Here is a 72,089-nt window from a genome sequence, read left to right as displayed (position 1 = left end):
CGATTCAATTAAAAAATAATAATAAATAAAATAAAATCTTCTGCTATCACAGTATTAGCATCAATGTCTTTCTTCAGGTACCTTCATAGTTTATATACTTTTATATATATAATAAAAATATATATTATATATTTTTCAGTTGATGCATATGCTACTTTTTAATGTAACAGTTATATAATGGGCTCTTTATGGTTGTGTATTATATGTATTACAAAGTTCATTACCTCTGAAGCTCTTGTCTATACTCCCACACTAAGTTCAGAGAAAGTGAGTTTCAAATACATCGTGTGAGATTCCATTACTCAGATTACAGTTTTCTTACATTCTGTCTCATACTTTCTCTTCCCTTTTAGGAGCTTACTGTGGCTTCTCTCAACTTCATTAACATCTTCTCTTTACCACTTTGAAGTTTTCATCTAAGATGTCGAAGAATAATGGTGTGTGGACTATTTCAGGCAGGGATATAGGAGACCCTGGCAATTTGGATTGGGGAAAGATACTGTCTAGAACTCAAACCAGTCCAAAGGCATAAAGACCTTTGAAATACTAATCCCAGCTGAGGAGACTGGAAAACCATTGAGATGCAGAATCTCAGACCCTAGGCATTGACTGGAACCACTAGGAGCAGAGATTCCACTGCAGTAACAAAAGACATGGTGAGAACACCCTCATGAGTTCCTGTAGGATAACATTGGTTTGTCCTTTCTCCTATGCCAGAGGAGCTCAGGTTTACTGGGCAGTAAGTACCCATCACAATGTTCCCAAAGCATTCCCATTTCCTCAGGATTTATCTTTAACTTCTCTGTGCTCTGCTTTCTCTACCTGTTAATGATTCATTTCCCCTAAACAGTACCTGTGACTTGTAAAGTCAAATTCCTCAGAAATCTCTGGATTTGTATTTGTAAGTGAAATATTGCTTTTTTTTCCTTCCCTTATGTCCTTTTGCATAGTTTATTTCAGAGCAATGTTCTTTCTGTATAGAAGCAGGAAACAGCTAGTGCTGTGCTTTTGTAATTTGGGAGTTAATTGATTCCAAATAATATTCTCTCCTGGGCATTTGTTTTCTTGACTTAAGCCACAGTAGAACTTAGTTTCTAGCACGCCAAAATCAGGGTCCCTACGAGGGACTGGATGGACCCAGGGAAAGCTGTGAGCTACCCTAGCATTGAAACAGGCCAGGCCAAGAGCCACAATAATTAACTATAAGTTAAGAGCATGATCATGGACAAATTCTGTCATGATCCAAAGAGTAACAACTGGATGAGGACCCTGATAGTATTAGGAAAGACTAATCTGGCCTGAACAATGTAGTCTGAGATCTACAGTGAGATGTCCCCAAGAGAGCCACGATACAAGCTTAATTTATCTCTTACTGTGTCAATACAAAATAACTAATATTAAAAAGCAGAATTAAGATGAATGTTTAAATAGTTGGACTAAGGAAAGGAGAAACAAACTCCTAGAGGGTATTTTACCCTTGAGCAGATCTCCAGGCTGCAGGAGATCTTTAGAAGAGCTTCTGGGAAGGAAGAAAGGGAATTGCTACTCCAAACCCTTGGAGAGGAGGAATAACCAGGCTGGGGGAGAGGGCTGAGGAGGAGGATATGGGCAGTGAGTGAGACTGGAAGGAGGCAGAAGAAGAATAAATGAGAATTAAATAAATGGCAACCAGCCTAGGGCCCTGTTTCCTCCTTCCTGCAACTGTTGGAGTTAGCTGGAGGTCCAGGTGGGGAGGCGGCCCATTGGCCACTGAGCACCTGTGGTAGGTGAGAGACTCGGCCACCGACCACCCACCGCCTGCCTGCCGCCCACAGCCATCACTCATTTGTTTTGTGATTACCAAGTTCCAAGGTGTCCCCATTGACAGTCCCCAAGGAACAGACTTAAGGGAGAGTCTGCTTGGGAAAATCTCATAAAAACTAACTTGGCAGAAGCAAAATTGAACATTTCCTCTTCAGGGATCACATGCATCTCTGTATTGGTAATTTCTTTTAAAAATCACATTTTTTATCTAGTGAATTTACACACTCCTTAGTTTGGGATGTGACTTGACTATCTCCGCTCCAGAGAAGACCATATTCTCTCTTGTGTGTGTAACCTCTTTCTCTTGCTTCATATCTCCCAAATAAACTTACTTCATGATCCATCTCCTTCCTGAAACTCTCCTTTGTAAGTTTAGACGGTTGACCAGGAAAAGGAAAACAAAAAAATCTGGGCATAGGTCAGGACTGATTTTTTTTCTTTTCCTGTTAAAAACAAACTCCTTGCTCAAGCCTGAGGCTACAAGTTTCCAAGAAAAAACAGTTGTAGAGATTAATTCCCACACAGTGAAGATGAAGTGAAATTTGGGCACTTTTTAATGACTAAATACCTAATAGAGCTAGTGAGACACAAGCAACTGCTCTGACAAGGCTGCTCACAGGAGACTATCAGTCTTAATTATCCCATGCACTTGGTGGTCAAGGAGGAAGGGGATAGACTCTTTCTCAAGTCTTCTGATGCAGGAGACTCAGTTAAATAGAGAGAGAGTTAGCCCTGAGAAAAGGGTGCTTTCTTCTCTCTGTTTGGCCACCTGGTCATGCTTGCATGGGTCAGGACTATAAAAGTCAGTTACAATCATCTACATGGCCCAGATATTTGCCAGTCCCACGAGGCAGCTGTCAAGCTGCACCTGAAGCCTGCTGATTCTTTGTGGTGTAGGAGATGATTTCTGATTACTGGGGAGCCAGGAACTCAGGCAGGAGAAAGGGATTGCTCTTGACAGGAAAAGAAAAGTCAGTCCTCACCTTGCCACAGGCCTTTCAGGTCTGTCCCTTTGTCTCGCTAAGAGGAATTTTAGAAAGAAATAAAATAGTGCAGTAAGATACTTTTTATTTATTTAAAGATATTTACTTAGGAAGAAGTCCCCTGACTTCTAAAGAGAGGAAGACATAGCTCAGGAGGGAGCTGGCCACTGTAAACTGCAGATAGCAGGGTCTGCCATCACAGATAACAATGGTGAGGCTATCCCAGAGCTGCGACAACTGTGGGCTGCTCTTAGTTTAGCTCTTCATAGTGTATCCTGGCAGGTTTTTTTTTTCTTTATTCACAGATGTTTTGTTTATTTTTTTAATGTCCTCGTTTCTTTATTTTTATTTATATTTTATATTTATATTTTATATCTTTATTTTTTAATTCATTTATTCTTTTTTGAATCACCATGTGGAAGGTTACAAAGCTTTCAGGTTTAAGTCTCAGTTATACAACACTCGAACACCTATACCTTCACCAGTGCACATATTCCACCACCAAGAATCACAGTATCCTCCCCCCCACTTCTCCAGCCCCCCACCCCGCCTGTGTAACTGATAAATTTCACTTTACTTTCACTTTACTTTGATTACATTCAATATTTCAACAACAAACTCACTATTATTGTTTGGGCTTTCTCCCCCCTAAAGTCGGACCTGCCGAAAAGGAAGAATTTGATAATTTGTTTTCCATTGCTGAGAATGAAGAGATATGAGGTCGAGTGGCCGCACTAGCGGACACATGGTTTTGAATTTCTGTATTTTAGTATTTTAGTAACTAAGTCCAGAGAAATATCTGCCTATCCTGCCAGGTTTGACTTCACAGAAATCCCATAGATTCATCACTCTTCAGTCAAGAAAATTGGGAGGATAGATCAGAGTGGGTCCATCATATCCTTTTCCCCAGGAAAATTCCAGACATGGGAGAATCCTGCCTCGGTCACATCCAGCACACAGTGGGAACCTGACTGCAAGCTACTACACATGTACCTCTGAATCTGGGCCCAGTATCAGCCCCGTTACCAGCAACAGGACTGGAGGTCACTGCCCTGAGGATCAGGCTAGATAGAGAAGCCTTTGTCTCATTTTTCTTGTTACTTGGTACCCTAATTTTAATTAGCTGCATTTCACCTGTGGGGGGGAAATGGATGGTCTTGGGCTAGGTCTAGCCCTTGGTTTGTATGTACCCATATAGTGCTTTAGCCCCTTTAAATCCCTCTGTAGGCCAGAGAGATAGCACAGTCAATAGAGTGCTCACCTTGTTATGTGACCCACCCAGCTTCAATCCCCATTATCCCATATGTCCTCCAAGTCCCATTAGGAGTGATCACTGAGAACAGAGCCTGGAGTAAGCCCTGGTGTGGTGTGGCCCAAAACCCAAAAGAACAAATAAATAAAAATAAACTCCATATGTAGGAGCCAGTTCCTCCTGGTACTCTGCTCAGTGAGCGTGAGTCATGGAGGGTGGGTTCCGCCTTCAAACTTGTAAGGATCTCTTCACTCCTGACTCAGTTAGAAGTAAGCCTTGTTTTTGAAGCCTGCCAGTGACTAGAAATTGGGGGTCAATGTCCTCAATGGGGAGAGATACTAACTGGAACAAATACATGTGCCTATGGATAAGAAGATGGAAGATGGACTGGAACTTTCTAGGGCTGTGGCAACTGAGGCACAGTGATTCAGGCTCCAAATAAAGCAAGGGAAGAGCTCTTGGCTGCCCCTTTAAAGGCCAGATCTCCCTCAAGTACCAAGGGATGAAGCCCAGTTAACTTGGAACAATGGTCATGTGACTCCATTATTGTCACCGTAAAGAATCTGAATGGCACCGTAAAGAATCTGAGTGGGGAAGGACGAATTCATAAGGGAGTTTCTCATTCAGGAAAAGGAGATTCCTATGCTTGTTACCTGATGCCTAGGAAAGTGCTGGAAGCTGGTGGCAGATCGCCCTCCAACCAGTTGTCACTCTGTACTCCTTCCTGGAGTCAGCCTCGGCTGTACTGAATGATAGCAACTTCTGACTAACCATAGAGTGCCACCTGTATCTGAAGTGAGGATTCCCTGCTTACACCAGCGTGGACACTTCGGGGAATGGTTCATCTGGGACGCTGATTCCAGGGGTGATGGCTCCTATAGATATTTGAGGAAATACTTCTTGCACCCAGAAACTCTGGGCTGTTGCTCTACTGACGTAGTGGTTACAGGAACCTGGTATGCCTCAAACGGGGTGCATCATACTTGTTGGGAAGGAGTATTCAGGTACGGTGAATTCCAGCTGTCAGTGTGTTGATAACGTGTTGTAGTCACATTGTCCCTAGATTTGTCAGTAATCCCCCCAACTTTGGTTCCTCAGTGTTACCCACAGGAACCAAACTGTCTTGGCCCCATGCCATTTACCATTCCTTTCTTGGTAGAACTAGGAATCTCAATCAGAATGGGAATGGGAATAGTTGAAATTAAAAGCTAAGACAAAGTAACAAATGTGGCCAGATCAAGACTTTTCTGATGTCCTAGCAGTAATCCAGAACTGCCAAGAATTGGTTCTCCTCAAGGAGAGGCAGGGAGAGGGGGTAGCCTCAGTTTATTCTTGAAAGAAGACTGTTTCTTCTATGCTTTTAGGTCGGGGTGTTGAGAGAAATCCTGTATAATTTGAAGCACAGAGTCAAGTCCTGAGAATAAGAATAAAGAAGAAGTCCATTTTGGGAGGATGCTATACAATTCCTGCCATGGCTGACTTCCTTGTCAGACCACCTTACCATCCTTTCTAGCCTCCTCCTACTGGGCCATGCCTTTTGTACATGGCCCTCTAATCTACCTGCTATCACCTAGAAGCCATGAAATTCCAACTGCTAGTGAGACTATCTTATCTATTGGACATGGAAGAGCAAGTGTGATCTGAGTTCCAAAAGATTTAGAGAGACAAGCAAATAGGAAGAAATGTGATGGAAGGGGAAATAGGAAATTCAAAATGGGAACATTCCTCTGCAGAAGCAGTTTACTAACCGCCTAGGGAGGGAACCAGTGATTTAAACTGCAGACAACTTGACCCCCACAGATAATGGGGGTCAAGACCAATGTAAGGTTGGCACAAAGCTGCTGTGATTAAGTCTCTTCCTGATGATAAGTTCTATCTAAGTATGCTTGTTTGACCTAGCTTAAGGTTCAGCCTTTTTGGTGTGAACCAAGCTAAGCCTTCTGGCAAAATAAAATCTTTCTCTCTGCATCCTTCTGAGTGCCCTCTGTTTTCTTCATGATGGTTCACCACAACATGGTGCCTAGCAGCAAATGTTAGTAGGAATGTTAGCAGTGAAGTAGTAAGGCTTCCAGGTGCCTTCTGTGAAGTGGTGAAGAGAGGCAGTAGCCAGGAGAAGAAAATCTGCTTCCCTCTTTAGCAACCTTGGTCACGCAGGGGAATGTGTGGGAAATTGAGGACTGATACAAGTCTGTGATGGGCCCCTGCTCAGCACAGACTTCATGCTTCTTCTTTCTCCTTCATATCTCTCACCAGACAGCAGAGCTTGGCAAGCTACCTGTGGTGTATACGATATGCCAAAAACAATAACAAGAAGTCTCACAATGAAGACATTACTGGTGCCTGCTTAAGCAAATTGATGAGCAACAGGATGACAGTGACAGTGACAGCGATCTCTCACCAGCAATACTTCCAACCACCACTGGTGGCACTGGTGAAATGCCGGGTCCTGGCAGTTCCTGCTTCCCCTTGCCTCCATTCCTATAATACTCGGCATCTGTCCGCAATAGAACAAGCTTTCCTCAGTCTTCAAAGCAAACCTCAGGGTTTGGGTGAATGCCTTCTCTAGTACAGTGCAAAGACTGAAATTTCCTTCAGTCTTCAGACAATGGCTGATTTTCTTCAGACCTGCTTGGAGGCAGCCAATTGCTGACCACATTCTGCCCTTGGCTAGCAACGTTGGGCTTCCAACTTGGGATCCTATTATTTCTGGTATCCAGAGAACTCACCAAACTCAGGTCAAGTTTGGTGATCTTGAGGACTGTGGGGTAGATTTTCGGCAAGCTGCTTCTTCCCGGTCAGTCCCCTGTAGCTTTCTGTGTCCCTGCTCCTTCGGGCCATGCTCCAACTCCAGCTCCTCATGGAGTTTCTCTCAAAGCTCCTGGCTGGCGATTTCCACATCTTCCTCTATGAGACCACACCAGAGATTCCGTAAATATTTCTATGTTTTGTTGTGGTTTGGGCTGGAATGATAGCACAGCAGTAGAACATTTGCCTTGCATGTGGCCAACCCTGATTCAATTCCTCCACCCCTCTCGGAGAGCCCAGCAAGCTACCGAGAGTATCTCACTCACACAACAGACCCTGGCAAGCTACCCGTGGTGTATTCAATATGCCAAAAACGGTAACAAAAATTCTCAAAGTGAGGATATTACTGGTGCCCACTCAAGCAAATCAATGAGCAACGGGATGACAGTGACAGTGACAGTTGTATTTTGGGCTTGGGGGATAAACATGACCTTATAAGGAATCTTCTACTATCTTGGTCGAGAAAACAAAATATCTGCCATATTTCAGACTCTACCGTGGATTTAAAAAGCATGATCTCAGACTAATAATCTATCCTGAGTTTTTCTGACCCAATTGCCAGTGGTAAGACCCTGTATAAGGGTGACAGTACCACACAACCAAATTAAGTATTGTTTGTTTGTTTTACTCATGTACTTTTTCTTTTCTCCCCTAAATATTTTCCACTTTATGCAAACATTTGTAATATCTTTTTAAGTAGGAGAAGGAACACTGCCCAGTTCATGAATTGGCTAATAAAGCCAATTGAATCTGTGGTTTTGTTTTTAACCGATATAGCAGTAGGAACTCTCAAGTGAAGAACACATATTTTAATGTATGAAGAGAATTCCACTGCCTTATGAGTGGTCACTTTCATGCCATGGATGCATGTCTTCAGATAATTGTGATTCTCATCAGTGAATTTCTCTAGACAGGAAAAGTGACAAGAACCAAACAGACTCTTTGTCCATCTTGTGCCTTCCAACATCCTGACAACAATCTAGCATGAATGATTCTGCTTCACAGAAGGGCAGCTAGGCTGTTCTGCTCACCCTGATGTCCAACACAAAGGAATGGCTCCAGGGATGCTGACCTAAGCAATGTAGGCTTAGTTGTGTACACCATGAGCCAGCAAAAATCCAAGGTTCAAGCTCCGAGAGTTAGGAAAACTCAGGTTAATTGTACCAGCTGACCCATCAGAGCTTTTGCTCAAATGTCTGGTTCCAGGGACCAAATCAATGGTAGAGTAGGTAGGGTATTTGATTTGTACCTGGTGGACCTGGGTTGGATCCTGTGTTCCCATATGGTTCCCTGAATACAGCCAGTAGTGATTTATGGTGTGGATTTAGGGGTAATCCCTGAGAAATGCCCCAATACTTAAATAAGTAGAAAACATTCTTTAGTGAAAAACATATGGCCTATAGTTAGAATCTCAACTCTGCTCTCAAATTTGGTTGAATTGCTTAAACTTCTCTGAATATGCCTTCTACAGAGCAATAATTAACACTTGTTCTGTGAATTCAATGCACACAGTAAATTCAGTGCTGGATCAGTTTCTCCCACACATACAAGTGAGGACACATGGGTTGTTCTATCAGAGCAGTGAGTTTCTCTTAAACCAAAATCCCTCCAACTATTACCCTATTTTAGACTATAACAATACTATCCACCCACAACACCAGCCCTCTCAGAGAAAACTCAAATCCTAGCAAAACTAACTAAAAAGAAGTAACTCCTTATTCCTTTTCCAAACTTAAAATATTGCAGGCTACCTCCCCACTCTGTACAATAGGTTTCCTCTCTAAGTCATGCCTCCCACTTCTCATTCTTAGCACAGTCCCTGCCTCTTCCCAGATTTTTGTTTGAGATGTTTTCATTTTCTCTAAATTGCAGCATTGGGAACAAAGAATGTGCACTTGTGCAGAACTTCATGAGTTACAAAACCCAGAGGAATACAAAGAAAATTCTAGGAAGTCTACCTTGAAAGAGTTATGCATTTCTCCCTACTTAAGTTTTTTTTATCCTGATGAATTTTCAGAAGACACATCCCTTGGCAGTCCAGGTATCAGAGAAGTATGCATAAGGGCTTTTTTTTGAAGTAGTCATCCTTAAATAATTCCTTCAGTGCTCTTTCTATATCAATTCTCTATTCTGTTATCAGATTTATGTAAGATAATGAGAGAGACAATATATAGACAATCCTATGCACCCCATATGGTCCTCCAAGCACTGCCCAGAGTAATACCTGAGTCCATAACCAGGAATAAGTCCTGACTGATGCCAGACATGGCTCAAAAAACAAAAACGGAACATAAAGATGGGTTTAGGGTCTCATTGATCTTTCCATCTCTCATCTACAGTATAGTGCTTGACACACAGCACTCAGTAATTGAATAGATAATAATATAACTTTCCGCTGTACGTAGATTGTTCATATATGAATATAGAGTGCTTGAGCATAGTTAGCAGGAGTTACAACTGGAAATATTGCTAAGTGACTGAACTTGGGAAATGAATTTGTAATTCTGGCTTTTGAAGGTAGGAAAAGATTGTCACAGAAAAAGAAAGAGAAGGAACAAAAAGGATTAGTGGGATGTGTTAAATGTGGAAGAGCCACAGACTCATAAAAACACACTGCTAAGGCAAACCAGAGTTGCTGTGGTCAGGGCCAGGGGCATCTCATCTAGAGATCTAGAATGATTAAAATGGAATAGCTGTTTCCTGGGATCCTAGAAAAAAAGCACAAAACTAAGGCAATGTCTGATAATAAGGTTCAGAAAAACTTAAAGATGCTGCATCCATATCTCACAACCTATATAAAAGTCAGTTTGAAGTGATTCAAAGACCATGGGTGAGACCAGAATCCATAAAGTATACTGAGGAAAATATAGGCAGAACATTCAAAGATTTGGACCTCAAAGGTGTTTTTAATGTTGGCAAGGGCAGCAGAAACAAAAAACAAAAACATAAATGGGACTTTATCAAAATTAAAAGTGTTGCACAGCTGAAGAAACATGGGCTAAAATTAAGACACCCAGCCAAATGGAAAAAAAATCAATTGCACTCAACACATCAGATAAATGGTTGCCATTCAGGATACATAAAGTACTCAAAATGATCAACCAAAAAAGAAAAAATCCACAAATCCTGTCAAAAAGGGGAAAGGAAATGAGCTAATGCTTATCAATGAAAGACAGACTAATGACCAACAGACACATCAAAAAATGTTCTAAATCATTTATTATCAGGGAAATTCAAATCAAGACAAAAATGAAATATCAAGGTTATGGTTAAGATGACAATGGTGCAGGGCAAGAGCCAGAGCTCGTGGACAGACAGCAGCTCTCAGGGCTCTGATGGGGTCCTGAAAGTTTCTGTGTGAGTGAACGTGGGTGCCCCTGAGAATTCTGTCTCAGGGAGTGCACCATTATATGAACCCGGCCTCTGCCAATTGTAGAGTGCTGTCCTGGAGTGGGACTCATGAGAATGGTGGCACGCTGCTGCCAGCAGGCAGAGCTACTGCAGGTCTTGTTGAAGGCAGCAGGTTTTTTTTTTTGGGGGGGGTGGTTGGGTCACACCCGGCGATGCACAGGGGTTACTAATGGCTCTGCACTCAGGAATCACTCCTGGTGGTGCTCAGGGGACCATATGGGATGCTGGGAATCGAACACGGGTCAGCCGCGTGCAAGGCAAACACCCTACCCGCTGTGCTATTGCTCCAGGCCCGAAGGCAGCAGTTTTAATGTGTCTGACTAGGGCTCTTTGGGTCCAACTTTGCATCACCAAAGAGTGAGGGTCCTGGAGTTAAGAGAGTGCCCAGATTCCAAGCATGGGACCCTGGTGATTCATCACCAACAGGTCAGCCCCACTACCAATTTTTCCCCAGACTAGACCATACTGCCCCACAGCATATTCTGGAGGAAAACCTCCCTGAAACACCAACTGTCAGAGGAACCAGGATGGGGGCATGTGCCCCCTGGTCACGCTCTGCTGGACTGGTGATTGCAGCTCACACAGAGTGCCCAAACCACAAACAAGAGCAGTCGTGGCTCCGGTCCTGGTCCCTGCCGGGGCTGCTGCTACCATCACTATTGGGGCCTAGGAGGCGTGGCGCCACCATCAGGTCGACCTGGGCCAGTGGGGTGAGTGCATCAGCAGCCTGATGGTACCTTGAGGTTTCCTCACACCCCAAAACTGGACTGTGCCTCTAGCTGTATTCCAACTGCTTAGGACCAAGTTTTCCAAGAAATTAAACCATCAAAAATTAGATATGTGGGATCCACACACACAAACCACCTCTGGCTCAGCTATACAAGCTCATTTATGAGTCTTGCTTCAGGGAAACATTAACAATCTTGAAAGAGGGGCTGGAGCAGTAGCACAGCGGGTAGGGCATTTTCCTTGTACGCACCAACCCGGGTTCGATTCCCAGCATCCCATATGGTCCCTTGAGCGCTGCCAGGGGAGATTCCTGAGTGCAGAGCCAGGAGTAACCCCTGTGCATCGCCCGAGGGTGACCCAAAAGTAAAATCATCATCATCATCATCATCATCATCATCATCATCATCATCATCATCATCTTGAAAGAGATCAAAAGCCACAGTTAATCTTAGACCAGTGCAAGGCTGAAATACTGAGGTAGATCAGAAGGGGGCAGGTCAGCCTGGTGCCTGTAGAAACAGAGCCCCTGGCGGCTGCTTGCTCTCACAATCCAAAATTGCCCTCCACCAGACTTCACCGTCTAAGGCCAGATTTCACTGAAATAGTAACCTGCTAAACTTTTTTTAGAATGCAGGTTTTGTGACTGAAATCTCCTGGCTTTCTTGGAGCTGGGATGGGCTACCTCCTCTCACTTCCTCCTAGTCCTGGAAGCATTGGCAGTCATCCCCGTGAACCAGCTCCAGCGCCACAATGTAAGCTCTCCTACCAGCCTTGCTTCAGAGACCCATAAATCTTGAAAGAGATCAAAAGCCACAGCTAACCCATGCAGGCTGAATGAACAGGTGTAGACCAGAGGAGGGTGGGTTAGCCTCATGTTCACCCAAACAGAGCCCCTGGCAGCTGCTTGCTCTCACAAAGCAAAATCACACCATGCCCCTGGCTGGACTCCACCATCTTGGGATGGACCTCATATTTTACTCTGCTGAAAATTCTGTATAAGGGTTTTGTGACTGAAATCTCCAGGCTTTCTTGGAATCAAGATGGGCTACCTCCCCCACCTCCCTATACTTCCAGAAGCCCCAGCAGTCATGTCGACATCCCAAAGTAACGATCCAGTTAAAAAAATAAAAAAGCTACTCCAGCTGTACCTTTCCAATAAAAATACTGAATGCCCTAAACAAACATGTTGACCTCTTAGTACCTGTATTGCAAACCATAATGCACACAAGGAGAGAGAGAGAGAGAGAGAGAGAGAGAGAGAGAGAGAGAGAGAGAGAGAGAGAGAGAGCATTTCTGTAGAGGCAGGCTGGGAGGAAGGGGTGGCAGGGTAGGGCCGGTTGGAGGAAAACTGAGGACATTTTTTTGGTGGAAAATGTACACTGGTTGAGGGATAGGTATTGAAACATTATAGCTTTGGGATAGTCTATCATGACAATTATATATGTTGCAACTTGGACAAGATGGCCCAACTCCATCAAGGATCAATTACAACGAACGGCTGGAGTTTTTGGGCGATGCGGTGGTTGAATTTCTGACCAGTGTTCATTTGTACTATTTGTTTCCCAGTCTGGAGGAAGGAGGCTTGACGACTGTAGGGAGCCATTTTACCTTACTGATCTTATCCTGTCACTATTTGTTTATCACTAGCTAACCCCATGCCACACCTAGCAAAGGTTGCCACTCCTAATCTTATTGATCTTATCCTATCAGCATTTGTTTATTACTAGCTAAAGCCCGTGCCACACCCTGCATTTCTATTGGGGGTCCCGGCGTGCATTCTATACCACCTCCTTCCAGCAGGGAGGTATAAATACTGTAACTGCCGTAGAATAAATGCCTTTTCTCCCTCCTCCGGGCTCTGTGTCTGTTCATTCAGCTGTGTCCCCTTCTCAGCCCCACGAAGGGTTCTCTATGCTGAACAGAACGAGACCTCCACATCGACTTCCACATAACTTGGATTGGAGTGAAGCTTATCATGTTAAGTGAAGTGAGTCAGAAGAAGAAGGATAAATACCCAATGATCACACTTATCTGTGTGATATATATAGAGAGAGATAGATATAGATATATAAAATAACAGGAGGAAGTGAATGCATGTATCAAAGAAAGGGTGCCCATATTACCCTTCGCCCTGGATCATAGAAGTGAGAAGGACAATTAAATAAACAAACTGGAGGTGAGTGGAGTTAGAAGAGATGCATGGTATATAACAGAGGTAGGGGTCATATACCACACCTCTATACAATGATGTATAGAGGTGTGGTATATGCATATATTTAGACTAAGAGCCAACAATACTTTAAGTATGGAAACCAAACTGCAGGTTTATTCTATCTTGAATATGTCTCTTGCTTGCTTGTCCATGTCTCTATGCTTGTCTTTTTCCACCTGGAGAAGTACTTGTTCTCTCTTGAACATTCTCTCTTACTTGCCTCTCATATCTTTCTAAGTTTTGTTCAGTAAAAACTATCCTATTTCACTAAACAAGCTATCACCTACAGCAACAAAACTTAAAAATGTGCTTGTCAAGGAGGCAGACTTGTGAGCTGGCAGGGAACCTGGGGACATTGGTCCAAGGTCACTGGTGGTGGAAACAGTGTCAGACATTGTATAACTGAAACACAACTATGAATAATTATGTCAATCATATGACCTAATATTTAATATGGAGTATCTGAATGTTATCATGAATTTGAAAGGGCACTCAACCTTACGAATTAGAGCTGTAGAAATGAAATAAACAATATAGCACTACATATTACCAAACTGATTAAAATTCAAAAGAGTAATGTCTAACAATAAGGTGCAGAAAAACTAGAACTACATAACTCATAGGAGTACAGATTAATGCATCCATTTCAGAAAACAGCTAATCACCTAAGTTAAACTTTCCCACACACACTGTCCTAGGGATCCTACTCATATATATATGTATATATATATATATATATACATATATATATGTGTGTGTGTCTGTGTGTCTGTGTGTCTGTGTGTCTGTGTGTATAAGTAAGCAGAAACACATACCCATATCCACAAAACTAAATGTATTATAACATTCACAGTCCTATACAAACTTTCTAAAAGCTAGGCAATAATATAAGGAGTCAATGACTTCAGTATGCTCATGTAAAAGCAAAAGGAATATAAAACCCACTGTTCAGTTAGTAGCACAAATGTAACATTGCATAGACTATAGGTCTGAGCACTGTCAGGATCAAGCCCTAAGTATAGCCAGGCATTTCCCAACACGTCCCTCAAAAAATACAACACATAATATTAATGATTAGTTTTGTTAAATTAGTTCTGGAAAGGTATTCTAAACTAATGAGATTAAAAGAAGGTACTGACTCTTTTTCCAGTATTAAGGAGAAAATTAAGGGTGGGCCTGTTGCGTGCACGTAAGTGAACCCACTGGTTGGAAGCATCATTAAAAAATGAAATGCAGAATTTTATTCTCTGATTAGATTATAAGTCAGGTAAACTTAGATGGAGAGAAAGCTTCCATGATCACATAGACACAGAAATAATTATGAATGTTAGAATATATGAACGTTTGAGATATTCTGATAAGGTCTCAGATGAGAATGAGGGCCATGCTATTGGAAACTAGAGAAAAGAAAATGCAATATTATCAAGTGGCAAAGTAGGCTGAGAGTTAATACGAGGCTTAAAGCATTGCCTTGCATGCAGTGAACTGCAGTTAAATGTCCAGCATCTCAGATGGCTCCTCAAGTACCATGAGAAGTCACTCAAGCAGAACCAGAAATAATCCCTAAGCACTTAAAATCTTAGATTAGAATGTTGAAGCCCTCATGTGATGATGGTCTTTGGCTGTGAAACTTAGGTAGGCAAAGAAACCTAAATAAGTTCATAGAAGAGTTCTGTATGCAAGCCAGAAAAAGAACCTTCACTGCAAAACCAAATCAGCAAGAACCTTGATTTTAGACTTCCAGACTGTGAGAAATAAAAATTCTGTTGCTTTGACCACAGAGAAACAAAGCACATGTGCAACCATGTCCATCCCAGCAACAACCCCCACTGCAAAATTAATTTTTGTTTTATTGTATGTTGTAACAACCAATAGAAAGTAAACTGTTTTGTGCTTGCTAAGGGCTTCCAGGGTAGGGGAGATTGGACAATTGGACATTGGTGGCGGGAAGGCAGTGGTAAGACTGTTGTTGGAACACTGAATGTCTGAAACAACTGTACTGTGAACAAATTTGTAAATTATTGTGTATAAATAAACTTTTTAAAAAGTTCTATTGCTTAAGCCACAGACTGCGATGTTTTGCAATGGCAGCCCTAACTAAATAGTCCTCTGTGTAAACAGTGAGATCAAGGAGCTGTCACCAGAGAGAGCATGCTAATAAACCACTGAAGAACTCTCCTTCTAGCTTACTGGATTATTTTTTATTGTTATTTTTTATTAGTGAATCACCATGCGGTACAGTTACAAACTGATAAACTTTAATGCTTGCATTTCAGTCATACAGTGATCATTTACATGGCTCCACCAGTGCCATTCTCCTCCACCAATGTTCTCAGAATCCCTCCAACCACCCCCATTCCAACCACCACCACCCCACCCTGCCTCTGAGGCAGGGCATTCCCTTTTGTTCTCTCTCCTTTTGGGTATTTTAGTTTGCAATGAAGGTATTGAGTGGCCATCATGTTCAGTCTATAGTCTACTTTTGGCATACATGTTTCAACCCGAGTTGGTCCTCCCAACGTCATCTACTAGGTGTTCCCTTCTCTATCTCAGCTGCCTTTTCCCCCAGCATGTGAGGCCAGGTTCAAAGCTGTGAGGCAGACCTCCTGGTTCTTATCTCTACGATTCTAGGGTGTTAGTTTCGCATTTTGTTAGTTTATATTCCAGAGATGAGTGCAATCTTTCTATGTCTGTCTGTCTCTTTCTCACTCATTTCACTCAACATGATACTTTCCATGTTGCAAATTTCATGACTTCATCTTTTCTAACAGCTGCATAGTATTCCATTCTGTATATGTACCAAAGTTTCTCTAACCAGTCACCTGTTTGGGGGCACTCCATTTTTTTCCAGATTTTGTCTATTGTAAACAGTGCTGCAATGAACATACAAATGCAGATGTCATTTCTACTATACTGTTTTGAATCTCAGGGATGTATTACCAGGAGTGGTATTGCTGGGTCAAATGGGAGCTCAATTTCTAATTTTTTGAGAATCATCCATATTGTTTTCCAAAAGGGCTGAACCAGTCAGCGTTCCAACCATCAGTGAAGAAGAGTTCCTTTCTCCCCACATCCGGGCCATCACCGGTCACTTTTGCTCTTTTGGATGTGGGCCAGTCTCTGTCCTGTGATATGGTATCTCATTGTTGTTTTGATCTGCATCTCCCTGATGATCAGTGATGTAGAGCATTTTCTCATGTGCCTCTTTCGGATTTCTTCTTTGAGAAAGTTTCTGTTCATTTAGTCACCCCATTTTCTGATGTGGTTGGATGATTTTTTCTTGTGGAGTTCAACCAGTGCCTTGTATATCCTTGATATCAACCCCTTATTGGATGGGTATTGGGTGAACATCCTTTCCCATTCTGTAAACTATCTTTGTATTTTGGTCACTGTCTCTTTTGAGGTGCAGAAGCTTCTTAGTTAAAGATAGTCCCATTTGTTTATCTCTGTTTTCACTTACTTGGACAGTGGCGTGTCATCTTTGAAAATATCATTAGCTTCAACATCATGGAGGGTTTTGCCGACCTTGTCTTCAATGTACCTTAGGGATCCTGGTCTTATGTTGAGATCTTTAATCCATTTTGATCTGACTTTTGTACATGATGATAGGTAGAGATCTGAGCCCATGTTTTTGCATGTAGCTGCCCAGTTTTGCCAGCACAATTTGTTAAAAATGTTTTTCTTCCTCCACTTTATATTATTTGCTCCCTTATAAAAGATTAGATGATCATATATGGGGGGTAGAATATTCAACCTATCCCACTGGTTTCCAACTGTGCCATTGTTTCAGTACCATGTTTTAATTATCACTGCTTTGTACTAGAGTTTGAAGTTGGGGAGGTTGATTCCCCCCATTTCCTTTTTCCCAAGAATTGCTTTAGCTATTCATGGGGGCTTAATGTTCCATATGAATTGCAGGAGTGTTTGCTACATTTCTTTAAAGAATGTCATTGGTATCCTTATAGGGATCGCATTGAATTTGTACAATGGTTTGGGGAGTATTGCCATTTTGACAATGTTAATTGTTCCAATCCATGAGCAGGGGATATCTTTCCATTTCCTCGTGTCCTCTTTTATTTTCTGAAGGAGCATTTTGTAGTTTTCTTTATACAAGTTCTTTACCTCTTCAGTTAATCTTATTCTGAGTCCTTTTCTCAAAATTCTGATATTTTGAGGCACATGTGTGAACGGGAGTGCTTTGTTCATGTCGCTTTCATCTCTCTCATTATTTGCATGTAAGAAAGCCATGGATGTTTGGGTAATGATTTTATAGCTTGAAACTTTGATATAAGTCTATTGTTTCTAGGAGTTTCTTGGTAGAGGTTTTAGGGTTGTTTAAGTATAGTATCATATCATCTGTGAAAAGTGAGGGCTTGATTTCTTCCTTTCATATCTGAATGCCCTTAATATCGTTTTCTTACCTAACCACTATTGGAAGTGCTTCCAGTACTATATTGAACAAAAGTGGAGAGAGTGGGCATCCTTGTTTTATCCCTGATCTTAGAGGGAAGGCTCTTGGTTTTTTCCCCATTGAGGATGATGCTTGCCATAGGCTTGTAGTAGATGGCTTTGACTATATTGAGGCAAGTCCCCTCTATACCTATTTTGGCAAGAGTTTTCATCATAAACAGGTGCTGGATCTTGTCAAATGCTTTCTCTGCATCTATTTATATGATTATATGATTTTGATCATTTCTTTTGTTGATATGATGAATTATGTTGATTGATTTCCAGATGTTAAACCATCCTTGCATCCCTGGGATGAATCCCACTTGGTCGTGGTGTATGATCTTTTTCATGAGTTGTTGAATTCTATTTGCTAATATTTTGTTGAGAATCTTCGCCTCCTTGTTCATCAGGGATATTGGCCTGTAGTTTTCTTTTTTCGTGCTGTCGTGGTGTCTTTGTTTGCTTTGGGTATTAGGGAGATATAAGCCTCATAGAAATCAGGTGGGAGAGTTTCTGTTTCTTCAATTTCCTGGAAAATCTTGAGAAGAACTGGCAATAGGTCCTCTTTAAATGTTTGAAAGAATTCGCTCGTGAATCCATCTGGACCTGAGCTTTTGCCTTTGGGAAGACTTTTGATTACAGTTTCAATTTCCTTGATATTAATAGGACTATTCAGGTAGTTCACGTCTTCTTAATTCAGACTTGGGAGATTATAGGAATCAGGAATTTATCCATTTCTTCTAGGTTCTCTTGTTTTGTGGGATACAGATTTTCAAAGTAGTCTCTGATGATGTTTTGAATTTCATTGGTTTCTGTTGTGATAGCCCCCTTTTCATTTCTGATTCGGTTTATTAGGGTTCTCTCTCTCTCTTTCTTTGTGAGTCTTGCCCCCCTAGCAAGACTTTATTTTCTCAATGAACCAGCTTTTGGTTTCATTGATCATTTGGATTGTCTTTTGGGTTTCCATGTCGTTTATTTCTGCTCTAAGTTTTATTATCTCTTTCCTTCTGCCTGGTTTAGGCTCCTTTTGCTGGTCCTTTTCTAAAATCTTGAGCTGTGAAGTCAGGTTATTTATGTGGGCCCTTTCTTCCTTCCTGAGAAATGCTTACAGGGCTATAAATTTTCCCCTTAACATGGCTTTATCTGTGTCCCGAAGGTTCTGGTAGCTTGTGTCTTCATTCTTATTTTTTTCCACATACCTTTTGATTTATTCTTTGATTTCCTTCCTGACCCACTCATTATTCAACATTGATTTCCAGGTGTTTGATTTGGTTTTCTGCTTCTGTAAATGATTAACTTCTATCTTCAGTGAAGCATGGTCTAAAAAGTTAGCTAGTACAATGTCCATCTTCCTGATTCTGTTCAGGTATTTTTTGTGGCCCAGCCTGTGGTTTATTCTTGAAAATGTACCATGTGCACTGGAAAAGAATATGTGTTTTTTTTTTGGGGGGGGCATATAAAGTCCTGTATAGATCTATTAGCCCTCTCTCTTCTAGTTCTTTCTTCAAAGCCAATATTTCCTTGCTGAGTTTTAATTTTCTTGATCTATCTGGAGGTGGTAGGGCAGTGTTGAAATCTCCAACTACAATTGTGTGGCTAGCAATGTCCTTCTTAAAGTCTGCTAAGCAGTTGCTGTGGGTATTTAGCTGGTCCTTCATTGCGTGCGTACACATTTAGGAGTGTGATTTCTTCCTGCTGTATATACCACAATTAATAAAAAATGGCCTTCACTGTCCCTTCTAATCTTTTTCAACCTGAAATCTATGTTGTCCTATACTAAAAAGGCCACCCCAGCTTTTTTGAAGGAGTTGTTTTCTTGCAGACTTGTTTTCCATCCTTTGACTTTATGTCTGTGTTTGTTCTAGCTGTTCAGATGTGTTTCTTGTAGGTAGCAGAATGTTGGGTTCAGTCTCTGAATCCATTTTGCCACTCTGTGTCTCTTAATTGGTGAATTTAGACATTGACATTGAAAAAGGTTATTGTTATAGGGTCTTCTGTCATCTTTCTGTTAGGGTTTGTTGTGCTTGTAGAGGTTTTTCTTGTCTTACAATAGCCCCTTTAGTTCCTCTTTTAGGTTTGGTTTTGAGTCTATGAAGTTCCTGAGTTGTTTATCCACAAACTAGTGTATCGTTCCTTTGAATTTGAATGAGAGTGTAGGTAGATAAAGTATTCTTGGTGAAGTGTTCATTTCATTGAATTTTTTCACTATACCCCACCATTCCTTTAGGGCTTGGAGGGTTTCCTCTGATAGGTATGCTGTGAATCTAAGGGGTGCTCCTTTGTATGTGATTTACTTCTTTGGTCTTGCTGATTGCAGAATTGTGTCTCTATCCGTGACATCCACCATTCTAACTGTGATATGTCTTGTAGTTTTTTTTGTTAGGGTCTCTTTTAGCTGGCACCCTATGGGCTCCTTGAAAATGGATACCTGCACTCTCCAGCTCTGGGAACTTTTCAGGAATGATATCTTTGACTGTGGATTTTTCATTGGGGTTGCTTCCCTGTCCTTTTGATACTAATTGATTCTAACGTTCCTCTAGAAATCATCCCCTAGGACTTTTATTCACCCTAGAGCTATTTTGAGGTCTCTTCATTGTTTGTTGTTGCTTATAGGCTTCCTGCAGCTAATCTTAAACTCACTGATTCTGTCTTCCGCTGTAGTTATTCTATTGTTGAGGACACCCACTGAGTTTTTTAATTTCATCTACCAAATCCTTTACTGGTGACATTACTTTCTGTAGCTTTTTTTATTTCTGCTCTCATTTCTTCCTGTATTTTCTGGACTTTCTATTCCATTGTTTCTTTCAGATCCTCCTTTAATTTATTTGATACCTGTTCCATATTTACATTGAGTTCATTGAACATCTTCAGCATTTCATCTCTGAATTCTTTATCGGAAAGCTCAGGTTTGTGGGAAACGCCTATTGAGGCTTCTGGACTCCATTTCTCATTCTCTCCTTGTGGTTGGGATTTGCGCTGTTTCTTCATGTAGTTGTGGTGGTATGGAGGAGTGACTTTCAAGATCACTATTCCTATTCCCTCTTGTTGTGAAAAAAGATTCTCGATAGGCTCAGTCAATGCTGGTCACCATTTTATTTTACCCTTCTACAACATGTCCTTCTTCTTAGATGTTCTTCTATTCTTTATGTGAGGTTTCAAGTGATGCTTTTCGAGAATGTGCTGTTTTACATTGGGCTTGTACAGCTGCTTGTATTCATTGGTATTCTGGTGAAACTGGAATAGACTAGTGGCAGCCTATTGGCCTACTGGTTTTGGGATAGCTAGGATGTTGCTCAGGGGCATAGGTGATGAAGACTGAGATGTAAAAACAGATTGCTGGGTTTGAGGGAAAAAAATGTGGGTCCAAAATAGGCCATGCCCACTTCTGCGGAGGTCACGCCCATTCCTGCGATGTGGGTGGGGTGCCTTGGAGGGCGGGGTGATGGCTGCTAGGTGCGTTTTACTGACCTGCTGAAGAGAGCAACCGGCGGGCGCATGCTAGAGGCTGGTGAAGGGGCCGATTGGTGGTGCTTTGGGAGGGTGGGAGCTCAGGTTCCAAAGGGAAGATGAAGGTGCAAGCATGGGGGGAAATCTGGATTCTTTATTTTTTAATGGCTTTATATTTTTAGGAACTTTTTGATAGTTGATATCAAGGGCAGTCACTGTCACTGTCATCTCATTGCTCATCGATTTGTTTGAGCGGGCACCAGTAATGTCTCTCATTGTGAGACTTATTTGTTACTGTTTTTGGCATATCCAATACACCACGGGTCAAGGGCAGTAACCCATTTATGTATTTGCATTGAACACATGCATTGAATGTAATATTCAAATTAGATCAAGTTTAAAAGGTGAAGTTCTTCAAATTCCCAGAATAGATACTTTTTTAATTTGAAATAGGCTTAAGAATACTTATTTTGTGAAATAAAATATCATCCTTTAAGGGTATTCTATTTTAATAGAGAATCTATTAGACGACCTTAGGGCATCAGTTGAAAATCCATTTCAGGGCCAGAGAGATAATGCAGTAGGTAAGTGACTTGCTTTGCATAAAGTTGGCCTTGATTCAATCCCTCTACATGGTCCCCCAAACCTTACCAAGTTCCCAGATGAGTATATCATTTTTATGTGAATAATAAAAGAGATGAACACCCAGACATGGCTTTCTTTAAGGAGAACAAAGGAATCTATGAGTAACAGAGAAGAAAGTAAATCAGTCTGTGTCATAATCAAATTAGCAAAGACAAGGAGATAATTATGTAAGTATCTAGGATAATTTTGCAACCATTCCTTTAGGTCACCCACAATATAAAAATTGAGATTTATTAAGTACCAAGTACTGCAATATCCAGGTGATTCTGTCACATGAGCAAAGTTAGCTTTTTAATTTAATACAAATTGCAAGGTTTTTTGTTTGTTTGTTTTTGGGTCACACCCGGCGAATCACAGGGGTTACTCCTGGCTCTTCACTCAGGAATTACCCCTGGCGGTGCTCAGGGGACCATATGGGATGCTGGGATTAGAACCGGGGTCGGCCGCGTGCAAGGCAAACGCCCTACCCGCTGTGCTATCGCTCCAGCCCCCAAATTGCAAGTTTTAAGAAAAAGATACAAATAAACTCAACATACAATGATCATATTCATATTCAGTTACTCACAAAATAATTTGGAAATTCCTTTGGGACTTTCCACTATTTTAAAATTAGAAACTCTTGGACCCTCTGCGCCTAAAGTCTTTGATTCCAGAGACCTTCTAACACATTTTGGCATCCAGCGCAGCTTCTTACAGCAACGCACTGGGACTGTGAGCTGGGCTACAACTTCATGCTGCCTGGGGATAGATCTTTCCTCTCCACCCTGTTTTTCTGCATGGAAAATGGCAGCGGCAGCAATGTCCACGTGGTGAGAGCCACCTTCTAAGACTCCTAACCCAGAGGTATACGGTTTTTACACTTTGGGGCTCCTAGGTAATCATGGGAAGTGGGTGTTACCGGCATGCCCTCGGCCCAGATAAATCCGGAGCTGCTGAGAGTGAAACGGACCCTCTGCACCTAAAGACTTTGATTCCAGAGACCTTCTAACACATTTTGGCATCCAGCACAGCTTCTTACAGCAATGCACTGGGACTGTGAGATGGGCTATGAAATTTCTGGCAGAATTTCCCTGGACTTTATACAGAAATCCAAAACCGCGCAGACGCAGTAACATCTCTTAATTGTCAGTAATGTGAAACGGTTCCTTTTTAGCAGGTCTGACTTTGGGGGGAAACTCCAAATAATAACAGTGAGTTTTTTGTTAAAATATTGAGGGTAATCAAAGTAGCAGCCATTTCTCTAGACTGTGAACTAAGCAACAGCCCCACGCCAGCCGAGAAGAGGAAATATCCCTCTTTCCCGGTTGTTTCCCATTGTCGGGGAGAAATGCGGCGTGGCGTCCACCAGACTATGAGCCATGGGAAGGGGGATGAGGGGGAAAAAAAGGGAAAGGAAAAAGGAAAAAAAAGAGTTATGTACTTGGAGCAGTGGGGCTACATATCTCTTCATTCTAAGCAATGGAAAACAAATTATCAAATGCTTCCTTGGTAGTAGGGCTATCTTTCTGGGGGGGGAAACTCCAATAACAATAGTGAGTTTTGTGTTGAAACATGGAATGTAATCAAGGTAAAGAGAAAATGAAGTGAAATTCATCAGTTATGCAGTTGGGGGTGGGGGGACGGGGGCGGGAGGTATATTGGGGTTTTTGGTGGTGGAATATGGGCACTGGTGAAAGGATGGGTGTTTGAATATTGTATAACTGAGACATAAGCCTGAGAACTTTGTAACTTTCCACATGGTGATTCAATTAAAAAAAGTAAAATTACAAATTCTTTCCTGTAAATCCAGATGCTTCTAAAAATAAATTTTTGAAACATTTTATTATCTTTTAATTTTTTATTGAATCAACACAAGATAGAGCATTACAACGCTTTTATGGTTGGCTTTCAGTCATACAACATTTCCCAGTGTACATGTCCCTGATTTCCCTCCCTCACCCCTCCAACTAACCCACCCAAACCTGCCTTTATAGCAGGCACCTCTCTTCTCTTTCTCTCTCTCACTTTCTCTCTTTCTCTCTCTCTCACTCTCTCTTTTTCTCTCTCATCCTGGGCATTATGGTTTGAAATACAGATGCTGAGATGCTATCATGGGTATCCACTTACGTACTTTCAAAACTCAGTTCCTATAAGAATGATCATTTCCAACTATTTTGTTACAGTGGACTCTCCTCTATCTTAACTACCCTCAGCCTCTGAAACACTTGTGGTAATTTCCAACCATTGACTAGTCTTCCTGGCCCCTGTCTTCCCCAATATTGGATATTAGTCTCATATTTTTTATATCCCACAAATGAATGCAGCTTTTATATCTGTCCTTCTCCTGAGATATTTCATTCAGTATGATACTCTCCACATCTACCCATTTATAGGCAAAATTCATGACTTCATTTTTCCTAACAGCTGTATAGTATTCCATTGCGTGGATGTGCCATTGGTTTTTATATACAGTCATCTGTTCTCAGGCATTCAGGTTGTTTCCAGATTCTGGCTATTGTGAATAGTGCTGCAATGAAATGCAGATGGTGCTTCAGCTGTAAGTTTTTGGACCCCCAGGATATATTCCCAGAAGTGGTATTGCTGGGAGCTCAATTTCTAGTTTTTTTAAGGAATGTCCATATTGTTTTCCAAAAAGTTTGGATCAGTTGGCATTCCCACCAGCTATGAATGAGGAGAGTCCTATTCTCCCCACATCCTCGCCAGCACTGGTGGTTCTTGTTCATTCGGATATGTGCCAAACTCTGTGGTGTGAGATGACATCTTATTATTGTTTGGATTTGCATCTCCATAATGATTATTGATATAGAAATTTTTTTCCATGTGCCTTTTGGCCATTCATATTTCTTTTTTGAGGAAGTTTCTGTTTCATTACTTCTTCACATTTTTAATGGGGTTGGATGGTTTTTGCTTATAAAGTTCTACCAGTGCCTTTTATATCATTGATATTAAAATCAGATGGAAATTAGGTGGATAATTTTCCTCATTCCATGGACTGCCTTTGTATCTTGGTCACTGTTTCTTTTGAGGTGCAGAAGCTTAGTTTAATGTAGTCCCATTTGTTAATCTTTGCTTCTACACACTTGGGCAGGGATGTTTCATCTTTAAAGATGCCTTGAACTTCAATGTCGTGGAGGGTTTGCCTATGGTTTCTTCCATGTACCTTAAGGATTCAGTTCTGACATTGAAGTCTTTTTTTTTAGCATTCATTCTCTTACAATTTATTGCCAACAAATAGCCTGTTAGATTTCTTTTTTCATTTTATTTCTTTATTTTTAAATTTTTAATTAGTGAATCACCGTGAGGGTACAGTTACAGATTTATACATTTTTGTGCTCATGTTTCCCCCATGCAAAGTTCAAGAAACTTTCCCTTCACCAGTGCCCATTCTCCACCACCAGTAAACCCAGCATCCCTCCCACCCTCCCCAGTCCCGTCTCCCCCCACCCCATACTGCCACTATGGCAAGGTATTCCCTTTCGTTCTCTCTGATTAGGTGCTGTGGTTTGCAATAAAGGTGTTGAGCGGCCATTGTGTTTAGTCTCTAGTCTATATTTGGCACGCGTCACCCCTCCCCCGCTTGACCTCCGACCACATTTTACTTGGTGTTTCCTTCTCTGAGTTGCCCAGAATGAGAGACCAGCTTCCAAGCCATGAAGTCAACCTCCTAGTACTTATTTCTACTATTCTTGGGTGTTAGACTCCTATATTCCACAGATGAGTGCAATCTTTCTATGTCTGTCTCTCTCTTTCTGACTCATTTCACTTAGCATGATACTTTCCATGCTGATCCACTTATATGCAAACTTCATGCAGCTGTTAGAAAAAATGAGGTCATGAAGTTGATGTTGAAGTCTTGAACATATTTTGATCTAACTTTTGTGCATGGCATTAGATAGAGGTCAGAGTTAATTTTATTATTATGTAGCTATCAGTTTTACCACTACCACTTGTTGAAGAGACTTTCCTTGCTCCACTTCATAAAGGTTAGACTATTGTATACTGTAGGGTCTGTGCCAGAATATTCAACTCTATTCCATGGTCTGCAGATCTGTCTTCATTCCAATACCATGCTGTTTTAATTACTACCACTTTGTAGTAGAGTTTGAAGTTGGGGATGTTATGCCTCCCATCTTATTTTATCCAAGGACTGCTTTAGCTATTCGCGGGAATTTTTTGTTCCATGTGAATTTCAATAGTGTTTTATCAATTTCTTTGAAAAATGTCATGGGTATCCTTATAGGGACTGCATTGAACCCATATAGTGCTTTGGCATATTACCACTTTGATTAGGTGTTTCTCCCAGTCCATTGACAAGGAATATGTTTCCATTTTCTCCTATCCTCTGTTATTTATTTTGTACAGGTCCATTTTCTCCTTAGTTAAGCTGATTCTGGGCTACTTTATTTTGTGCAGCACAATTTTCACAAATAGGATTTTTTCTAAATATCCCTTTCTACTTTTCATTATTTGCATATAAGAAAGCCATGGACTTTTGGGTATTGATTTTGTAACTGCCACACTACTATACAAATCTATTGTTCAGCAGGTAGGGCTTACACGCAGCCGACCCAGGTTTGATTCCCAGCATCCCATATGGTCCCCTGAGCACCGTCAGGGATAATTCCTGAGTGCAAAGCCAGGTGTCTGTGCATCGCTGGGTGTGACCCAAAAAGCAAAAATAATTCCATTGTTTCTTGGAGCTTTTTGGTAGAGACTTTAAAGTTCTCAAAATAAAGTGTCATGTCATCTGCAAATAGTGAAAACTTGACTCCTTCCTTTCCTATCTGGATGCCCTTTATCTCTTTTTCTTTCCTAACTGCAATAGCACGTACTTACAGTATATTGAATTGGAGTGACAAGAGTGGGCAACCTTGTCTTTTTTCCAATTATAGAAGTAAGGCTTATAACTTTTCCCCATTGACAATAATGATTGTTGCGGGCTTAGATGCCTTTGACTATACTAAGGAAAGCTCCTTTGAGTCCCATTTTGTTAAGATCTTTTATCATGAATAGGTGCTGTATCTTACCAAAATGCTTTCTCTTTGTCTATTGATATGATCACATTATTTTTATTTTTTATTTTACTGATATAATGTATTATGTTGATTTACTTGTGAATGTTAAACCATTCTTACCTCCCTGGAATGAATCCTACTTGGTTATGGTGTATGATCTATTTGATGAGTCGTTGGACTTATTTGCTAGTATTTTGTTGAGGATCATTAAATCTGTGTTCATCAGGGATATTGGCTTATTATTTGTTCTTTTTTTTTTTGATATGTCTCTGTCCTCTTTTGGTATCAGGATAATGTTTGTGTCATAGAATCTGTTTGGGAGAGTTTTTGTTTCTTCAGTTTCCTGAAAAAGCTTGGAAATGACTGGCAGTAGATCCTCTTTAAAGCTTTGGAATAATTCACGAGTGAATCCATCTGAACCAGAGGTATGCCCTGAGAATCACTGGGTGTCATTCCCAAAACAAGATAAAAGCAAACAAAAATAGATTCATTTTTATAAGTTTTAACAGCTTTTAATATTTTATTGTTTTACTACTTGCAATGACTATATTTTAATATTCATATGGCTTTATTGATAATGTCTCTAGTTAATAAAAACATCAGTTTCTTCTTTAAACTCAGAGAAAAGACCCAAGAACAGTCTTTAGCTTCAACCATTTTTATAAAAATCAATGTTAAACCCTTCATGGTAGAAATTTGACATATGTGTACCTTTATGAACTCATCCTCACATGAAGAAATATCCATATATAAGTTCTACTTTCTTGTGTCCATCTCTTGTTCTCCCTACCCTCACTGCTTTGTCAGCTTTTTATCACTATAAATTAGACTTGTGTGTTTTTTGTTTTTTTTCTTTTTTTTGCATTTTGGGTCACACCTAGCGATGCACAGGGGTTACTCCTGGCTCATGCACTCAGGAATTACCCCTGGCGGGGCTCAGGGGACCATATGGGATACTGAGAATTGAACCCAGGTTGGCTGCGTGCAAGGCAAACGCCCTACCCGCTGTGCTATCGCTCCAGCCCCTAGACTGTGTTTTTTAGAATTTTTTTAGAATTGACCTAAATGCTGACAGAAAGCAGGATAAAGAGAATGTTGCCCATATATTCTATGGCATACTATTCTTCCATTCAAAAGGAAAAGACAAAATCTTCCCTTTGGGGACAAAATGAACAAGGATTTCTCTTGTATTTTGGTGGTTTGTTTTGTTTTGTTTTGTTGCCACACTAGCACTGTGTTCAGTGCTTACTCCTTGCTCTATTCTCAGGGATCATTCATGGCTGGGCTCCAAGGACCATATGAGGTGGTCACACCTGGCCCCATCACATGAAAGGCAAACTCCCTACCTGCTGTACTGCTGTTTTGGCTCCCCAACTGCCTAGATCTTGAGACAACAATGCTAAGTGACATAAGTAAATAAGAAAAAGACAATTGCTACTTAATTTTTATGGTATGTGGAGTAGTAGTAACTAAACAAACATGCAGAAAGCAGCAAGAAAACTCCTAATTTTGTTGAAAACTATAGTGCATACCAGAGGAAAAGGGAGAGGGTCTATATGGGAGAAATGAAGTGGGGGGTCTTTTGGGTCGTGATACTTACACAGGTAGTTTGAAATTAAACCCTGGGAATTCCAAAGTATTGTAAGCCAAGAAAAAAAAACAATAAGAAATATATCTCTTTAGAAATGTCTGTTTTCCCAATTTTTGTTATTGTCAATAAATGTAGTGGTTAAACCTTTGACTTAAGTCCTAGAATACAAGATCAACAATACTCTCCTGAACTGAAAAAAACCTTTGGTTCTTTCTTATACAGATGCTTAATATTTTGTGAGTTAAATAATTTCGAGACAGCAGGTCGGGGGGAGGGTGGAGCGTCAAAGAAGTTGTTAAGAGGACAAAGAAACTCCGGCTCTGGGCATCTCTTTTCAACTCCATCATTCCTCCTGCACTAGCATATGCCTCAGAGACCTGGGCCCTACAAAAACAGGATGAGAATGCTATTCAGGTCACCCAAAGAGGTATCGAAAGGGCTATACTTGGAATATCACATTTCACTCAAGTGAGAGAAGGAATCTGGAGTTCTGACCTCTATCGACAATCAAGAATCAGGAATGCTGTCTCATTTGCCAAGGGGCGAAAATCAGATAGGTCGGACATGTAATGCTATTTAGAGACGACCACTGGGCTAGAGCTGTTACAGTGTTACAGACTGGATTCCACGGGACGTCAAAGACCACGTGGCCACCCACCCAGGCGATGGTCAGACTTCTTTGTCAAAACCCTGAACGGAAATAAAAACCCTGAACGAATGGTTTGAGGCTCTTCGTGTTCCTGGAGCAAGCAGACACCATTGGACTACACTAGCACGAGATAGAGACGAATGGAAACGTTACTGGCGCCCGCTCAAACAAATCGAAGATCAACAGGATGACAAGTGATACAAGTGAATAATTTCAAGAAATAAATCCCTCCCAAATGTCCAGGCACAGGTGGGGGATCCTGAAGGAAAGGTCTGGAACTTGAGTTCTCATTGAGGGCTTCAGCTTTTAGGAAGAGCAGGATACCTTCCTCGAGCTGCTCCAGTCTATATCCCCAAAATCTATTTATTACTGGTGCTAAGAAAACATTGAATAAATACAAGCTTAATTATTGCTTGCCTAGGGGCTGTAATGGGTAGAGTGGGTAGGGCATTTGCTTTGCACACGGCTGACCCGAATTCAATTCCTAGCATCCCATATAGTCCCCTGAGCACCTCTAGGAGTAATTCCTGAGTGCAGAGCCAGGAGTAACCCCTATGCATCGCCGCATGTGACCCAAAAAGCAATATATATTATATATACATGTGTGTGTATTGCTTGCCTAGACACAAAAAATTATGAATCAAATTTGAGCAGAAGTGTGATGTTAATGAGTATTAACTAAGACTTTAATATCAGGGCTTTTGAAGCTGGGCTAAAAAGATGAAATTCATTCAATGCCTGAAATCAATTCATTTGTTTTTAAAGGCACAGAATCACTGTATTTCTGCTCAGGTCAGATCTACGCAGCCCTGTTCTTGCAAGAAAAAGGCATGGAATCATTCATGGACAACGAGGAGTAGCTGGGAAGCTCTTTCAGGAGCTGCCAGAGGACAAGAGTTCAGCAGGAGAAAGCCTCAAACGAGAGGCAAAAGTTCTGGTCTGGAGATCATGCATTTTGCCAACAATTGCTAAGTCCCTGCCCAGGGCCATCCCTCTGGAGGAAGGGATCAATGAACCCAAATTAGTCCTTGCTTTAGGGAAGTCTTGATAAAGGGAAGGAATCTCCCTTTATCAAGGGAAATTGAACATTTCTCTCTGTAATCTAGCCTTCTTTTCTTACTGTGATTGGGACAGACAATAAGCATCATGGGTTGTAGGGGTGTGTCTCTTCCTGGGACTTCTCTTGAGAAATGGTGCCCAGTTTTCTAGATTTCATATTCTCTTCCTTTCTTCTCATTCTTTCCCTCTCTTGATCATATTCACATTAAATGTGCATGTACATGCACACTCACACACACTCACAAATTGAGTCAGAAACTACTCACCGCAGAGAAGGACATCACTAAAGATAATACAAGGAAGGGCAGGGAAAACAGAGGTAGAGGAACTGATTGTTAGAAGGAAAAGAAGACAAAGGAAATTTCTAGGAAAGGGTTGGGTTTACACTTTTGCTTAGCCAGGGCAGGATCAAACAAAGGGTTTCACATATGTGAGGCATGTATTCTACACTCTGGTCCAGGGTTTATACTTTTTTTAATTTGTTTTTTAGGCCACATCCAGTGGTGCAGGGGTTACTCCTCTTTACCCTCAAAAATTACTCCTGGCAGTGCTCAGGAGACTATATGGGTTGTCAGAAATCAAACCCATGTAATGTAGCCTTACCCACTATACTTCTCTTCAGGTCCTATACTTTTAAAAATAATAAAACACTGAGTGATTAGAAGAGAAATTTTAAGAGGAAAACATGTGTTGGTGGAGAAGGGGAAGGAGGGTGGTAGCAGGTAATCTTGTTCATCAATTGGTCTTTTAAAATCTTATCTGCATCTGGTGTAGTCAGTCAAACAGACAATAGAAATAGCTGAGAAATGATATAATTATAATATTTTTTTAAAAAGGGCATGCAGGGCTGAAGTGATAGCATGGCAGGTAGGGCATTTGCCTTGCATGCGGCCAACCCGGGTTCAATTCCCAGCATCCCATATGGTTCCCTGAACACCTCCAGGAGTAATTCCTAAGTGCAGAGGCAGGAGTACCCTCTCTGCATCACCAGGTGTGACCCAAAAAGCAAAAAACAAAAGGGCACGCAAGAGGGAGCTTCATCTTTGACTTTTCACCCAGAGTAGACATCTAGCGGACAGGAGAAAAAGCAGCAGTTCTCAGATACAGTCTGAGAACAAATGAAAAGTCAAAGGTGCAAAGACCATCAGACACCAGCAGCATAAGACTGACCACAGAGCCCCAAGGACAGACCAGGAAGGGACTGACCAGTAATAGTGGGGCATAAGACATGCACAAAAATGAAGCATGATGCTGACAAAAGAAAGGGTCGATCTACCACTGGATTGGAGAGCAGATCAAAGCACAGAAGCTTGTCTTCCCAGACTGTGAAATAAAGGGGCTAGCACTAGACATCTCTGGGGCCGTGAGGACACACTGAGAATCCTGAGAACCTGCTCAGGAGCTTGCCCAAATCTGCTCTAAGAAACACTACTTGAGACAAATCAAGGTGGTGAAAGCCCCAGGGTGGGACTGCAGAGCAGCTTTGCAGGACTAAATGGGAAGGAGAAAGAAGGGATGTTTAGGAAAAGGAAACAGAACTTCTGGGCCTTTTAAGTCTCCGGTTGTGAAGGTGGTGGAAGAGGAGTAGACTGCAGCAAAGTGCCCTTTGAGTAGTTCTGAGCCTTACAAGTCTATGTGAGCAAGAAAATAAAGTGAGTGTCACACAGGGTGGGACAGACAATAAGGAAATCCACCAGAAAGCTATTGAAGTAGTCAGTTCAAAGATCATGTTTCCTGTGAGTAAAGCAACACAAGCTAATATGTAACTCTGTGAACCCTCTCCCGTCAAGTGCCACTAATGAAACCTGGGAGAGTGACAAGAGCCACTTTAGCAGCAGGTTAGGCACAGGCTGCATTCCTCAGCGGCAAAGTCCTTTTGACCCCTTCTCTCAACCACTGTAACTGAGAAATACAAAAAAGAAAGAAAGAAAGAAATTTGTAACACAATGTGCCTGCCATTTAATTATTAGTCTCCATTTTTAAAATGTGCAATGAGGTCAGAGAAATAGAACAACAAGTAAGGGGCTAGCCTTGCACATAGCCTCCTAGGTTTCCTTCCCTGGCACCACAAATGGTCCCTTAGCCCCAGTCCAGGAATCAGTGATCCCTGAGCACAGAGTCAGAAGTAGGGCCTAAGCATGATCAGATATGGCGTAAAGACAAAACAAAAACAAAAAATGTACCAAAGCCATTTCAGAGGAAACGTTGCTGCAAATATGTGTTTGGCAATGGAAAGACTTAATGTGTAAACCGTGAGATGGTGTACTGCAGTAAAGTGCCCTCATGAGCAGTTCTGTGACTCACCTAAGTTATGCATAAAGTAAAATATTTTCACATCTATGTGTTAAGAAATTTCCTTATCTATAAGACTTCTGTATAAAATGCACTCACCTGCAAAGGCCAAAAGGGAGGTTCTACCCCATCAGAAAATGGGCTGAAGAATGAACAGAAACTTTTCCAAGAAAGAGATACGAATGGCTAAAAGGTACATGAAAAACTGCTCTGCATCACTAATCATCAGGGAAATGCAGATCAAAACTACCATGAGATACCACCTCACACCACAGAGAATGGCACACATCCAAAAGAACAAAAGCAACCGCTGTTGGAGAGGATGTGGAGAGAAAGGGATCCTTCTACACTGCTGGTGGGAATGCCGACTGGTCCAACCCCTTTGGAAAACAATATGGACAATTCTCAAAAAATTAGAAATTGAGCTTCCATTTGATCCAGCAATACCACTTCTGGGAATATATCCTGGAGAAACAAGAAAGTATAGTCAAAATGACATCTGCACTTATATGTTCATCGCGGCACTGTTTACAATAGCCAGAATCTGGAAAAAAACAGAGTGCCTGAGAACAGATGACTGGTTAAAGAAACTTTGGTACATCTATACAATGGAATACTATACAGCTGTTAGAAAAGATGAAGTCATGAACTTTGCATATAAGTGGATCAACATGGAAAGTATCATGCTAAGTGAAATGAGCCAGAAAGAGAGGGACAGGCATAGAAAGACTGCACTTATCTGTGGAATATAAAACAACAGAGTAGGAGACTAATACCCAAGAATAGTAGTATATAATACCAGGAGGTTGGCTCCATAGCTTAAAAGCGGGCCTCACATGCTGGGGGAAAGTCATCCCAGATAGAGAAGGGAACACCAAGTAAAATGTGATTGGAGATCCTGCGTGGGGAGGGAGATGCGTGTTGAAAGTAGACTAGAGACTGAACACAATGGCCACTCAGTGTCCCTACTGCAAACCACAACACCCCAAAGGAGAGAGAGAGAACAAATTGGAATGCCCGGCCACAGAGCCAGGGTGGGGCGGGGGATGGGATGGGGGGTGGGAGGGATACTGGGTTCATTGGTGGTGGAGAATGGACACTGGTGGAGGGATGGGCTCTCGAACATTGCATGAGGGAAAAACAAGCACAAAAAGATGTGAATCTGTAACTGTACCCTCACTGTGACTCACTACAAAAAAATTAAAAAATTTAAAAATAAAAAAAGGGAGGTTCTAGAAAGTTTTGCCTTCAATTGAAGATTCCGTATATACATGGACTTCCAAACATGTTTCAGTGACTGTTTTTAAATAGAGAAATGAAACTAAATATACAATATATATTAATATGATGCAATGTAATAATATAAATATATAAAATATATAATATAAATAACATAAACATAAATCATATAAATATATAAAATCAATAATATGAATATAATATATGATATAAATTTATGGAAATATAAATATAATAATATATACTGTGTAATAATATAAATATATGAGATAAATAATATGATACAATGTAATAATACTATAAATATATGGATATGAATAATATAAAATATATAAAATAAATAATATAAATAAAATGAATAGTATAAATATATGTGAGAAGATGTGTAAATGTAAAATATTGACAAACATATAGGAAACTTTATTCTCTTTAAAATTAAAAATTAGGAAAGACTTTTAATAGGCAGCTCAGATATATTGAAACTGGCATATTCATATAACATGCATCCTAGTAGTTTTTCTTTTTATTCACTCTTCTTTCTCTCCAGTTTTTATGTCTATTTACAATTCCTTAAAAATAATCCCAAAGGGCTGCAGCAATAGCACAGCAGGTAGGGCATTTGCCTTGCACATGGCCAACCAGGGTTCGATTCCCAGCATCCCATATGGTCCACGAGCACCATCAGGAGTAATTCCAGAGTGCATGAGTCAGGAGTAACCTCTGTGCATCACTGGGTGTGTCCAAAAAAAGCAAAAGAAGGAAAAAAAAGGAGGAAGAGGAGGAGGAGGAAGAGGAGGCATCAATTCCCTAGAAGTCTCTGTGCATCCCTTGCATTTGCTCATCCTTTGCATGAGTACATGTCTCACAGCCACTCAGAGCTCTGTTTATATAAATGCAGGCTTATTTCAATGAGCTTCAATAGGTAGTCTACTAGTCAGTAAACTGGCTAGTCTTAATGTCTACTTTAGTGGCTGAAAAAAAAAATAACAGAGTTTAAAAATCTTTGTACTTTGCCCATGGAGATACCTCTATCAGTACTCTTTTGGTTGAAAGGTAGAATCAATACACAAGCACTTTGCAAATTAATTTTCATGAAGCTTTTTATCGTCTCATAAAACTAGAGTACAGTTGAAGGAGGAAATCATTGCCAAATTCTTAGAGAAGCGCTCATTCTGAGGCTGAAATATGACTTCAAAGCTTGAAAATCAAATGTTGACCTTTGGCATGGATTTGTTCATATAGCAGCCTCAATTTTAAGATCAGCAGTTGGTAATACTTAGGGTCACGAAGATGACTCCAAGAGCTAGAGTGCCTGTTATGAAAGCAGGACCTCACCTTCTATCCCTGATCATCACCCGGAGCAACTCTGAGCACTGCACCAGAAAAACAACTTATTGCCACACTGCAAAACAGCAACAAAAACATATGGCAAAGGCCTTACTTATAATTTTGTAGTGGTCTGCAGGTTAGTTTTGAGTCAAGAAGTTTCTAAAATATGGAGTTCTAGGGTTAGAGCGATAGTGCAGCAGGTAGAGCATTTTCCTTGAGTATGCCCAACTGGGATTCCATCAGTCTCATTATGGTCCCCTGAGCACTGTCAAGAGTAATTCCTGAGTGTAGTCAAGAGTAATCCCTGAACATTGCCAGGTGTGCCCCTAAAACAAAAGCAAACAAACAAAAAAATATGAAGCTCTACAGGAAAATATCTAGAGTATTTGAAGATAATAGTAACAAGATTTAAAACACACAAGTAGGGTTCCAAATTCAAATTCAGAGTCTATCAAATAATATAAATGAGAAATGGGAAAGTTGGGAGCAAAGGAAAGAAGTGAGAACAAGAAGTGAGGACAACAAGAAAGAAGTGAGAACAGCAGTGAAATGGAGGACAGATTACACCTCACTAAATATCTTCAACTTGTAAGGATTTAATTGATTTTTAGGGGGATAACAGCTGATGGTGCATCATGGTCATCAGGAGCCACAGCTGGCACAGTGCTGAAGGATTTACAGTCAGGGAGCAAACCTGAGGATTCTGTGCAAAAAAGCAAATACTTCAACCCCTTGGGCTATCTCCAAATTATAATAATTTTAAGCACAGTATTTTGAGAAAGATCGCTGAGTCAGTTCTGCTGTCAAAACATTTGCTCAGTTTGACACTGAATCTCATGGTCATAAATGTCATCTGATTACAAATAGGACTTGATCATTTGGAGAATTGAGTGGAGGAGGAGCTACAAGAGGCCATCTATTTGTCCCTGTCTTCTAGAAGGTAAGGAACAATGACAAGAAATAAGGTGTGTGGGCCAGAATGTGTAGGGTGCTTGCCTTGCCCAGATTCGACTCCCAGCATCCTGAATGATCCCCTTGCACCACCAGGAATGATTCCTAAGTGCAGAGTCAGAAGTAACTCCTAAACATCATGGAGTTGATGCCTCCTCCTCCACAAAATAAATAAATAAATTATGTTTGTAAATAACAGATCATATTAAAAAATCAAAGCAGTACCACCAGGAATGCACGAAGATGACTCATCATAATATGGCTGAGTCGGGGAGGTCCTTGTCCAAATACGGTCAACTGAAAACACAGCACCACTATCTTTGAGATCTTTACTATGTTTGAAGGAGTTTGAGGTAGGTTGGATTGCATAAATCAGTCTTTCTGCTTATTGTTTTTAAGTGTTTACTTTCAAAAATTGACACTATAAATGAACATCTATTCTGCCTTCTCAGAACAACTGAATCCATTTGTGGAGATGACAAAGAAATTTTGGAAAAGAGCCCAGAGTCTATAGGGAATCTGAAGATGGGGGTCTAGGAACTCTTATGCAGACCATAGAAACACTTCCTCAGGTCAGCAGTTCCTGTCAAGGTGAAATCTGCCTGAGTCCAGACACGACTTTCAGATATGGCAAAGATTAATTGGTTACAACGGAAATTACAAGTTATTACAAAACAGATCTGTCAAAATATTTATGTAAGCCAGCATTTTTAATCTGCTGGCTAATATTTTTTTATTCCCACTTCTATTTGCTGTGCAAGATCCTATAATTAATCTTCCAATAATTATTTATTTTGGCTAGATTCATTGTATCAGTTTTTCTTAGCAAAAGAAATAGAATTCCTCAGTCAATTTAATCAATGGCTGAATAGCAGTGCCCTTACATTATAAAAAAAAAAAGAAATAGAATTCCTGCATGGTTGAAGACAACTAAACTATTCACAAGCAATATGCTAACTTCATCATAGCATCCATTGGAGCTCTTGAGTTGCAAGCAACCTAAAGAAGATCAAACCAATTTAAATTAAAAAGGAGCTTGTTCGAGAGCCAGCCCTGTGCAACCTCCGAGAGCCAGCACCTGTGTAACCTCAGAGAGCCAGCCCTGCGCAACCTCAGAGAGCCAGCCCTGTGTAACCTCAGAGAGCCAGCACCTGAGTAACCTCAGAGAGCCAGCACCTGTGTAACCTCAGAGAGCCAGCATCTGTGTAACCTCAGAGAGACAGCACCTGTGTAACCTCAGAGAGCCAGCATGCATGTGCCATCCCATACATCTAAGCAACAACCCCCATGACAAATGGAGTTATTAATATGAATAAATTTTTACTGCGTGTTGTAAAAAAATAAATAAATAAATAAATAAATAAAAAGGAGCTTGTTCAATTGATCACAAGATTAGAGGCAAGGTGCTAAATCTGAGATTCCGAAATTTATTTGACCTACTGCGCTCATTTCATTTAAAAAAAATTACTCATCCTCCTGCTCCCATAGAAATCTACCTTCTTTAACAGATAGAAAGCAGTACCCCTTGTGAATCCTACTGGGCTTCTAGATCAGTCCAGTCCAACCCACAGCAGAGAAAGCCATTTAAAACAATGAATTACTTAATTGTCAATGATAATTTGAGGGGTTGGGGACACGATTCAAAGGGTTAAATTGTGTGCTTTTTATGCTGCAGTCTCAGTGTTAATGCCCAGCACTGCATGTCTGTCTGTGAAAGTATCATTCTCGCCAGTTTATCCTCTGGTCTGCCCCTTCTGTCTAAGAGCGTCTCCAGCACTCTGAAATAAATAAGGTCCTCCTTTCCCTTTCTGGTTCTTCTCTTCACCTTCCTTGCAATCTAAACAAACATTTTCTTATCTGAAGGAGGGAAGCCTTGCTGCAAACTCATGCTGCCTTTCCAACTCTTCCTTCCTAGCTCCTGTCATTTTCTTTCGCCTGTTTGTCTGCCCAGCGGCGACAGAGCCCCCACCCCCACCCCCCAGCTGCGCGCGCTGCAGGGGCCGTGACACGGGTGCTCCCCGCCTGCCCCTTGCTGCCGGCCGCGGCGCGACCCCGAGATGGACGACGGCGGCGGCGGCGCGGGCTGCGGCGTGCCCCAAGACCTGTCATTAGAAGAGAGAGAAGAACTTTTGGACATTCGTCAAAGGGAAAAGGAGCTCACTGATGACATTGAGAGACTGAAGTACAAGAGTGCTGAGGTGATGACAGAGATGGACAACCTGACTCCGGTGAAGGAGAGTAAAACATCCCAGAGGAACAAGCAGGTCGCCATGGGCAGGATGAAGTTCAACACGGAACCCCAAAAGGGGATCCAGTTCCTCATCGAGAATGACCTGCGCAGACAGCACCCGAGGACGTGGCCCAGATCCTTCCTGTACAAAGGCGAAGGGGAAGGCCATCGGGGGCTACCTGGGGGCGAGGGACGAGTTCAACATTAAGGCGCTTCAGGCCTTGGTGGAGCTGCACGAATTCGCCGGCCTGAACTTCGCCCAAGCTCTGAGACAGGTCCTGTGGCGCTTCCGGCTGCCGGGGGAGGCGCAGAGGATGCACGGCATGATGGAGACCGTGGCTGCCCGCTACTGCCTGTGCAACCCCGGGGTCTTCCGGTCCACAGACACGTGCTACGTGCGGGCGTTCGCCATCATCATGCTAAACACGAGCCTCCACAACCACAACGTGCGCGCCAAGCCCACGGCCGAGCGCCTCGTCACCACGAACCGCGGCATCGACGGGGACCGTCCCGAGGAGCTGCTGCGGAATTTGTACGAGAGCATCAAGAATAAACCGTTCAAGACCCCGGAGGGGGACGGCGACGACCTGACTCACACCTTCTTCAACCCCGACCGCTAGGGCTGGCTGCTGAAGCTGGGCGCGCGCGAAGACGTGGAAGCGGCGGTGGTTCATCCTCACCGACAACTGCCTCTCGTACTTGGAGTACGAGATCCCCGGGGATCATCCCGCTGGAGAACCTCAGTATCCGGGAGGTGGAAGGCCCCCGAAAGCCCAGCTGCTTCGAGCTGTAGAACCCAAGCCACCAAGGGCAGGTGATCAAAGCCTGTAAGACCGAGGCGGACGGGCGCGTGGTGGAGGGTAATCACGTGGTGTACCGCGTCCCTGCCCCCAGCCCCGAGGAGGAGGACGAGTGGATGAAATCCATCAGAGCGCGTATCAGTCGCAACCCATGTTAGCAACAAGGAAAAGGAGAATTGCCAACAAAAAATAACATTCCCGGCCTGGACGGGTCAAATGGCAACCAAAGCCCCACAGCAAAAAAATGATTGCAGTTCCCTCCCAGGCCGACGGGGACCATGACAGGAGCCACGACGGTGGCCCACGGATGCCTCTTCCAGAAGATTCTGGGAGGCAAGAGCCCCACTGCGCGCTAGGGCCCTGGGGAGCGGACACCAGGGCCACCATGCCCAGACTTGACCTCCTCTCCACTGCACCGAGAAGGGGGCCGCCCGGCCCTTCTAGAAGCTTCCCCCGGTGCAGAGCCCGCACTGGGCGGGAAGGGCTGTTAGCCAGCCGCGTGCACACGGGAACCACCTTGGCCCGGCACAGGGGACCCTTCTAGAAGCCACAGCTTCACGTCGCCACAGGACAGGAAGTTCTTTTTTTTTGGGGGGGGGGTTGGGGTCACACCCAGCGATGCACAGGGGTTACTCCTGGCTTATGCACTCAGGAATCACTCCTGGAGGTGCTCGGGGGACCTTATGGGATTCTGGGATTCCAATCCGGGTCGGCCGCGTGCAAGGCAAATGCCTTACTCGCAGTGCTATCGCTCCAGCCCCTGAAAGGAAGTTTTTTATTCAGAATTTTTTTCTCAGATATATAGAATTATAGATTTTATATGCTTTTTATATTCTGAAATTATAATGAAAGATACTTTCTAACAGAAGTATTTTTCGAACGGCAGCTATAAATTCCGGACATGCTCTCACTGTGCGCTGCGGGGGCGCCCAAGTGTCGGCCAGACCCTGGCGCCCCGGGTTCAGCAAGGGTGTGCATCGCGCCCCCTGGCGCCGCGCGGCAGAACTGCAGCCTCTGCTGCGGATTCTTCTGACCAAAGGGCAAGACAGCACCGCCCCGCGCCCCGCCCCTAGCCTGCCAGGTGCTGCAGAGTGGACATAGCTGGAAACGGGCCATCTTTGGGGGGTCCTGCCCCCCTCGGGCGTGGGGGGAGGCGTAGGCTGGGGCGGCCCTGAGCCACTCAGGGTCCCTTTCCTGTGGGGCACAGCCCGGCGCACGGGTGCTTGCACGTTTGCCAAAGGGAGGCAGGCCCCGGGCTGCTCAGCCGGAGAGTGCTCATGCAGGGCCAGGCCGACCTGCTGTGAGGTGCCTCTGGTTGCTTTCCTGGGAGCTTTATTCCGCCCCCGGCCTCTTGCCCAGGTGAACTCCAGGCGGGCTCTTCCCGCAGAGCCGCCCGGCGCCACCCTTGGAGTGGGGGGCTTTCCCCTCCGGAACCCCGGGCAGGACGTCACGTGGACGCTTCAGGGATGGGCCCCTCTCTGAAGCAGGCCCCCTTTCCAAGCTTTCAAACTTAAGAACTGCATTGATACCTCGAATTCTGCTGTCCAGTTTCTAAGAAAGATGGTCCGCTGCAGGATGCTTGACCGGCTATACGCAATTCTGCCTCCAGCCTTCCAGGGATACCCCGCGGCAGCCCTCTCCTCTCTACCCAGGTAGGCCCCGGGGATGCAGGGCTTCCAGTGCCCGGTCCGGGTCCCAGAGACGATGCAGACGGCCACGGTGCTCACACGTTCCCTGCCATCGAGTCTTCCGAGATGCCACTGACTCCTAGTTTTGTTGTGACAGTATTAACATGACAGGCACACAGACATCCCCCCCACCCCCGCCTCACAACGGCCCACGGGGTTTGTCACTGCCCTCGTGCTCTTGTCCAGCCACGTCTAAACTCACTGCTCCATTCCTGACTCAACAAGCCCCGGAAATGGGGGTTAATGGGCGCCCCCTCCCAGGGAGCACACAGGGGTCACATGGTGGTTTCTCACTGTCTTATTCCTAGAAAACCTTTTTACTTCCAGCAAGTCTGGTTTCCGTGTAAAGAGAGAGTGTACATAGAGAGTGATTTCTGAGGAGTGTTATTCATGTATATATGCCCGTAACTTCCATGACGGAATATCCTATATCTACTGCTACTTTATTGTAAAGTGAAGTCAGAGCGGAGGGCGTATGGCTGTCAAACTGCAAATACTGTGCTCATGAAATAAAAATCATACGAGTTGTTACAGGAAAAAAAAACTCAAATGACTAGACTATATATTTTTTCTCTTTCAATTTTTATTCCTTGAGTAAGAATCTTCCTTAAAATAGTATGTTCTGGGGGCTGGAGCGATAGCACAGCGGGTAGGGGGTTTGCCTTGCACGCGGCCGACCTGGGTTCGTATGGTTCCCTGAGCACCGCCAGGGATAATTCCTGAGTGCTGAGCCAGGAGTAACCCCTGTGCAGAGCCAGGTGTGACCCAAAAAACAAAAACAAAAAAAAAGTAAGTTCTGTCACTACTGTCAGTCTCAAATGTGGCTGCTCCTTAAAATCTCTGAAGAATTTTTTGAAAATTCTGGTCTGGCCTCCAGAAATACTATTTGATGTGTTTGGGAATTTAACCCAGAAAAGCATTTATTTATAAACTCTTCCTAGCATTTATAAATGTGTGATTTGTATGTGTTTATGGGGGTTAATTTAGAAAAGAGAAAGAGAATGGAAAAAGAAAACCTTAGCTAACTTTTTTAATAGTATACAATCATACACAAATGTCATAAATGGGCTGTCTTTTAAAATGAATGTAAGTGTCAGTATGAAAAGGAAGATTAGAAAAAAAAACTGAAAATTGTACCTTCTGGGAGGGGTAAGTAGCTCAGAAGTAGAAAACTTTCCATGCATTTGTGAAGTTGGATCCTGGCACTGCAAATAAAACAAAAGTGTTACCTAATATCGCAGTATTTTTGAACATTTTCACCATTTTTAGGGAGAGCCACATAGAATGATTGCACTCATCTACAGAATCTTTAAAAATAAAAACATAGCATGTGAATAATATCCAAAGACAGCAGAAACAAGGGCCAGGAGGACTGGTCCCTGTTAGGAAATTTGCCACAATGGGATGGGGGAGTGACAATACTTGGAAATTATTTACAAAAGAACTGAATGCTGAAAGTAGGTAAAGGGATACATGATGACCTTTCAGTAACATTATTGCAAATCACGGTGCCTATAGGGAAAATAGGACAGACAAAGAAAGAGGGAAGAAAAGAGGCAGGCTGAAAGAGGCCTAAGGAGGGGTTGGAGACATTGGGAGTAGGAGATATGCATGGGTAAAGGAATAGGTGTTGGAACATTGTATGATGAAACTCAATCATGAACAACTTTGTGACAGTTATTCAATTTAAAAAATAATTTATATAACATGGCTATCTAGTATGGCTAATAGAGTTAACACTTATGGTTTTCTATCATTACAGCACCTTGTCCCACCAAACTGCCCACAACCCACAACACAATCTTCTCCATGTTACTTTTAGCTCATGTTGCTGCCCACCACCATCCTACCCACTGCTTGGTGATTTGAGTTTTGTAATCCTATGCTAACTCTTTGTCATCGTTTATTGCATTTATCCCCTTATTATTTTTTCTTAAGATGCCATACAATAAAATAATGAGCTCCTCCAGGATTTATCCTTCTCCCTTTGACTCACAACATGATATCCTCTGGTTGCAACCAAGTTTAGTGAACTGCAAATATCCATCTTTTTTAGTTTCTGGACATCCAGTGTGCACAAAGTCCACACCTTTTCTATACATGCTAATCTGCCATTAAATATTTAAGTGTTTTCATATCCTGTTTATTTTACTAATTGCTACAAAGAACATAGGTAATTGAAATTATTTTCTTATTAATGAATCACAGTGGGGGTACAGATACAGGTTTATATATTCTCATGATGCTTTTGTGTTTGGTGGAGTAACTGACAAAAAGTGGATTTTCTGTGTTATTTGGAAGAACATTCTGAGTTTTTAAAGAAATCTCAATAATGCTTTCAGTAGAGACCAAGACAATATTCCCAATAATAGTGAATAAGGTTTTTTCTGTCATCAATCTCACCAAAACTGATATTTTCCTGTCTTCTTGATATGTGCCATGCTCTTATGTAAAATGATATCTCACTGCTGTTTTAAACAACTTTTTCATGTGCTTACTGACCATACACATGAGTGGAGAAAAGCACTACTTGAGAAAGTATCTATTCATCTGTTCCCCCTATTTTTTGATGAGATTATTGGATTTTTGTTGTACATCTTTGTGAATACTTTATATGTCTTGGATGCCCTTTATCAGATACCTGGTGCAAAAATACTTTCGATTCAGTAAGGTGTCTCTTCATCTCACTTTCTTCTAACATAAAAAGCATTTTTTGCTTGTTATAGTACAATTTGTTTATTTTTGTTACCTTTCCCCTGGGTGTTTACTGGATTAAATAAAGAGGCCATGGAAGATACACACAAAGGAATACTACTTGGTAATAAGAAAAGATGCAATTTGCTGATATGTGAAGAGATCTGGAGAATGTCCTGCTGAGTGAAATAAATCTGAAGAAGAGGGACAAATATAGAATTATCTCTCATGTGGGATATAAAGAAACATAGTAAGGGAATAACAATTGTCCAAGGGCTACAGAGCCTCATACTGGTCTATAGAACTGAGCTAAACAAGAATAGGAGAGTAGAAATGGGACTAGGGTGAGGGGGGAGACAGTGAAGTAAGTGGTGTGGTATTAAACCAGTGTATTCATGAAGCCTTATCAATTACAGTGCTGTAAATTATGGTTATTAAAAGTTAAAAAATGAGCCATAATAAAAAGAGCATCGATCACTGGAGACATTCCAGAGGTTCATATCCTAAATAATCTCACAGCTTAACAACAAATAAATTTTAAAGTAAATAGAAGAAAGGACATAATAAAGATTAGAGCAAAAATAAACATAACATAAAGCAACACAAAGAGCAAATTATACTAGAACTTTTCTCTTCATTGTTTTCTTTTCTTTTGCTCTCTCTTTCTTTCTTTTGCTCTTTCTTTCTCTTTTTCTTTCTTTCTCTCTTTTTCTTTCTCTCCTTTCTTTCTTTCTTTCTTTCTTTCTTTCTTTCTTTCTTTCTTTCTTTCTTTCTTTCTTTCTTTCTTTCTTTCTTTCTTTCTTTCTTTCTTTCTTTCTTTCTTTCTTTCTTTCTTTCTTTCTTTCTTTCTTTCTTTCTTTTTGTTTCCCTCCCTGCCCTGAGCAGAGCTTCCGAGACCAAAGACCTCCAGAGCCTATCAACAGCCATGCTCAAGGCCCTTCTCCACACATTTGGATGAGCCTCACGCATGAGGGAACCGTCAGAGGAACACAAGTGTGTGAGACCCTGGGCTGAGATCTCCAAGCCTGCTTGGATCGGGACTGGGCCTCTTCTGCCCAGATTCCCTATTTTCCAGCAGCTAGGTGGTCACATCCAGGGACTGCTGCCAGTGCTGTGTAATCCAACCAATGGCCAACATCCAGAAACTATAAAGCCAAGCTCTCGGAAGTGAGACATCTCCTAACATCTTATAACCTAGTTCTCCCTCTGGGAGAATCTGGCAAGCTACCGAGAGTTTTCTGCCCACATGGGAGAGCCTCGCAAACTCCCCATGGTGTGTTCGTATGCCAAAACCAGTAACAATGATGGATCTCATTCCCTGACCCTGAAAGAGCCTCCAATGCAGCATCATTGGAAAGGACGAGAAAAGAGAGGCTTCTAAAATCTCAGGGCTAGGACGAATGGAGACGTTACTGAGACCGCTCAAGAAAGTCAATGATCAATGGGATGATGATGATTTCTTTTTTTAAGAATAAACAAGATCGGGGCTGGAGGGATAGCATGGTGGGTAGGGCATTTGCCTTGCACATGGCCAACCCGGGTTCGATTCCCAGCATCCCATATGGTCCCCCGAGCACCGCCAGGAGTAATTCCTGAGACCATGAGTCAGAGCCAGGAGTGACCCCTGTGCATCGCCGGGTGTGACCCAAAAAAAAAAAAAAACAAAACAAACTAACAAAAAAAAAAAACAAGAATAAACAAAGATCCTGGGACTGGAAAGATAGTACGCTTGCCTTGCACTTGGCCAACCCAGGTTCAATCCCTGGCATCCTATATTGTCTTCAAGACAATTCTCTTGTCTTGTTCTGTCAGCACACAGAAAAGAAGTAAGCCCTGAGAAAACCAAATATATAATAAAGTGTGTGTGTCATATAGTAGTTGGATAACGTCACTGTTATGTCTGTCCTCTCTGTAAAGGGGAAGGTTTCCTTTATTGTAGCACTGTAGTCCAGTTGCTCATAGATTTACTTGAGCGGGCACCAGTAATGTGTCCATTGTGAGACTTCTTGTTACTGTTTTTGGCATATCAAATGCACCACGGATAGCTTGCCAGGCTCTGCCATGCTGACGGGATACTCTCGGTAGCTTGCCGGGCTCTCTGAGAGGGGAAGAGGAATCGAACCTGGGTTGGCTGCATGCAAGGCAAACACCCTACCTGCTGTGCTATCACTCCAGTCCAGTCTTTTACTGTACAAGAATAATTCACATAACTGAATTGTGCAGCATTACCCACCAGAGATACTACTGATTATGGGGAATGATACCCATGATTCGAACTGTTCTCACCCTGTCTCTTTTCTATGTGAGTAAAGTATCATTTTATCTAGTATATGATTGTCATGCATTTGCCTTGAAAACTATAATGCAAAGATGCATTAGACAGAAGTATTTGCAGTCTACCCCAGGACTGATATATATATTATATTATATCATGTTGCATATATTATGTTATATATAACATTATGAGTTGCAAGGGATATAATATAAACATATTGTATATGCAATATAATATGTCTCTAATATATGTAATTTATGATATCTTACATATTATATATATCCCTTAGGACCTATAATCAAGATGTGGGACTTTTTAACATGAATCTTTACCTCTTTTTGCACGTTAAAGCTTTCTTGTTACTCTTGTAACAAAATTCTGCCCAAATATGGTGGTTGGCTCACTTCTAGCATATACTCTGAGTAAAGGAAAGGAAAAACAAATCAATTTCACCCTCCAATATTTCAATCTTGGACAAAAGTATCCAAATAACTTAAAATTTGTTGCAAATATAAGTTCTTATCGTGCTGAAAGTAGACTAGAGACTGAAGACAATGGCCACTCAATACCTCTATTGCAAACCACAACACCCAATTGGAGAGAGAGAGAGATCAAAAGGGAATACCCTGCCACAGAGGCAGGGTGGGGTGGGGGTGAGATGGGATTGGGAGAGGGAGGGATACTGGGTTTATTGGTGGTGGAGAATGGGCACTGGTGGAGGGATGTGTTTGTGAACATTGTATGAGGGAAAAACAAGTTCTGAAATGTATGAATCTGTATCTGTACCCTCATGGTGATTCACTAATTAAAGAATAAAATAAAAAATAAATTAAAAAAATAATAGGATAACTTTAAGTGTAGATTAATAAATTTATTGGTTCATCAGCAATGTTTGGCAATTACTATTGCTAATGATTTTATGTGCAGTACTGAATAAATAACAATTCAGTTCACAGAATAAATATTCTAAATATATATACATATACATATGCATATATATGTATATATATATATATATACTTAACCAGGACTACTGAATCAGAAACTCTGGAGATGACTCTGAGAGTAAGTTTTAACTCAGTGTCGAGGTACTGCTAGTGCTAAAGTTTAATAATCACAAAGGCATTCTCAGATCTTCGTTACAAATATTTCAAAGGCTTTAGGGGTCTATTTAGTGACACCACAAGGTCCCTTCTCTGTCAGAAATTTCCACTGCTCTATTATCCCCTGTCATTACTACTAAGCTCCAGATGAGCTCCACAGAATCGCAAAGATGGCATAGATTTCCTCTCAGATTTATCCTTTTGCATAACACAGTCATTACCTTTGACACATGCTTCATGCATCTCTTCTTTTTCTAAGCCACTTGGTATATGATCTGTTCAAAGATAAACACACCAATTTTGCCAGTGCCCGGTTACTAACTGTTCTTAAGATTCAGCCAAATTATTCTTATGACAAGACTTTCTTCCCACGGAAAGTTGTTTTATATTTTTAGAGATTACTGAGTGTTCATCTCTAGCATGTGGAAATAGATGTTCTCTGAGATAAAGCCATTTATACAATCCAGAAAAATCTAACTGTGAATTTAGAATAGCAACTTTCATTCTTCTCATTATGTGGATTTCACTTTAGACTCAAACATTTTGGTCATAATTACCTTGAACTACATGAGACTGAAAGTGAAAGGTTAAAAGGAGAAAGTGTGCATGTGCCTTCTAGGTTTAAGGACAGTAGATACAAGGGCCAGGAGGATTGCCTCATAGCTGGAAGACTCCTTCATGAGTGGAGGGGAGAAAACAGATGGAATAGAGAAGGGACCACTAAAAAAATGATGGCTGGAGGAACCAGTTGGGATGGGAGATGCATGCCGAAAGTAGGTAATGGAACAAATGTGATGACCTCTCAGTGTTGCAAGCCATGACGCCCAAAAGTAGAGAGATAGTATGGGGAATATTGTCTGCCATGAAGGCAGGGGGAGGGTGGGAAACGGAGGGTATACCCTGGATATTGGTGGCGGGGAATGTGCACTGGTGGAGGGATGGGTGTTTGATCATTGTGAGATTGTAACCCAAACATGAAAGCTTGTAACTATTCAATAAAAAAATTAAAAATAAAATAAAATAAAGAAATATATTGATTTAAGAGGTTTTGGTAGGGGCCCTATACCACATCTCATGTCCCCACTCCTCAGGTGGCATTAATATTAGACTGACATCTCCTGGTCCCTTTAGGAATGGAGGCAGATTGCATCCCCTTCTGGCTATGCCCTAGCAGCCTCAATGTCTAGTTGGATATATTAACCAGTCCAGCACCATATCTTTTGTATATGTGGCTACATGGCAGCTCTGCTCATGAAATTTCATACAGTACACAGTTATATTTTCTGGGGTCTGTGGGTGAAGATGAGCAGAGACATAAAAGAACAGCCTAACTCCTCAGAGAGTCCCAGGAAGGTTAACTACAAAGACATCACAGGAGCATTGCAAACCCAGTAGGGAAGATGCATGGAAACCCACCCGAGTTCAATTAGCAAAAAGCTCAACCAACACAACAATCTCTATAAATCATTAGAGAATTAGTGTAGTGATACCAAGGTGATGATGTCTAATGGGCTCAACTAAATGATGGCACAGGTAGTGAGTAAAACACAAGAAACTATGAGAACTGAAATGTACCAGCAGAAGTACCACTACCCAGTCACCGCCATGCTCCAGGCTGCTTTCTAAACACTCGGACCGAAACTCACACATGAGTGAAGCCCCACAGAACCAGGTAAAGCAGAACTTTGCGACCTTGGACTCCAGACTCAACGAGAGCCAGAAACAAGATACTCTGTCTGCCTCCTCAAATCTTCGGTGCCCCGCCTTAGGGATCAAACCCAGACAACCCACCCTACCCTACTGGAGCCAGATAAATACCTCACCTCCACTACCTCCACTACCCAGCCACCACCATGCTCCAGGCCACTTTCCAGACCACCTGGCTGCTTTGCTGCCGCATGATTCAGTATAAAACACTTAATACCCATTTTCTGTAATTTTCACACCATATTCAGTGGGCTTCAAATACGGTGTGAACCATAGGAACACCTGTAAGGGCGATTGGAGGCCGCCCTAATAGCCTCCATCCCTCTCGGAGAGCCCGGCAAGCTACCGAGAGTACCCTGACCACACAGCAGAGCCTGACAAGCTACCCGTGGCATATTCAATATGCCAAAAACAGGAACAACAATGGGCCTCATTTGCCTGACACCGAAAGAGACCCCAATATGTCAGCGTTAAGAAGAATGAGCAAGGAGAGGCTGATAAAATCTCAGGGACGAACTAGACTACCAAAACAAAGAAAGACTAAAATGACTGTCTTTATTTTCAATGCACGTACCCTGGCATTGAAAGCACCCATCGAGGACCTGATGGTGCAAGTGCAGAAGATCAATTACAACATCATTGGTCTGACTGAAATGAAAAGGCATTGATCACATCATGCTATTTTCAACACTGGAGAAGAACATGCGACAACAGAGACAACAGCAGCAGTCGGTGTACTTGTCAACATGAACATGGCCATGAGCATTGATTCATTTGAATGCCTAGCAACCGGAATCAGACAATTGTGCTTGAATATATGTGGCTCACTGCTGGCAGTTTCTATCTTAGTCATCTATGCACCAACATCCAATTATGATGTAGAAGAAATTGAGAAGTTCTAGATGGAGCTGGAGAAGTTCTATAAAGAAGACCAGACCTTCTACAAGATCATTGTCGGTGATTTAATACCAAGAGAGGATCAAGAAGATTGCCCAAAGAACTCCACATTGGGTCCCATGGCCTAGAATGGAACGAACAGGGTGAGAGACTGTCTGAGTTCATCATGTCATCTAAGACCATCCATGGTAATTCACAGTTCCAGAAGGCTGAATCTAAACGTTGGACATGGGAGTCTCCCAGTGGACAGTTCCACAATGAAATTGACCACATCAAATTCAATCGAAGGTTTTGCCTGACCGATGTCGCTGTTGTGCCAAAATTCCAAATGGAACTGGACCACCATCTCCATTGTGCAAAACTCTACTTCACAGACAGGGGAGAAAGCTCTGCATAGTTTAAGTTTAAGAAGAGAACTCCCAGAATGACCACCACGTGGGAGCTCTTTGGCACTATTGTGGCAACATGGGAAGATGCCATCATTGAGAACATCTATGAGGAATACAATCGACTGGTTCAGCACTTCCATGACTGCATGAAGAATGCCAAGAGTGGGAAAGCCACAAACAGACGGCTGTCTTCAGAAATTCTCGAGCTCATTCGCCAACGTTGTTTGGCAAGAGCCTCAGGCAACCACAAGCTAGCATCCGAGCTCACAAAGCTATGCAGAGAAGCGATAAAGGAAGACATCAAAGAGAGAATAGCAGCAGTGTTGGAAGCCGGGAAAAGTATTCGCAATGCTTGCCTGTCCTTCACCAACTACAAGACCAAGATGCCCTCTGACATCCTGATGGATCTATCACATCTTCCAGAAAGGCAATGGAGAGGACTATTCACAACTTCTACTCAGGTCTCTTCGACAGCCACGTATATCTGCCCACATACAAAATTCCGTAGGATGGATATGGTGTCCCCAGTGCCCTCCCTTCTGAAATCTAACATGCCATTTCATTGGTAGAAACGCATACAGCACCCAGTCCACACAAGGTTAGACCCAAACACCTGAAGAATCTGTCGCCAGTACTCGTCAATACACTGGCTCAGCTCTTCACATACTACCTGTCCGCATGCAACGTTCCATCACAATGGAAAACCAGCAAGACCATTCTATTGTACAAGAAGGAAGATATCCACGACATCAGCAACTATCACCCAATTTGCTTGTTGTCCATCCTCTACAAGTTGTTCAATTAAGTCATCCTGAATAGAATAGGCAGAACACTAGATGAAGGACAACCATGTGAGCAAGCTAGGTTCCAAAGAGGATTCAGCATGATCTACCATATCCACACGGTGACCATGCTCATTTAAGTTTCGCAAGAGTTCAAGATGCTGCTCTGTCTAACATTCATCGATTTAAAGAAAGCCTTTGATTTTGTTGAGACTGTAGCGGTCATCGAAGCGCTAGCCAAACAAGGCATTCAAACTCTACATCAAGACCCTCCACGAGCTGTATTTCATATTCACCACCAGGATCTCACCATTCTACAAGGAAATGATCATCAACGTAAAGAGAGGGGTTCAGCAGGGTGATACTATTCCACCGAAACTCTTCAGTGCTACCCTCAAGAACGTCATGCGACGACTGGAATGGGAAGGAATGGGAGTGAAGATAGCTTTGCACAGTCCATGAATGGTTGGAAATTACACAACCTCTGCTTTGCTGATGACATCGTTCTCATAACAGCAAACATTAGCCAAGTGGCACAAATGCTGGCCAACTTCGACCGTGAGTGTGGAAAGGTTGGACTGTGGCTGAATCTCAGCAAAACAATGTTCATAAAAAAACAAACTAATCCCTTATGTTCCATTTGCTCTCAATGGAATGAACATCTCCAAATGCAGCAGCTATTTGTACCTGAGTTGAGAACTCAACATGAGGAAGAACTTGGTGCCAGAACTGCACAGGAGGAAGAGAGCTGCATGGAACGCCTTCAAGAGCATCAAAGAAGTGGTTAAGAGGACGAAGAACCTCAACTCCAGGCACATCTTTTTGACTCCACCGTTCTTCCTGCACTAACATATGCCTCAGAGACCTGGGCCCTACAAAAACAGGATGAGAATGCTATTCGGGTATCCCAAAAAGGAGTGGAAAGAGCTATGCTTGGAGTATCACATTTTACTCAAGTGAGAGAAGGAATCCGGAGACCAACCATTATCAATGGTCAAGAATCAGGGATGCTGTCTCATTTGCCAATGCGTCAAAAACCAGGTGGGCCGGACACGAAATGTGATTCACAGATGACCACTGGACTAGAGCTGTTACTGACTGGATTCCACAGAACATCAAAAGACCGCATGGGCACTCATGAGTGAAATGATCAGACTTCTTCATCAAAGCCCTGAAGGAATGGTTTGAGTGTTCCTGGAGTGAGCAGATATCACTGGGCTACACTAGCACGTGACAAGGATGAATGGAGACGTTACTGGTGCCCACTAAAGCAAATTGAAGATCAACGGGATGACAAGTGATAGAAGTGATACCATTGACCATGCTCAACTCTACCTCCTGGCAACCTCCATAGCAATGGACTCTTACCTAAGGAGAAGATTCAAAAGTCAACTTGAATAAAGAAAGGACACTCATTTGCTGCCTGAGACCATGTGCTACATGTGTCCACATGGCAACACATGTGGTGCCCAAGCACTTGTGTTGCCCACATCTCCCCTTTTTAGATGTGGGACTCTCTCCATTTTGGAAGTGGGGCTCTCTCCACTTTGGAAATGACAAGATGGACAATAGGTGACATTTAACAAAAAAAAAAAACCCTTATTATAAGCTCTAAGGAGCAGAATAACTAGTTGAGGATAGAATTAAGAAGCATCAAGGTAAAGGTTCTCAGTAAACTTAAAATTGAGCTACCCATCAACCCAGCAATTAAACCTTTGGGTATCTATTCTTAGGACAGAAAAACGTTTATTCAAAAAGGACATATGCATGTACAATACCACTATTCATTGCAGCATTCAGTACAACAGCTAAGATTTGGAATCAACCTAGATGTCCAATGACAGCTAAGTAGATCATGGAGATGTGGGATATATACACAGTGGAATACTACACAGCTGTAAGGAATGGTGAAACCATGCAATTTGCTGGAACATGGATGGAACTGGAAGACATCATGTTAGATGAAGTAAATCAGAAGAATAAGGATAAATACAGGATGATATTATATTTGATGTTTAGACTAGCTTGATGAGTAAATGCAATGGCTTAAAGGGGGTGGGGCTTCCTAGATCACCCTTGGCCCCAGAGTATAGATAGGGAGTAGAAGGAAAGAAATAGGGTGAAGGGGAAGGGGAGAGAAGAGGTAGATATAAAGCAACAATAGCAGGAGTCACAGGGATTTAAGTGTATTGGTGGTGTTAAGGAATGATAGATCTAATAGCCAAACTGCAGACCCAACAACACTGAAATCATAAAGACCAAACAGTAATAATTAAACATTAATAACCAGCCTGTCAAGATGGCAGTTTGAGGTAGGGTGTGGGGCAGGGGAGGGAACTTGGAAACGCTGGGTATAAAGTTGGTACTGCTGAAGGGATGGATGATGGAACATTGTATGTAAAAAACCAACTATGAATAACAACATAACTCATGGTGCTTTAATAAAATAAAGTTTGAGCGAAATTTTTTGAAATTAAAAGTGGGAAGAAATATTTTTCAAAAGAAGCTTGACACTAGTAAAGTGTGTTTGACAGAAAGAAAGAAAGAAAGAAAGAAAGAAAGAAAGAAAGAAAGAAAGAAAGAAAGAAAGAAAGAAAGAAAGAAAGAAAGAAAGAAAGAAAGAAAGAAGGGAAGTTCCAAAACGAGATAGCATAAACCTCTAAATAACAGCAAAAGATGAGTTTGTATAGTAAAGTGGCAGGCTATATAATCAATACCTAAAAATATGTGGATTATCTACATACAAATAACTTAAGAAGAAGAAAGAGTTATTCTAACAAACAATCCCACTCACAATTGTGCCTTGGAAAATCAAGTACTTCAGAATCAACTAAACTAAATAAGTAGAAGGACCTGTACAAAACTACAAAACACGACTTCAATAAATAAAAGAAGACATGAAGAAATAGAGATGCATCCCCTGCTCATGGATTGGGAGGATTAACAAATCTTTGTTTCTAGGAGCTTTTTTGTACAGACTTTAGGATTTTCTAAACATTGTATATCATCTACAAATAGTGAGACCTTGACTTCTTTCTTTCCTATCTGGATGTCTTTGATATCTTTTTTCTTTCCTAACTGCTATGGGAAGTACTTTGAGTACTATATTGGATAGAAGTCATGAGAGCGGGCAACCTTGTCTTGTACCTGATCTTAGTTTTTCTTCATTAAGAATAATACTGTGGGGGCTGGAGCGATAGCACAGTGGGGAGGGCATTTGCCTTGCACGCGGTCGACCCGGGTTCGATTCCCAGCATCCCATATGGTCCCCTGAGCACCGCTAGGAGTTATACCTGAGTCCATGAGCCAGGAGTAACCCCTGTGCATTGCCAGGTATGACCCAAAAAGAAAATAAAAGAATACTTGTGGTAGACTGCTTTGACTATACTGAGGAAAGTTCCTTAAGCTCCTATTTTGTTGAGAGCTTTTATCATAAGTGGATGCTGGATCTTGTCAATTGCTTTCTCCTCATCTATTGATATGATCATATCGGTTTTATCTTTTTTATTGATGTGGCATATCATATTGATTGACTCGCAAATGTTAAACCATCCTTGCCTCCCAGGGATGAATCCTACTTGCTCATGGTGTATGATTTTTTAATAAGTTGTTGGATTCTATTTGCTATTATTTTGTTGTGGATCTTTGCATTTATCTGTTTTAATCAGGGATATTGACCTATAATTCTCTTTTGTGTGTGTGATGTCTCTCTGCTTTTGGTATCAGGGTGATATTTGCCTCATAGAAACTGTTTGGGGGTGCTTCTGATTTTTCAATTTCCTGTAAACAATAGAAATGGATTGGGAGTAGGTACTCTTTAAGGGTTTGGAAAAATTCACTAGTGAATCCCTCTAGGCCAGATTTTTTGTTTGAGGGGAGAATTTTTATTACTGTTTCAATTTCAATAGTGATAGGTCTGATCAGGTATTTCAAATCTTCTTGGTTCAGCTTGGGAGGTTATAGTAACTCAGGAATTTATCCATTTCTCTGAGGTTGTCTTGTTTTGTGGCATAAAAATTCTCCAAGTAATCTCTGATGATCTTTAAGTTCTCTCTCTCTCTCTCTTTTTCTCCCCACCCCCTCTCCTCTCTCTCTCTGTGATTCTTGATAGTGGTTTATCAATCTGTTTATTTTCTCAAAGAACAAGCTCTTGGTTTTGTTGATATTTTGAAATTTTTTTTGGCTTCCAGCTAGTAAATTTCTGATCTAAGTTTTATTATTCCTTCCTACTGCCAGGATTATTTTTCTTTAGTTGGTCATTTTCCAAGATCTTAAGCTGCGGGGTAAAATTAATTATGTGGGCTCTTCCTCCTGACGAATGTTTGCATAGTTATAGACTTTCCTCTTAACACTGCTTTCATTGTGTCCCACTGCTTCACTGGTAGCTTGTGTCTTCATTCTCATTTGTTTCCATGAATCTTTTGATTTCCTCCTAAGCCACTGGGTATTCAGTAGAGAGCTATTTAATCTCCAGGTGTTTGGTTTGATTCTCCATTTCTGGGTCTAATTCACGTCTATTCTAAGTGCATTGTGGTCTGAAAAGATAGTTGATAGTTCTATCATCTTAATTTTATGAAGATATGTTTTATAACCCAGCATGTGCTCTGTCTTGGAGAATGTTCCATGTGCACTGGAAAATAATGTGTATTCACCTTTTGGGGGGTGAAAAATCACACACATATATTATTATATTATATAATTAATATATAATATATTAATATATTAACCCTCTCTCTTCCACTTCTTCCCTCAAATAGACTATGTCCTTGCTGAGCTTTAATCTGGGTGATCTATCAAGAGGTGAGAAAGCAGTGTTAAAATCTCCAAATATTAGTGTGTTGGTATTTATGACTTACTTCAAATCTATAAGCAGTTGTTTTGAGTACATTGCTGGTCCCTCATTAGGTGCATATACATTTAGAAGTTTGAGTTCTTCATAATGTACAGATCCTTTGATGATAAAGAAATGACCTTCACTGTAACTTATTACCTTCTTCAGACTGAAGTCTGATTCATCCTGCCACTCTGTGTCTCTTAATTGGTATGTTTAGTCTACTGACATGAGAGAGATTATTGTTATGGGGTTTTGTGGCATCTTTTTTCAGGAATTTGGTGTATTTGAGGTGTTTGTCTTGTCTTAGAGTAGCCCATTTAGTTTTTCTTATGACCATGGTTTTGAGTCTATGAAGTTGCTGAGTTGTTTGTCTGTGAAGCCGTATACTGTTTCTTCACATAAAAATGAGAGTCTAGCTCCACCAAGATGTAGCCCTGACGATCTCACGTGTGCAGCCTCTCTGCTGCTGAACAAGCATGATTCCAAAGGCCATCTAAACTACTTTTGGTACCAGCAGCTTCTTGCAGAAATGTCTCTAGACTGGGAATAAGCCACAGCCCCATGCCACCCCAGGAGGGGAAAGGTTTTTCTCGCTCCCCTTTTCCTTGCTGGCCAGGCACGGCATGGCTACTGCCATCTTATGAGGACCACTAATGGGAGGTACGCGCTTGCAATGATGCAATTTCTGGCAGAAATTTCCTTGGACTTAGTTACTAAAATACTAAAATACAGAAATCCAAAACCACACAGCCGTGATAAACCTCATATCTCTTCATTCCCAGCAATGGAAAAGAAATTATCAAATACTTCCTTTTTAGCAGGTTTGATTCTGGGGGGGAAACTCCAAACAATAATAGTGAGTTTTTTGTTGAAATATTGAATGTAACCAAAGTAAAGAGAAAGTAGAGTGAAATTTATCAGAAAGGAAGGAAGGAAGGAAGGAAGGAAGGAAGGAAGGAAGGAAGGAAGGAAGGAAGGAAGGAAGGAAGGAAGGAAGGAAGGAAGGAAGGAAGGAAGGAAGGAAAGGAAAGAAAGAAAGAAAGAAAGAAAGAAAGAAAGAAAGAAAGAAAGAAAGAAAGAAAGAAAGAAAGAAAGAAAGAAAGAAAGAAAGAAAGAAAGAAAGAAAGAAAGAAAGAAAGAAAGAAAGAAAGAAAGAAAGAAAGACCCCAGTGTGGCTGCCTCTGTCTCCTTGAGCCTCCTTGCCTCAGCAGATGCTCTTAGGCCTATATCCTGTCTGTAGCACCTTTACATCTATCACACCCAAAAGCTTGCAGTTCCAGTTCATTACCAAGAAAACCTTAACATACTGAGGACAAGAGCACATCCAGTTGTTCTAATGCCCCAATTCACTTGCATTGTCCAGCTTTCTCCTCTCTTTTCCAATTTCCTGGCTTCCTGCAGAACAACCTCTAGACACTTCTTGCTACCCACTGTGAGTCACTGAATGCCTTTCTGGTTCATTCAGAGAAAAGCTGGAAACAATATTTCTAGAGGGATCAACTAAAAGAAATAAATGCTTCTCCTATCTCATTAGAGCAACATTTTGCCATATCTATTAAAAGCAGTCAATGAATAATTTCTAGGACAGTCAAAAATTAAGTGAATTTCTTAAGGTCATTTTCCCCTTTCACCTCCATCTAGTATCAATATTAGAAATGTTTACTGAATCTCCCATTTACTGTGAGATGATGTGGCCGTTCATGAGTTTATGTGGTGTTCAGGGACAGTTCGTGGGTATGACTGCCAGGCAGCTGGAAGAACAGTGAGATGGAGGAGGGGGCACATTCCCAACTCCATGGCAGCCTGGAGATTTCAATCACAAAACCTCCATACCTGGGGTTTTTGGTGGATTCATTTTCATGCGTGAGGGGTTTGCCCGGAGCCTGTGAAGATCAGCCTGAGCATGGCAGCGATTGGGTTCTGGAGTTTACAACTGTCAGGGCTCTGTTGGGGCAAGCGGAGGGACGCCCTCCCCCCTTCGAGTCTCCCCTGATGAATTCAGCCTGGTACAGGATGAGGCAGTCTTTCACCACATTTTATTTTATTTTTTGTAATGATGTTTTTTCTCCCATTTAAAACTTACATATTGAATCACTGTGAATTACAAACTTACAAATTTATTAATGATTAAGATTCAGGCATACAATGTTTGAGGACCTGTCCTTTCACCAGTGTCCACTACTCTCCATCAATACCTCCAGTTTCCCACTCACTCCCTGCCTGCCTCTATGGCAGTTACTATTTTCTTTTTTTTTTGTTCCCCCAAAATCCCCAATTTTAGGCCCTGTTTTTAGAATACTGTTACAGATAGGGCAACATGCATGTCACTTTACCTCCTTACAGCACCCAGTCCCTGTCCAGAATGACTCCTTCCCTCTGTCCCTCTGTCGCTGTCATAGTGGTCCCTTCCCCAACCTTCCTCACCTTACCACCACCACCCACACTAGCCACAAGCTTCCTACTAAGAACCAATTCTTCTCTTTGTTTCTATTGCCTTTGAACTCTAGTTATTCCCCTATTAGGTTTCTTTATATCTCTCATATGAGTGAGATCACTGTGTCTGTCTCTTGCCTTCTGACATGTTTTATTCTGTGTCTCTCCCTCTGACTCATTTCACACAGCATGATACTCTCCAGATTCTTCTATGTATCAGAAAATTGCTATTTTTACAGCTCAGTACTATTCTGTTATTTTGCCACATTTTAAACCCTTAAAGATGGGGGCCAGGAAGGGGGGCTTGGGGATGGCAGCATCAATGAAAAAGAACATCCCAATAAGTTAAAAGACAGAGCACAGTAGGTACAGAGCTTGATCAGCCAACCAGGTTAGATCTGCTCTCTGGCACTGCTTATGGTCACCTGAGCCCCAACAGGATTGATCCCTGAGCACAGGACCAGGAGTAAGCACTGAGCACTGTTGGGTGTGAACCAGAGCACCTCCATGCCCCCTCCAAAAGAAACAAAAAATACCATATCCAAAACAAATATTCAGGGAAAACCGTACCCCTCATCCATCACACTCAGGACCTAGATATGCAGTTTCAACTCCAAGTATTCAGTGATGACACTTGGGCAACTTGAAACAGTCCCATTGGGAATCTTAACATTATGTAAATTATAGAGATAAAGCTTGAGAGAGAGGCAGGATTTGTGTAGAAGACTTGGGAGGGAGGTGGGATTTGTGTCATTTTTTTCTCATGTTTTTGTTTTTGTTTGAGGGCCATCCCCTGAGGTGCTCAGGTGTTGCTCCTGACTCTGTGCATTCAGAATCACAACTGGTGGTGCTAAGTGGACATTATGTGGTGCTATGGATAGAACCAGGTGAGATTTCTGAAGAGTAGTGCCTCTCTGCTCTTTCTAGGGGATAGAACAGGTGAGATTTCTGGAAGGCAGTGTCTCTCTGGTCTTCTTAAAGTTTTCGGGGTTTTTCTTTGTTTGTTCAAAGGCAAACCTAGTGGTGCCTAGGGCTTATTCCTGATCTCACAGACCACTCCTGGAGTTGTTGGAGAGCTGTAAGCAGGCAAGCACCTCAGCCTCTATATTTCCTCATTGGCTCCTTGTTTCCCACTTTAATTGTATAGTTCACTATTCTTTAGGGAGTTTGCTATATTGTACAACTATTGTCACTATCAACTATCAGAATATTTTTATCATACCAGAAAGAGACCTCTATTTTTTTTTTTTGCTTTTTGGGTCACATCTGGCGATGCACAGGGGTTACTCCTGGCTCTGAACTCAGGAATTACTCCTGGTGGTGCTCAGGGGACCATATGGGATGCTGGGAATCGAACCCAGATCAGCCGCATGCAAAGCAAACGCCCTACCCGCTGTGCTATTGCTCCAAGACCTCTATTTATTAACACATCACTCCCTATCTATTCTCAGATCCTGGCAAAATTTCAGGAGTTTAAGGGTTGGTTATTAAAAACTTATAGCATATTATGACGGGGAAACCATCTAGCTCTATAACAATGATTGTACTTTCTCCTTTTTGTTGTGTACCTTAAAACCATAGTCATTGCAACTTTTAGATCACAAAGATAAGTGGATAGACAGGTCTTTTGAAAGAAGTTGTTTTAGTTCTGGATTAATTCAATATATCTATCACAGAATGAGATGAAAAATGGTAGTTTGCATAGCAAGAAGATCAGAGATGAATAAATTTTTGAAAGGGCTAGATCACTATCTGTGGAATTAGTGAGCAGAATTTACTTTTGTTTGAGGCAATGGATTCTTGTCTATTTTCAGATTATATAATGTATTTTCAAAGATCCACAGGAGCCCTTGGCTTCTCATTACACACATGATAGATAATAGATTTTGCTAAAAAGGAAGAAAAGACCAGGCAAAAGAGTCTTGCTCTTTCAACCACTAAAGAAGGAGCATCAGGGAAGATGAAATACAATGCCTAAGAATTTCCTAAAATAATTTCATCACAATTGGACAAAAATACTCCTATCCAGGCTACATATAAATGCATACATTTATGCACATGTACTTGTTCTCTGAGATTATTTGTGAATGCCCTAATGACTCCACATCCCAGGAACAGCTTCCCATCTAGAAACTAGATGCATTTAACTAGATGCATTAATTTCTACTGATTAAACTTATTTCTAAATCTTAAATGATTTCAGGCAGGGGACTTGGGACTGTACCAAAAGGTAGGAACCCTAAGCTTTACTATTCAAAGTAACAAAAATAAAGGATGAAAGGGAGCAAGGATTAGCCATCAGCAATACCTGGGAGCTTTAAAGATATGCAAAGCCTCAAAATCTACATAGATCTATTGAGTTTAATGAAATCCATTGAATTCTCATCTACATCGGTGATTTATTCATGCATGCATTGATATTTCAGAGGCAGCAAATGAAAACTACTGGACTACTCTTCAACCCATACTTATGTTCACCTCATTTTCTCATATTCCTTCCTACATTGCAAAAATTCACTGTGACTTGGAATTCATCCAGGTGATCCCCAGTAAGAGTTTAAATATCTTAGGAAGCTCTATGGCAACTTAAATTTTATTTTCAGAGCCAAAATACAAGACAGTCTCTATTCAAGTGAAACTTTACTACCTACAGAATAGATAATGCCCATCCTCAAAGATCATAGAGTTTTACTTAAAATAATATTTTCTGTTAGAAAAATGATTCATGCTCATTATATAAAAATCTAGAGAACTAGGAAGAAGAAAATTTAAGCACTTTAATTTCCATCATTGAGTGTCAAGTGTAATATCTTGGTACTTTTTTTCCTTTTGCATATGCAGTCATAACATTCTATAAAATGGGACTCTTCATTTTACAAATGTGAAAATAAAGAATATAAAGTTTATGTCCTGTTCTTTTCACAAAATATTTTTGTATCACTAAAATTTTTTGAACATCTATTTTTAGGGTTAGGGAGATAACTCAGTGGACTAATGTCAATGCTTTATGTGCTGGAAGCTTCTGTTCAAGTCTGACCACCGCACTGTTAAGTTCAGCACTGAGAACAACCTCTGAACATAGCCTGGTATAATCTAAAAGCAACAAGTGAATTTTTAATTGCTGTATATTATTATGTGACTAAATTGTATCTAATTAAAATCTTTTATGTTCTTTAACACATTAGAAATTTATTTGCATCATTAATTCTTTATATTATCATGCTACCCAGCTACCTACCTATTCTCCCAACTACCATTGACCGTGTTCTATATTAAAATTGAGTATAGTCAAAATTACAAATCTTTTCTCTATGATTTCATCCAAGTAACTGATCAAGAATGAAGAGGGCTTCCAAATGAATCATTTCTTGTATCATTCATTCTTTCCCTGTTTTTATGGTAGTTCTTTAATCAAAATATCTCCTAAAACACATTCATGAGTCTGGTTGACAGGTGACCTATTTGATTGATCTTCCAAGTTTGCTCTCATAATATAATCCTAAATAACCTGGTCAATTTAATTTTTATAAACAAGATGTCCAATTATTTTTGTGTGTTGCTCCCTCATAGAATCAAGTGTCTGACTTAAGAGCTGACATGTATGTCCACATTTTCATGAAGAAACTATCATTTTTTGTTATTTCACTGTGGAATATTAAATAATAGAACTATTCTCTTCAAAAGAAAAAAGATACAAGGGTCTTCCATGATGTCAAGATTATCTCTAATATGTGATCACCATCCCATATAAAAGCCAGACAACCAGTCAAAATTAACTTTAGGCATCTCACTGAAGTACCCATATACCATGAAAGATCCTAAAGATTACCAGTATCACTTTCCCTCTTTCCACATGACTCCAGAGAGTCTGTTCAAACCAACCACAATTCCTTATTTTCTGCTTTCTCAGGTAGAGTTATTTACAAGCAACTTAAATTAACTCTTGAAGAGAAATGGATTGAAAAGACATGGTTGGAAAGGCGGGAATCACTGGGTGGTTGAAGTCACATTCCAGACACAGTGACCACCCAGCGCCACAGAGGAAACTAATGTCACCATTCCCATTGTCGTGGCTCTTGTCACTGCTGCCCTAGTGAACAAGAGGACCATTGCTGTCACTGCCACACCCCAACAATGACACTCATTTTTTTCTTTTTAAGAACAACAGCACAGCAGGTAGGGTGTTTGCCTTGCACGTGGCCAACCCAGGTTCAATTCCTCCGCCCCTCTCAGAGAGCCCGACAAGCTACTGAGAGTGTCTCGCCCCCACGGCAGAGCCTGGCAAGCAACCCATGGCATATTCTATATGCCGAAAACAGTAACAACAAGTCTCACAATAGAGACGTTACTGGTGCCCGCTCAAGCAAATTGATGAGCAACAGGATGACAGTGATACAGTGAAGTTAATATGTCTACTTATACCTACTATCCTCAAAGGGGCAAAATCGCTGCTGCAATATAAAGTAAGAAAATAACAGTCATTTCTTAATGGATGTTTAAGAGAAGGGCACTGCCAGTGTGATTCCTGATGCAATCTCCAGTGCACTGCAACTCAGCATGTAACCCTGGATATCACAACAATGAAAATAACAGTTTTAACAAGAGGAAAATGAGTAGGGGGAAACAAAAGGTCAGAAATTAGCCGAATATTCTTGGAGCATTTTATTTTTTCCTTCTTTATATTTTTTATTTTATAAAGAAGTTCACAATATTTCATTCCATGTAATATTCAAATCCCACAAATCCCACCACCATTACACCTTCTCACCACCATATTTCAGATGTTTCCATCCTGAACCCCAATCCCTGCCCCAAATCAGAACTGAAATGATGTATTTTTTACTGTTTGTTATGAAAAACCACTGAAAATGCTACCAAAAAAGTATCCTTAGAGGAAAAAAGTGTGGAGATTGTTGTATTTCACCCAGGGGCCATTAAGCAATTCTAAAAGAAATCACTAACATGTTGTTAAAGATTGAGCCATGTGTTTTTTGTGTATATCTGTAAAACAAAAAGATGTATATTTCCCTCTAAGATTGTTTGCCTCCTGCTTTGAACTCTATCAAATTTGGTGCGGTAATCTTGGAGTATGGGTAGGGTGTGTGGTTTGAAGCAAATGCTGCTGGCAGCGTGGTCCAGGAATAGATTCACTCGTGGGTGATAATCTGCCCGAGTGTGTGGAGAGCCGTGGGCATGGCAGTGGATGGGTTCTGGAGATTTTTGACTGCTGGGACTGGGTCCCTTGGGGTGGAGAGGGGTCTCACCCACCCTCCCTCTGAGGCACCCCGACTGAAACAGCCTGGCGCAGGGCCCAGGGACACGGTTATGGCGAACATCATGTTATGCTCCTTCCAGGAGAGAAGGACGTTAGATCTGGATGGTGCAGATGATGAGATTATCTGGTGCCAGCCAGAGGTAGTTTATAGGCATGACTGCTGAATCACCAAAAACAAGGGAATCTCCGTTCCCCGTCCCATTAAACCCAGAGTTCTTAGTCATAGTCCTGCATACCTGGGTTTTTCCAGAGATTCACTCAAGCATGAAACTCCACCCAAGCGTGTGGAGAGCTGCCATGGACATGGCTATGCTGGGTTCTGGAGGTTTTTGGCTGACGAAGCTGGGTCCCTTGGGGTGAGGAGGGGTCTCACCTGCCTCCCTCTAGGGCACCCCGACTGAAACAGCCTTGCAAGGGGTCCGGTGGCATAGTTATAACAAGCATCATATTATGTTCCTTTAGAAGCATTTTTAAAGTATAGTACCAAAAAAATTATTCACTCCTCTTTGCATTGTGCTTTTTTTTGAGGTGGGATAGTGGGGAGTATATTCCCAGGCAATGTTAAGAGGACCTGGGCAGTCACTCCCAGCAATAAATACTTGGCCAGCTGGGCCAACAGTTTGCTAGAGCCAGGTCATGTGATGCTGTTCAGGCCCAGTGGCATCCAGTCTACACATGGTCATACTTGAACTTGAGACCTCATATGAAAACATGTGCTACAACCTTTTGAGATATCTTTCTAGCCTTGCGATTTTTTAAATTTTATTGAATCACTGTGAAATAGTTACAAGCATTCATGTTTGGGTTACAATCTCACAATAATCAAACACCCATCCCTCCACCAGTGCACATTTTCCACCACCAATATCCCTGGTAAAGCCCTCCTTTCCCACCTTCGCCCTGCCTCCATAGCAAACAATATTCCCCATGCTCTCTCTCTACTTTTGGGCATTATGGCTTGTAACACAGACACTGAGAGGCCATCACGTTTGATCCATTATCTACTTTTGGCACACATCTCCCATCCCAATTGGTTCCTTCAGTCATCATTTTCTTAGTGATTCCTTCTCTTTTCCATCTGCCTTCTCCCCCTCGCTCATGAAGCAGTCTTGCAGCTATGGGGCGATCCTCCTGGCCCTTGTCTCTACTGTCCTTGGGTGTCAGCCTCATGTGATGTTATTCTATATTCCACAAATGAGTACAGTCCTTCTATGTCTGTCCCTCTTTCTGACTAATTTCACTTAGCATGATACTCTCCATGTCTATCCATTTATAAGCAAATTTCATGACATCATCTCTCCTAACAGCTGCGTAGTAGTTTATTGTGTAGATGTACCAAAGCTTCTTTAACCAGTCATCTGTTTTAGGGCACTCAGGTTGTTTCCAGATTTTTGGCAATTGTGAACAGTGCTGCGATGAATATATAGGTACAGATGTCATTTCTACTGTGCTTTTTGCATCCTCATAGCCCTGCTATTTGACTATCGTCTCTACAGAAACTTCTCAGTCATTTCTAATGAGGTTTGATGGACCTTCATATCTGTTCTGTGTGTCATTGGGCAAATCGAAGTAATTATTGGTCAATATTTTATGAAAAAAATCCCCAAAATTGACTGCGCTCATTTGTGGAGAGTAAAATAACATCACATGAGGCTGACATCCAAGGATGGTAGATATAAGGGCCAGGAGGATTGCCCCATAGCTGGAAGCCTGCTTCATGAGTGGAGGGGAGAAGGCAGATGGAATAGAGAAGGGATCACTAAGAAAATGGTGGCTGGAGGAACCAATTGGGTTGGGAGATGCATGTCGAAAGTAGATAATGGACCAAACATGATGACCTCTCAGTGTCTGTGTTGCAAGCTATAATGCCCAAAAGTAGAAAGAGAGTATGGGGAATATTGTCTGCCTTAGAGGCAGGGGGAGGGTGGGAAAGGGAGGTATACCCGGGATACTGGTGGTGGGGAATGTGCACTGGGGGAGGGATGGGTGTTTGATCATTGTGAGATTGTAACCTAAACATGAAGGCCTGTAACTATCTCACAGTGATTCAATAAAATTTTAAAAATTAAAAAGTATATATATGCACATAGGAAGTTGAATATTCTCCTGATAAAGGTTCTTATCATATGGTATTTCAGCTAGTTATTTAATATTTAGAAGTGCCTAGAGGGTATGGTGCAGCCAACAAGTCAACCTGTACCTGTGGGGCAAGTGCATCAGCAGCCTGATAGTGGCTTCAGGCTTCCTGACATCCCAAAATTGCCGCTGTGCCTTTGGCCTGACCCCAACAACTTGCGACCAAGTTTACCAAGAAATGAAATGGCCAAAAGTTAGGTATGTAAGAGCCACATCCACAAACCACCTCCAGCTGAGTTATATAAGCTCATTTATTGGCCTTGTTTCAGAGACCCATAGATAAATCTCAAAACAGATCAAAAGTCACAGTTAATCTCAGACCTGCACATGGCTGAACAGACTGGGGTAAATTGGAGGGGAGTGGGTTGGCCTGGTGGCCCACCCAAGCAAGAGCCCCCAGTAACCACTTGCTTCCACAATCCAAAATTTCCACCATACCCTTGGCCTGACTCCACCATCTGAGGACGGACCTCACCAAGAAATATTACTGTATCACTCTCATCCTGTTGTTCATTGATTTACTCGAGCAGGCACCAGTAACATCTCCATTCATCCCAGCCCTGAGATTTTAGCAGCCTCTCCTTACTCATTTTTCCCAACGTTTGGAGGCTCTTTCAGTGTCACGAGAATGAGACCTGTTACTGTATTTGGCATATCAAATACACAACTTGTCAGGGAGCTTGCCAGGCTCTTCAGTGCAGGTGGGATACTCTTGATAGCTTGCCAAGAGTGTGTGTGTCTGCATAGTGGCCGGGCAGTCCAGGAATATGTTCACTCATGAGTGAGACTCGGCCCAAGCATGTAGAAAGTGGCCTGGAGTGTGCTGGTATTGGGGTAGTGGAGGTCGGCTGCCAGGGTTGGGTCCATTAGGGCTGGGAGGGCTCTGACCTGCCCCCCTCTGGGGCACCCCTGGTGCGGATTCCATTGGCATGGTTATGGGACCCTCATTTTATGCTCCCTCCAGGAGAAGCAAACATGGTGGCCTCTTAGTATCTGTGTTGCAAATCATAATGCCCAAAATTACAGAGAGTACAAAGGAATGTACCTGCTACAGAAGCAGGGGGTGGAATGGGGTGGGGGTGGGGGGAGTGACACTGGGAACAATGGTGGTGGAAAATGTGCACTGGTAGAGTGGCCGGTGCTCGAACATTGTATGACCAAAGCATAATCAGGAAAGTTTATAACTATATCTCAGAGTGATCCAATAAAATTTACTTTAAAAAAAAGAAAAAGAAATATAACTTACTGGGTCAGGAAAGATAATACAGTACATAGGGCACTTGCCTTGCATACAGCCTACCAGGGTTCAAGAGGAGACCTGGTGAAAGAGGAGACCTCTTTTACCCTTGTCAGCTACTGTGAGCAGTCCCACTTTGGACTGGCCCATCCTACATTTTTTCTTCTTGCAAATTCCTGAACTTTTTCTGATAAACAAGAGTTAACAATTGTTCATCACAAAATTCTGCCCCAGAACTTAGGCTCATAGGGACACTAAGATAATGGATAATACCAATAATGAACAATAGCAGAAGCCAGAAAGGTTCAAACCAGCCCAACCACCCTGTAGAGTCCCTGCATTCTCTGTAACACAAAGACCCAGTTTTCCTATAAAAATCTCACAAAAAGGCCATAGTTAACTTAGTTCTATACTAAGTTCCTCCTCAACTGAGGAGCTCTTTTTCTTTTCTCTTCTGTTTTTCAATAAACTTTTCTACTTTCTGATTCTGAGTGTGTGCATCTTATTATTCAATATTTTCATTCTTTTTTATATTTATTTATTTTTTATTGAATCACCATGTGGAAAGTTACAAAGCTTTCAGGCTTAAGTCTCAGTTACATAATCTCGAACTCCCATCCCTTCACCAGTGCATATATTCCACCACCAAGAACAATGGTAAACCTCCCCCCGACCCCTCCGCCCCCCAGCCCCCCACCCCACCTGTGTAGCTGATAAATTTCACTTTACTTTCTCTTTACTTTGATTACATACAAACAAAAAAACTCACTATTATTGTTTGGAGTTTCCCCCCCGCCACAGAGTCAGACCTGCTGGAAAGGAAGCATTTGATAATTTGTTTTTCATTGCTGAGAATGGAGAGATATGAGGTCATGTGGCCACAGTAGCGGCAGCAAGGTTCTAGATTTCTGTATTTTAGTATTTTTGTGACAAAGTCCAGAGGGCTTTCTGCCAGAGTTTGCATTATTGCTAGCTCGTACCTCTCTGCTACTTTATATTCCACATATGAGTGCAATCTTTCTGTGTCTCTCTCTTTCTTTCTGACTCATTTCACTCAGCATGATATTTTCCATGTTGATCCACTTATATGCAAATTTCATGACTTCGTGCTTTCTAACAGCTGTATAGTATTCCATTGTGTAGATGTACCAAAGTTTTTTTAGCCAGTCAACTGTTCTCGGGCGTTTGGTTTTTTTCCAGATTCTGGCTATTGTAAACTGTGCTGTGATGAACATACAGGTGCAGATGTCATTTTGACTATACCTTTTTGCTTCTCCGGGGTATATTCCCAGGAGTGGTATTGCTGGGTGAAATGGGAGCTTGATTTCTAATTTTTTGAGAAGCGACCATATTGTTTTCCAAAAGGGCTGAACCAGTCAGCATTCCCACCAGCAGTGTAAGAGGGTTCCTTTCTCCCCACATTCACGCCAATAGCCATTGTTTTTGTTCCTTTGGATGTGAGCCAGTCTCTGTGGTGTATGTGGTAAATGGTGCTGGCATAACTGGACAACCACATGCAATAAAAAATGGGCTTAGACCTCGACCTAACACCATGCACAAAACTCAAATAAAAATGGATTAAAGACCTCAACATCAGACCACAAACCATAAGGTACATTGAAGACAAGGTTGGCAAAACCCTCCACGATATTGAAGATAAAGGTATCTTCAAAGATGACACACCACTGACCAACCAAGTGGAAACAGAGATAAACAAACGGGACTATATTAAACTAAGAAGCTTCTGCACTGCAAAAGATACAGTGACCAGAATACAAAGGCAATCCACAGAATGGGAAAGGATATTCACCCAATACCCATCCGATAAGGGGTTGAAATCAAGGGTATACAAGGCACTGGTTGACCTCTACAAAAAGCAAACATCCAACCCCATCGAAAATGGGGCGAAGAAATGAGCAGAAACTTTCTCAAGGAAGAAATACGAATGGCTAAAAGGCACATGAAAAAATGCTCTTTATCACTAATCATCAGGGAGATGCAGAACATTTTCATTCTTAAAAATACAGAAGAACCTGGAAAAACACAAATGAATATAGAGATATGCAGCCACCACTTCTGCCTCAACTGTGTCACCAGGCATCTAAATTTTTCCTCAAACCCCAGCAGTAGTGACCCCTGAATGCAGAGCCAGGGGTAAGCCAGAACACCACTAGATGTGGCTAGAAAAACAAAAAGAAGCAAAAAATGTGACTAAACTGTTTAGGGAAAATGGAGATCTGAAGTAGACCGAATAAATGAGTCACAGAAATCTAGAACAGGAAATGTGCCTTGTAAAAGATTTTGTTTATTTTCTGCTTTGCAAGCTGGTGTCAGAGAAGCACCTTGTCAAAAGAGTTGGCGGGGAGGGGACCTGAAAGGGAGGAGTGTTAGGGTCCTGATGCAGGAGCGGAGACTGTTGATTGGGTTGATGCAGATGTGGGTCTCTATGTTGGTCCATGGTTCCCAGGTATTTCAATATTTTCAATAATGAAAAAATTCAGTAATAAAAATGCTGACTCAGAGTTAGAAAGTAAAAAGTTTAATGGAAAAATAAAAGAGACAGGAAAAATAAAACTCCCCATTTTGGGAGAAGCTTAATATTTTTTGTCGAGTTTTTGTAGGAAAAATGTGTCTTTGTGTTACAGGGATTTAAAATTGGCCTCTTTGCATTTTTCAAGGATTGACAAGAAGTTTACAGAGAATAGAGGTATCAAACCTATCCTTGTCTGGCCATTTGCCTTAGGAATTGCTCATTATTTTCTTTTATTTTTCATTTTTTCCCATTTTTTATTGAATTGCAGTGAAATACACAGTTATCAGGTTGTTCTTATTTGGGTTTCAGTTATATATAATGTTCCAACACCCACCTATCCCTTCATCAGTGTGATTTCTCACCTCCAATGTCCCTGTTTTTCCATCCTGCCTCTCCCTCCCTGCCTCTGTAGCTGGGCACTCTTCTCTCTCTCTCTCTCTCTCTCTCTCTCTCTCTCTCTCTCTCTCTCTCTCTCTCTCTCTGTCTCTCTCTTTCTCTCTCTCTCTCTCTCTCCCCCTGTTGGTGCTATGCAGATACTGAAAAATTATCATGTATATCCCCTTACCTACTTCCAACATTCAGTTCTTGTCCAGAGTAATCATTTCTAACTATTATTATCATAGTAGTCCCTTCTCTATAACAATTGCCCTGTGTCCACCACATTGCCCATTATCTTAGCCTCTCAGTGAGCCTAAACTCTAGGGCAGAATTTTATGTTAGACAATTGTTAACTTCCTGTTCATCAGAAAGATCCCAGGAATTCACATGAAGTCAACGATTTAGAATAGGGACAGCCAAGAATGGGACTGCTCACATCAGCTGATAAGGGGAGACTGAAGCTACCTCTTTCAGTCCTTGGGGAAGAGAGGTGGATACACTGGTGATGGGTGTGATGTTGGAATTATGACTCTAGATATTGTTATTAAGCACTGTAAATTAGAGAATCTCAATGAATAATGTTTTTATTTTATAATTTTTTATAAAAACATAAAATAAAAAGAAGTGCTTTATCTAATATCACCAGACTAATTGGAAACATTAAGTATAACCCAAGTCATAGCTTTGTGCCTCACACAATTTTCCCTCTGATTTAGATACTTAAATTCAAATATTTGAGACTATATGGTCTTTTCTTATATTCTTGTTTCCCATTAGTTAAAACTACTCTGTCTGAAAGTGCTCTGTCACACATTTGGCACTATTGGTATCCATACGTCTTTTTGGCCTTTTTTGCTGAAATTTGTTGGCACTAGCCTTCTTTTATATCCAGAAACAGCCACTTACAGAAACCATGATTCTAACCTGCCTTAGATTTGTAGTCAAACGTTGCTAGAGACAAGAGTTCTCTTCCCTAGGGAACGTTCCCACTACTGGTCTCTTGAAGAACTAGAAAATCAGGTACCTATTGCCAAAAAATAATTTGAGTCATCAAACTTTAAAAGTGAGGCCACAGAGAGTCAGCTGCTCATCAACTGACCTCTGGAAAGGAGACTGTAGGCACTGACCTATCCTGCTTTCCTTAGTAGTCATTTCAGCAGGAAGTTTTTCTGTGCTGTTGAGTCTATGCTTCTGCAGTTAAAGTACCTACTGTGACTGTCTGAGAGGTGAAACCTAGGAGAATTAAAAACTACGTCCTTTACAGGGAGCAAAATGATCATACAGTGGGTAACGCATTTGCATTGCACATGGCTGGCCCAGACTCAATTCTCAGCACCTTATATGGTCTCCCAAGCCCACCAGGAGTGATCTCTGATGCAGCGCTAGGACGAAGCCCAGAGCACTGCCTGGTCTCAACCCCACTCCCCAAAAAACTGACTTCCTTTTTTACATACATTTACTTCAGAATCAAGGCATATCAACATTAGTAAATGTTGTATCAAACATCTCTTGACTCAAAGACATCTGCTTTTTAAAATAAAAATTATTGGGCAAGAGATTATATGGAGATTCATAAATTATTAATTTATTGGTCATGTATGAGTACAAATAACCCTTTCTTCTGACAGCTGAAAATTAGAAGCACTCTTCTTTGAATTAAGTAACCACCTGAAGAAATTGGATTTTAGTTTTGATTTTTTTTGAAAACTATTATTGCTTTTAAAATTAGAAAGAATAAAAAATAATTCTGAAGTTCAGATTATCTTTTCCAGATTCATAGTTGAGAATATCTCTTTGTTGTGATTTTAAAAATCAATGAATTAAATTTAAAATTAGGCACTTCTCTGGGTAACTGCTATTGATCAGTTCTGGAGGGAGGATGAAACTACACATCTCCCATTTCTGAACTATGACCCTCTCCCCCATATGGAACCAGTCTCCTGCACTAACCTGAATGACACAGGAGAACCTCTGGTTGAAACTTCTTGTTCTTAATGATAAAATAGGCAGTGAGCCCAAGATATTAATTGTCCAATTTGTTTTTGTTTTTACTGGGATGGTCGCACACCCAGTGGTACTCAGGGCTTACTCCTGGCTCTGTGTTCTGGGATCACTACTGGCAAGGTTCAAGGAACAATATAAGATACCAGGTATCAAACCTGAGTCAGCCACATGCAAGGCAATCCCTAGCTGTACTATCACTTTGCCCCCTAATTTTCCAATTATTGAATGCTTCCTACAGCAAATGGCTGAGGCAAATGTTTAGAAGTGGAGAAATAAGTTCTTGCATTCTTCAGTGTCGAATCTATCCTCTGTTCTTTCCTGAGTTTATTTCCAGGCAAGAAAAGCACCCCACCAAGAAAGATGCTTTGCTAAAATCTAAAAAATATGGTCAGTATACCACAAAAAGGCATTGCCTACCAAGAGTAACTTCAAATAGAGTATTTCCAAGTTTTTTACAAGAATATTTGAATACTATCCTGGGAATTGTTTACTAATTATAGTAAATGCAGTACTGGGAATTTACCATTTTCATTAATTAAAAAAATCCTAAATATTCAGGCTTTGGGGCCTGCATATGTATATTTAATGTGCATAGTATTTGAAAGCATAACCAGCTCACCAACTCAACACTTCAATGAATATAGTTACCTGGAGGAGCAAAGTTTTTTAAAATCATTTAAGTAAATTCAATTAAAACATTTTAGAAAGAATATAATCAGTGTCCAAGTAAAGTTGAATATTGTTGGGCCAGACACAAAGCATGGGAGCTCATGGCCAGGGTGATCGTACAACAGGCAAAGCACTTGCCTTGCACCCAGCGCCATCTTGCTACA

The 72,089-nt window shown here is 41.5% G+C and overlaps 1 pseudogene; it reads left to right on the top strand.

The window, feature by feature from the left end:
* Positions 1-37,918: 37,918 nt before the first annotated feature.
* On the top strand, positions 37,919-39,084 carry LOC101541389 (cytohesin-3-like; annotated as a pseudogene).
* Positions 39,085-72,089: the final 33,005 nt, after the last annotated feature.

The sequence above is a fragment of the Sorex araneus genome, chromosome 1, assembly GCF_027595985.1.
Source record: "Sorex araneus isolate mSorAra2 chromosome 1, mSorAra2.pri, whole genome shotgun sequence".
Lineage (NCBI taxonomy): Eukaryota > Metazoa > Chordata > Mammalia > Eulipotyphla > Soricidae > Sorex > Sorex araneus.
Note: the sequence above shows the minus strand (reverse complement) of the source record. Positions and strands in the feature narration are given on the sequence as shown.